We start from the raw sequence: 71431 nt of genomic DNA, 5'->3' as shown, positions 1-71431 counted from the left end.
GGGGTGGGTCAGAGCGTGACGGACTCCTGGCTGTGTGCACCGGGAGGTGGCCAAACTCTGACCACCGGGGACAGGGAATGGCCTCTGCGGTGTCTCTGATGAAAGCTGCGCCGTGCGGATGCCGGGGGGGTCTCCTGGTCCAGCCGGGGATGCCCCCGTGAGGACACCTGTGGAGGGGACCCCCGCCAGCACACCTCAGGCGGGGACAGGACAGCTTGTTGGTGATCCTTCTGGCCAAGGGGGACCCCATTTCGGAGACCCCGGCGACGCTCACTCAGCAGCCCATCGCTGCATTGTTCACACAGCAGGACTCTGGGCAAGTCCCTGGGGACGCTGGGGACTGGCCTCAGCTGCGGAGGGGAAGGGTGGACATGGCATGGTGTGACGTGACGTGGCATGACGCAAAGTGCCGTGTGTGCCCCAGCACGGCAACTTCTTTCCAGCCCTGGCGCAGGTGTGGGAGGGAGCCTAGGGGCAGGACATGCTCGTGACGGGTGCTGGAGGTGGCTGGTGCTGTGCTGCAAAAGTGGCATTGCAGGTGTGGGGAGGCTTCAGGAGACGTATGACCTGCTGTGAGGGAGGCTGGGGGTCGATCCTCAGTGGCTACAACAGCTCCTTTTCTTCCCTTTCTGCTCCACAGAGCTCCCTGCTGCACCTCTGCTCTGGGTCACCCAGCTCTGCACTGGCTGCAGCTGCATTTTGGGGCTTGGAGTGCTTTGGGTTCCAGTGCGAGCCCAAAGCATCAGAGGAGTTGGCCTTTACCTTGTGGCAGGTCTTGCAACTGCTGTCAAAGGGCTCTGGCTCTGCCCAGCCTCTCAAGTCAACGTTAACTCTGGTGCCTAATGACAGTCCCTTGACAGTGGCCCTAGCAGCTCATCCCTTTCTCTCTCAAATTGCGATGATGTCAGGTTTGCCTTTTCTTAGTTTAGGCACCTTTCATGCAAAGATTCCCAGTGATTTTTTCATTCCTCCACTACACACATGGAGTGTGATTCCTGGAGGGCCACAGAAATGCAACAGCAGCAGTGTTAGTCTCATCTGGGGTTTTTGAGAGGAAACACCCTCTTAGATAGCTGTCTCGAGCCTTTCTGGCAGCCACGTTGTACTTCTAAAACAGACACTACTGGAAAGCTCTGATGATTAGTGACCTAGCTGAGCAATGATCAAAAAAGCGCCATTTTTTAGCCCATGAAAGCCTAAAGGTGACGCTTGTAAGAAAAACTATGTCCAAATTGGTTCTGTTGTGCCAACCACAAAAACAGATTTTGGTATAAAAGAAGAGGCTTCTAATTAACTAAATAAAAACCTAAACACAACGAAAGCAGACTCTGATCTGCATCCTCGGGGCAGGACAGTCAGAATTTCCCTTTCCTCTGTAAAGGACATCCTTTCTGTCAAAATGAGGAGCTCCTTCTTGTGGAACCATGAGGCAGACAGTGCTCACTGGCTTCTGACTGCAGCCCAGCCTGGGGAACCCGCCTCAGACAAGCGCTTGCACCACTTTGGTGCTTCTAGGGAGCATCTGGACCCCTTCTGCTTCTCAGGAAGTGTCTGTAGATCCCAAACATCGTTCTCATCAAAAAAAAAGACAGCGTTCATGTCAACCTACAGGGAATGAGAAGGTCTTAAGCTTCTGGAATAACAATTTGCATTTTATTATCCAAAAAACCAGAAGAGTGTAAACAGAGTCGGGCGACAAACAAAATTAACGTGGAGCCTCACAAAAACTGCCCCGCCCTGGTGAGACCCCATCTGCGGTACTGTGTCCAGTTTGGGGCTCCCAGATAAAAACATAAGAAAAAGTCACTGACACACAGAAGCAAATCAAGTGGAGGCCACCAAGATGACCAGGGGCTGGGAGTAGAGGATACTCCATGAGGAGAGGTGGGGGGAGCTGGGTGTATTCAGTCTGGAGTAGCAAAGGCTTGTGGGGATCCTGATTGCTGCCTTCAGCTACCTAATAGGAGGGTGCAGAAAGGACAATGCTGGGTTCTTCTTAGAGGTGCGTGGTGATAGGACAAGAGGCAATGGGCACATGTTAGAACATAAGGAACTCCAACTAGGTACATGAGGGAGAAAAACTACCATGAGATGGCTCACGTACTGGGACAGGGACCAGAGAGGCTGTGGGATCTCCATCCCCAGAGGTACTGGAAGCTCAGCTAGAGGAGGATCTGGGCAACATCTGCTTGGAGGGGGAGGCTGGTCTAGAGACTTCCAGAGGTCCCTTCCCACCTACATCATTCTGTGATACACTTACCAGCAGTTAACAGAGTTAGCGAGAAAACTTCAGGTACATTTCAATGAAACCAAGCGGGCGAACACACGCTACTGCACACTGCTAATACTGTGTGAAAGGAAAATCCTGTTAGAAAAGGAGAAGATGACAGAGGGTCAGTATACTAGAAGGTAACCGACGATATACCCAGGCCCACAGTCCCAGGACATGCACCTTTTCTACTTCTACTCCAGCTTTCTCATGGCACTCCACATCTTTGTGTGGGAGAAGAGAAGGCAGGACACGTCCCCAAAGGGCCGAGTCTGTTTGGAGGGTAACTTCTGAGGGTCTGCTCGATGCACAGAGCAGATGTCTGCTCTCCACCTCACCCTGAGCAGTTCTAGCAACGCACAGACGGGCTGCCAGCTCTCCCCGGGCTGCTGGTGGTGATTGTGGACCTCCCTCCCTCTGCAGTGTGTCCTGCGAGTGCCTTCCTGACTGCTGAGCTGGGGGAGTACATGCCAGGGGACGAGGCACCTGGTGAGGGTGGTGGAAGACAAAGGCCAAGTGAGAAGTGTACTGCTGGAGTATTTAAAGCAGTAGCAGCAGGTGACAAACCTGTGTGGAAAGAAAAACAGAGCGTCCACCTTGCAGAGATTCTGGTGCATGTAGGGACAGATTTCCAAGTCTCTCTGCAACTCTGACAATCCGCCAGGTAGGGTCAGTGTCTCCAAAGAGCTCATCTTCCCAAAAAAGAGAATTAGGTTGGAAGGGACCTCTGGAGGTCGTCTGCTCCAGCCCCCTTGTCTCAAAGCAGGGCCTTTTAGATTCAACATGAAACCGTGGGTGAATGTCGTTCCCTTACACACACAGAGGGCTATTCATTACGATTACGCCGGCTCTGGACTCCCATACAGGGACTACGCAAACCCAAAGGACAGTCCCTGTCACCAAGAGCTCACTCATCACGCAAGGCAGGTGCCCAGCTCTCTCTCCAACTGCAGTGTCCCTGGACACATGGCTCCTCTCCTCGCTCAGTCCAGTATACAGCATCAGGCATAGCAGCAGCATAGCCCGCCGAGGAAAACAACAACTGCAGATCAAGTGGACATTATGCAAGAAAATCATGCCAACGTATCTGTCCAGAAACTCTCCCTGAGAGTAATGTCCTGATGGTGCTCCACAAAATCTATAGTCCCCTCGGATGCTGGCGGGAGCAAGCTAGGAAAATCTGAATGCCAACACCCACGAGGTTTCTGTGTTCAGCACTAGCAAAGATTCCTGTTCATCTGTTACAGGAAAGCCAGTGTTACCTTCTCAGGGCGGGAAACAAAGCTTATCCGATATACGCTTAAGTGCGACATGAAGTCAGAGCAGAAATCTTGGCAAAAACGGGGAGGGGAAGCCCGGCCCGGCCCCTTGGGAGCCCCGAGTGTGCCCAGGGAGCAGAAAGCCTGGCAGCTGCCCTTCCTCACGCTCCTGTCCAGCTCCTCCTGCCGGCTCGTCCCTGGAAAAGCAAGCATCCTCAAACATCCCGGGGGCCGGGCCGGGAAGACCCCTGCCGAGGGGGGTGCTGCCCAGAGCCCACCCAGCCCCGCTGTCCTCCCGCGGCACCTACCCTCACCCCAGCCCACCCCTTCTCCCCGTGGGTTTGTCCCCGCGGCAGCTGCAGCAGGATCGCGCTGCTTTCCATCCTCAGCGTGCGGGATGCACAAATGGAGGCCAATGGGTCACGTCCTGCAGGCAGAGACCAGCGGAGACGTGGGAGGGAAACCGCCACGTACATCGCACGGACGGGAGCAGCAGCAGCAGCAGCAGCGGGAAAACGCTCCAGAGTTGTTCCACTTTCAGGGCAACCCCAGGCAACGCTTCACGCGTGGGATGTCCGTCCCGAGAGCGGGGCTAGCCCAGACGCGGCTGGCTAACGAGCCCGGCGGCAGGGACAGGCTGGCCAGCAGTGCTGAGCACAAGGCAAAGGCTGCCGTGGGTGCAGCCAAGGGCTGGCGCAGGCTTAGTCCTGCCTGGCACTGCATGCCTCTAGAGCGCGCTGGAATCACGGGAATCGGCTCAGTCCCTTTGCGTCCGTCTCCTTGCCATCCGAGCAATCGCTGCCAGAGACACAGGGTCCCCTGGGTCGCTCCCCAGACCCCGCTCCCCGGCCCCTGGCAGCGTCCCTCTCCATCTGGCCACTGACCCCTGCTGTGGGCAGGAGGTTTCCGAGCCCGCGCTCCCCCGCCGGAGCGCAGCAGGACGAGGAGCTGCAGCGCCCGGTGCGCGGTGCCGAGGGGCCGGTTCCCGCCCACCCTCCCCTGCGGCTGGAGGAGCCGCACCGCGCTGCAGGCAGCGCTGCCCGCCCTGCCCGCCCATGCCGCGGCGTCCCAACCGGCTGGGCTCGGCTCGGCCCGCTCGGCTCGGCTCGGCTCGGCTCGGCTGAGCTGGACTCCGCACGGCTGAGCTCGGTTCGGCTGAGCTCGGCTGGGCTGGGCTGGGCTGAGCTCGGCTCGGCTCGGCTAAGCTCCGCTGGAGTCCTCTGGGCTCGGCACGGTGCCGGAGCCCCCGCCAAGGCGAACCGGGCAAGGTGCTGACCAAGCAGGAGGTCTCCTTAGCCGGGTCCCGGGACATCCCTGCTAAGCTCAGCCGAACCCTGCTCGCTGGGCAGCAGCTGTTAGGACAAAGAAACCCTGATGGGCGCAGGACAGAGACACGGCGGTAACGACCTGCCCTTCCCAGGAAAGAGGAGTCAGCAACGGCTGTCCCGGGACTGATGTCCCACACCCATCCATGCATCTGCACCACACAGGGTGGAAAAGGTACCTGGCTGCCGACCCCAACGCACTCCCCCGCAGGAGCTCCCCGGTCTGAGCAGGCCCTGGCCGGGGACGCCCAGCTGGCCTCAGACTGGGGATGCAGAGCATCTCCCATGGGAGACTTTTGCACCGCCGATGAGCCCCGCTGCTGGGAACGGGGTGGGGAGTGTCCTACCGGTGACACCCCACATCACGGGTGAGCAGCGTCTGCAGGCGCACACGGGTCTCGCGTCTTGCCCCATGGGGATTCCCTGAATAACTCGTCATGTACATCCCTTTGCTTTGCTCTTGTACTGTAGGGATATTTTCTTTCCTAGGGGAAGATCGTAGTGAGTCATAGTGTGTATATATATATTTTTTATATATATATATGTATGTATTTGTTTTTACTAGTGGCTGTTTTGCAGCAGTTTGTAATAAAGGGGCTGCAGGCAGAGGCTGGGGCTGTGAGCAGGGGGCGGGGAACGGAGCCGGGGCAGGAGGACGGGTGAGGCCACGCATCCCTGCTGGGGCTCCCACCGCCGCAGCTGGGCTGTGCGCAGGGCCTGACTGGGCACGGCCATCGGGTCCTCTGCCCTTGGAGACGGGGCAGGGATGGATGGGGCTGATCTGCTCCCGGGGACGGAGCTGCTGCCCTGGGAGCAGAGGCCGGATGACTGGGACACCTCCCTGTCTGGCGGGGAGGAGGAAGCGGGGAGCCAGGGTGCAGGACTATGCGGGTGGTGGGCAAGCTGAGCACAGAGCTCGTGTTGGCCAAGTCCCGCAGCAAGAGCCAAGCTCCCACGGGGCAGCGGGAAGAAAGCCGGTCGCAGCAGAAGCAGAGAGGTCCTGGCTGCCTGGAGGCAGCGAGCGTGTGGGACTTGCTCTGTGGGAGGCTGTGGAGGCACCGGCAGGGTCCGAGGGACAGAAACGCCTGGCCAACAGGTCCGTAAGCAGGACCCTGCAGGAGCAGGCAGAGGAGCAGGCAGAGGCGCAGCCCTCGGGCATGCCCAGGCCGAGCCGGCGGGTGCCCCTGGGACTGGATGCAGGGAGCCAGGCTCCAGCGCTCTCCCGGAGAGCAGCTCCTCCTGCTGCTGTCAGCACTAACCCTCCAGGCTGGACATCAGCACGGCCATGGCAGACCCTGCCGCTCCCTGGAGGAAAGGGCTGGATGCTGGCCAGGCTGGGGGGAAACAGAGGTGCTCCCCTCCCTCCTCACAGCCCCTCTGGAGCCCCTGGGCATGGCCCTGCTCCTGGCCGCTGCTGCTGGGGACGGGGGTCTGGCAGGGTGGCAGGCACTGGGCTGCCCACTGGGAAGCGGGAATCCGGAGAGGGGCCGGGCTCTGGCAACAGGCTCCTGTGCCATCCCTGCCCGCGGGGACAGGCCCAGGGAAACCCAGGCTGCCGGCAGGGCAGAGGCTGCCAGACTCCTCTGGAGTGGGCCGCTGGAGATGGACGGGTGTGGAGCACCAGGCACCCCTTTGCCTGGTACAACAGCCCAACCCAATGCCCAGGAGAGAGCAGCTGAACATGCCATGGGCTGATGATGCCAAGGGGAATCCCCCAGGACTGGCTGGGAACCGCAGCTGCAGGCCTTCCAAGGGGGGACGACCCCGGCACCACAGGCAGGAGGGTACAGGCGGCTCCTGCAGGATGAAGCTCTCGCACTTGCAACCAGGACAGACGAGACACAAACAGAACTCTGGCAGAGGAGACCAAGGCTCCGCTTTTATTGCATGCACGGCCGGGCGGCAACTGGCAGCTCCTTCCTCACGGAGCATCACGCCTGCAGCCTTTCCAAGCAGACCATGTTTTGCACAGGGCAGAAGACCCCCAGGTGACCTAATGCATGGAAGTCCTTGAGGTTCCCCTGCCAACCTGGCACAGGGAAGAGAGGCGGAGGGATGCAGGGCACAGCTGGACTCCCGGTCCTGCAACAGCAGGGAATCTCTGGCCAGAAATGGCCCCGAGGAGCCCTGGCAAGGTGCGGTGCTCAGTGCTGCAGAGGAAGGCGAAAAATCCCCGGGGACCTGTGCCAATCTGCCCAGGGGAAAAAACTCCTTTCTGACCCCAGAACCAGCGATCCGCTGTTCCCTGAGCATGAGAGCGAGACCTGCTGCCCGGCCCCCTGGGGCTGCCATGGCTTCAGGGGACACCAGCACTGCCTGACCCCCCCCTCCCGCCCCTGGGGGCATCTCAGGGGCTTCCCAGCATGGACACCTGAGATGGTTTTCTTCCTCTGGCAGGTCTCTGTCATCCCAGGTACTCACCAAGCGCTCTTCCCAGGCAGCTGCCTGAGCTGTTGGGCCTCTTTTGGAAGAAACTCTGTCCTCCGGGATCCACCCGAGACTCCTCCAAGCCCTCTCCCAGAGTCTTTTGACCTCTGCATTAGGGACCTGAGATCTCGGGTAGCAGCCCCAGATTCCTCCAAGGAAGATACCTGAGAAGCTTTTTCTCTTTTGGAAGAAGTTGCCACTGCAATTTCCCCACCTGACTGTGATTTTAAGATCTCCACTGTGCACTGGCCCTTCCTTAATAATTTCTGTTCTAACCTGAATGAACCAAATGTGAACCCATACCTATTCGATCACAAAATCACAGGATGGTTTGCATTGGAGAGGATCTTTGCAGATCATCTGGTCCAATCCCCCTGCCATAGGCAGGGACTCCTTTCACCAGATCACGTTTTTCAAAGCCCCATCCAACCTGACCTTGAACACTTCCAAGGATGGGGCATCCACAACTTCTCTGGGCAACCTGTTCCAGTGTCTCACCACCCTCAGCATAAAACATTTCTTCCTTATGTCCAGTCTACATCTACAGTTTAAAGCCATTGCCCCTTGTCCTGTCACTACAAACCATCATAAAACATTTCTCTGTATCTTTCTTATAAGCCCCCCTTAACTATTGAAAGGCCGCAATAAGGTCTCCCCAGAGCCTTCTCTTCTCCAGGCTGAACAACCCCAACTGTCTCAGCTTTTCCTCATAGGAGAAGTGCTCCAGCCGATGGATCATTTTCGTGTCCTTCCTCTGGACCTGCTCCAACAGGTCCATGTCTATCTTGTGCTGGGGACCCCAGAGCTGGACGCAGTATTCCAGGTGGGGTCTCACCGGAGCAGAGTAGAGGGACAGAATTCCCTCCCTCTTCTTGCTGGCCACGCTGCTGGTGATGCAGGCCAGGAGACGGTTGGCTTTCTGAGCTGCGGGAGCACATTGCTGGCTCATTTCCAATTTTTCACCCACGAGTACCCCCAAGTCCTTCTCTGTAGGGCTGCTCTCAACCCCTTCATCCCCCAGCCTGTATTGATACTGGTGAGTGCCCTGACCCAGGTGCAGGGCCTTGCACTTGGCCTTATTGAACTTCATGAGGTTCACATAGGCCCACTTCTCCAGCCTGTCCAGATCTTAGTATTGCCCATAACTAGGAAAAGATTAGTAACAAGTAGCTGAGAAGCATTAGCTACATACTTGTATTGAAACGCCATCCGTGTGCAAATTGAACAGCCTCAAGACCATAGCAGGGACTGTTGGCAGTATAAAATTTCCCTGCCTGGTCCTAGACGCCTCTGGAGAGGCTATGCCCCCAGAAAGCGCGCAAGCAGGATGGCGAGAGGAATTTCCCACCCCTGCGCAGCATAGGCACGCAGAGATTTGCTGTGATCCCCATTCACCTCATTATTCTGAGTCTGAAAGAGGAAATTGTTCTAGTTTCTTTTTCTACTAAAACCTGGCACTAGACATACAAAGCTTCTTCAATCACCATCTGAACTAGCAAGACTAGACCCTTCCCAAGTCCCTGGACATAGAATCATAGAATCATAGAATCATTAAGGTTGGAAAAGACCTCTAAGATCATCGTGTCCAACCGTCAACACACCATGCCCACTACACCATGTCCCTAAGCGCCTCATCTACACGTCTTTTAAATACTTCCAGGGATGGTGACTCAACCACTTCCCTGGGCAGCCTGTTCCAAGGCCTGACCACTCTTTCAGTAAAGAAATTTCTCCTAATGTCCAACATTCTGGGGTGCCATCACAGAGGGGTGGCGTTGGTGCGAGGAGGGGGACCAGCCCATGGGACAGGTTCAGGGACAAACTGATTTCCTGTATTAGATGAACCTGGAGTCTCTTCTCTCCAGCTTGGAGTTTGCACTGAAACCCACCGATCTGCCACCTGTGCTGAGGAGGCACCAGCTGGGTGCTCACCTAGGGGAAGGGTACAAAGGTGCTTGGCTGGTGAAGCCTACTGGGGCCAGTGGCACAGTCCAAATCCTCCCCAGAAGCCTCGTAGCCTCCATCCTGTGGGGACTCACACAGCTACGGCATGGGGCAGCCTCATGGCATGGCTCTGGTTCCCCAAAGTGCAATCTCAGGCCTCCTGAGAGGATGGCACATGGCCACAGGAGCATGCCACCCACCCACCGCATGGGTCACCCAGCAGAGATGATGGCTCTCAGGAATCACCCATGATTCTTCGAGCCGGAAAAAGCCACCCACAGTCAAGGTGGTGCTTTCAGTTCAGCCACAACCAGTGCAAGGTGACACAGAGGGCTCAGCCAAGAGCCCCAGCAGCTCATCAGGGCAGGGCGCTTGCTTGCAACAGAGCTAATGGCAAAACAGCTCCCAGCTGCAATGGGAGAGCTGGGCCCAGCTGCCTCCAGGGGAGACAAGCCCCCCTGCCCAAGCCTGGCTCTATAATGTGCCTCAAGCCCCATCTGGGGACCTCACCTGCACCCAGGCTGGGTCAGGGACAGTGGCTAGGGCCTGGAAACAACACAACCCTGCCCTGGGCAGCGGGGCTGGGGTGGTATGAAACTCTTCACCTCCTCAGAGCACCACCTCCCCTGCATCTGTCACAGCTCCAGCTGGTGAACAAAGACATCTCCATCTTCTCCTAGGGTCCACCTCATCACCCCACAGCAACGAGGGCTCGGGGAGCCCTCCTGCACGCATGTGCAGCGCAGCCCCAGGATGTTCTCAGTAGCCCCGACATGTTCTCACTGCCCGCAGCGCCCCAGCACAGACACCACTGCCCGCTCACAAGCTGCAGCAGCTGTGGGCCACCCTTCCTGCTCGCTCCGCAGCCCTCTATGACCCTGAGCTTCATGCAATGTGGCAGCTGAGGCTGAGGAAAGGCTCTGCAGTGTTGGGCACACAGTACAGAGGATGAGGAAGACCCCAAAATGTCCCTGCTGCCCAGGGAGGTCCTCTTGCCTGGCTCCCAGGTACTTACTGACCATGGTCCAGGGTTCAGTTTGCCCACTTCCCACTGTGGGACAGGAACTGCTCCCTGCCCAGGGAGGTCCTCTTGCCTGGCTCCCAGGTACTTACTGACCATGGTCCAGGGTTCAGTTTGCCCACTTCCCACTGTGGGACAGGAACTGCTCCCTTCCCAGGGAGGGAAAAACCTCTGCTGGGAGCAAGCAGCCCACCACAGCCCAGCACTCCCTCCCTGCTCCTGGCAGCACTGCAGCTGGCCACCCGCCACCTCGGGACCAACACAGGGGAAGCGTCTTCTGCAAGGCTCTCCTCAAACAAGGAGGTTTTTATGGTGTGTCTGAGAGGAGGAAAAGAAAGAAAAAAAAATTTCTCTGAAATACAGAGACCACGATCTGTAGGAAACCAGCTCAGTGGAGAGAGAACTTGCTTCCAGAGACCTCGCAGATGCTGGTGGCTCTAGGGCTCCCGACAATCCTGCCTGTTCCCCACCCTCAGTGTGGCTGGGGAAGGGGAGAGTGAGGATGCTTAGTGGGTGCAGTGGGTGCAGTCTCACTGGGGAATGTGTAAACACTTGACAACGAGCCCTGCTGCCGCTAAATGCTGTGAACCAGGGGGGTGGCCTAGCACATCCAGCTAACCCAGCTGCGATTTCAAAAGGAAGTCCACGCTCCCAGCTGCAGTGTCAGCCCCTCCTTCCCCCTTGCCTGAACTGAGCAGTGCTAAGAGCTCCTTCTCCTGCTCCAGCGCAGGCTCATTCTCCTCCTATGCTCGGCACATAGAGATTGCTTTGCAGGAGGCAACCACCTTTTCCTTATCCCCAAGTCCAATGGGAATAAGGACCTGACAGCTCTTAAAAAACACTGGTCAGAACAGAACAAACTCACTTCTGCCTTTGAGAAAACACAGTAAATGCGCAGGTCTGTGCAAAAAGCAGTGGGAGGGACACTCTGCCACCTCTCCTCCATTCCTCTGCGCTTGAACAGGGAGGTGAGAGCAGGTTTGGTGCTGGAGGGAGCCGCTGGAGGAAGGCATGAGGTGCTGGTGGGGAGAAGGGGGATGGCGCTTCACGACGCCAGGATGCTCTGGGGCTTGCTTCATCTCCTTCAACCGGACCTCCAAGACCCACTCGGCCAAGGCTGTGCTCCAGCACAGCAACACCAAGGAGCGCCTGGTGCAAAGACAGAGTGCTGACATGCCCGGACCAGGGACTCCACAGACTCCCCACGCTGAGCACTGCTCTGCTTCCCTGCCGTGCTCACCGGGAGGCTTTTGCACCCTTTGCTTTTTGCATCCTCGCCTGCTCATCCTGCATGATGCCTGGCACTCCGCTCCAGCCTTCAGCTCCGGCACGGCGCCGGGCGTGCGCTCGCCTTTAAAGGCTACAGGAATGTGGATTTGGGCTGCGTAGGCATCGCACCCCCTCGGGGGGCACTGCAGGAGGCGTCGTGAATTTTATACCAAAATATCCCCGCGCCCGCCTGCCGTCGCTCCTCGCCCGTCGTTCTCGGTGCCCCGCGGGCAGCGTGGGGGCTGCGGGAAGAGAATCGCTCCTGCCGCCGCTCCGCTCCCCGCGCATCCCAGCGCGGGATACCGGCAGCCAGCCGAGCCGCCTGCGGCAGCTGCTGCAGGGGGCCAGGGGCTGCCGGGCACCACTCGACGAGGGGGCGGCGGGGCGGTGGGGGAGGATGTTGCGCCGGGGCGGAGCGACGGTCCTGGGGCCGCCCCGGGGCGGGGGTGGCGGCGGGGCCGACGGCCCCCTTATAGCTGCGCGGCCGAGGCGCGGGGGGCGGCGGTCGCGATGGAGTACGTGGAAGCAGAGGAGTACTACTACGGAGAGGAGGCGGCGGGCAACGCGACGGGGGAGGCGTGCGAGTGGCAGGCGGACTGGGAGGTGTCCTTCTCGCTGCTGCCGCTGCTCTACCTGCTGGTCTTCGCCCTGGGGCTGTCGGGCAACGGCCTGGTGTTGCTGACGGTGTGGCGCGGCCCGCGGGCGCGGCGCCGCTCCGCCGACGCCTACATCGGCAACCTGGCGCTGGCCGACCTGGCCTTCGTGGCCACGCTGCCGCTCTGGGCCGCCTACACGGCGCTGCGCTTCCACTGGCCATTCGGCGCGGCGCTCTGCAAGCTCAGCAGCTTCCTGGTGCTGCTCAGCATGTTCGCCTCCGCCTTCTGCCTGGGCGGCCTCAGCGCCGAGCGCTGCCGCGCCGCCGCCCGCGCCGCCCCACCGCCCCGCGCCGCCACCCGCCGCCGCCCCGCCGGGCTGGGCCCGCTGACCGCGCTCTGGGCGGCGGCGACGGCGGCGGCGCTGCCGGCGTTGCTGCTGCGGGAGGCGCGGCGGGGGCCGCGCAACCGGACGCTGTGCGAGTTGGCGGCGGGGGGCGCGGGGCGGGCGGCGGCGCTCAGCCTGGGCGCCACGGCGCTGGGCTTCGCCGCCCCGCTGCTGCTGATGGCCGTCTGCTACTGCTGCGTGGGTGCCGCCGTCCGCCGCCACCTCCGCCCGCGGCGCGCCGAGGCGGCGGCGCGGCGGCGGCTGCTGCGGCTGATCGCGGCGCTGGTGGCCGTCTTTGCCGGCTGCTGGCTGCCCTTCCACCTGCTCAAGAGCCTCTTCGCGCTGGCGGCTGCCGGGCTGCTGGAGCTGCCCTGCGCGCTGCTGGGGCTCATCGCCCGCCTGCACCCCTATGCCACCTGCCTGGCCTACCTCAACAGCTGCCTCAACCCGCTGCTCTACGCCTTCCTCGACGGCCGCTTCCGCGCCCGCTGCCGCCTGCTGCTGGGGCCGCGCCGCCCGCCCGCCGCCGCCGCCTCCTCCACGCTGAGCGGCCCCACGCAGCGCTCCGAGCTGCCCACGGCCGGCACCAAGTTGTAGCTCCCGCTGCCCTGCCGCACCCCAATAAACGCCCTTTCCGCTGCCGGAGCCCGCTGCCTTCTTCCTCCGGCTCCGCTCGGCGTGGCAGCCCCCTCCGCTCCCCGCCAGCAGGGGAGGGCAGAGACCGGGGGGGTCGGGGCTCAGCACCCGCTGCGCAGGGTCGCTTGGGAGCGCCGCCAGCCTCGTCCCCCCCTCCCCGCCCCGCCCCCCAGCCAAAGCGCGGAGGCTGGCGCCGGGACTTCCGTGCGGCGCCAGAAGCGGGCGCTGCTTCCCGCGGGGCTCCGGGCGGGACCGCCGGTTTGCCAGTCCGGTTTGCGCCGCCAGCCCCAGGCCCGACCCTCCCTCAACGCCGCCTGGGGACGTGCCTCCCCTCCACCGGCGGACCCCTGCGGCGAGGGGGCTCTGGCACGGCAGCTGTCACTTTTCTAAGCCACTGCTCTCACTGTCGTCCAGGCAGCGTCTCTTCTGCCCTGCTCGCCTTCAAGGCCCATCCAACCTCTGTACAGCCGTGTCTGGAGGTTGCTCAGCTCCTCTCCTCGCAGACAGAAGCTCGTTGAGGGTTGTCTGTGACAGCTGGGTGAGGACATGGGCGTGCTGCCATCCTCCAGGCATGGTTGTCCCAGAGGGGCCCTGCAGTCTGCTGGACCCAGCGTGTGGGAGCTGGGTGTATTTTCCTTGAGCTCAGGTGAAGCAGCCTTTCCCCAGGCACAATCTGATGATGGAGGTGTCCTCTAGGAAAACCCTTCCCATATCCAAGGGGTGACACCTTGGGCCCCTGGGTGTCTGCCAGCTGACCTGACACGAGGCAGGCAGCACAGGGTCTTTGGAGCGTTGCATTGGATAGAAGAGTTACCCGTCCCATGCTGCTGTCAGCATGAGCCTGTCCTACTTTTGTGATGGTATCTTATTTCTGGAATGCCACGGACATGTCACCCCTTTCTGGCTGGCAAAGGGCAGCCCTTTCATGGAGTCTAATGGCTGTCTCCAAGGGCTGAGCTTCTCAGAGGGCGCAGCTGCTGATGGTGCTGCTGCAGGAACTGGGACAGGGCCGGCCAAGCCTTGTCGTGGGGATGCTGCCCCACCAGGGAAGCACTAGAGAAAGCTGGGTCTGAGCTGAGCTGACACACCACTTGGCAGCGCTGCTGCATGTGTGGATGGATGTGCTTTCCTCCTCCCCTGGCTCTATACATCCTGCTGGGTTTTTGCTGTCTTGTCTCGGCACCCACACATACCTGTGTGCGCGGAGACTGCTGAGCCCAGGCTCAGTGAGATTGCACAGTCGCGTAGAGTGACAGGTCGTCCCCCTCAGAGTCATGTACGTGGGGGGACTGCGGAGCATCAGGCAGCACAGGCATAGATAGGAGGTCCTCAGGCCCACTAGTCAGGGCACATCAGGGCAGCGTAATATGGGCTGTAAGCACTGTCCCCCTCAGGCACCTGGTGAAGAGCCCCTCCCTGTAGCAGTCCTTGCTGATGTTCTCCCAGGGCACGCGTGGGAAAAGCTGCCATCTCTCCATGCCCATGCTAGCCAGGGCACCAGCACCAAACTGGGGCAGGCTCACACTCCATAGCCTCCTGTTGCTCCTCCTTCCCCTTCAGCTCAGCTGAGCAGATCTACCTAACCAACAGCATGTTAAAAAAACCCAGATCCTGCCCATCCCTCCTTCCGGTCAGTGCCTGCCCCTGCCCAAGCCTTGTTTCCGTAGAGCTGTGGACTTTTCTTTCCCTGTGAAATGGGCAGGCACTCACCACAGCCCCATTCCTCCATGGAAGCACAGCAGAGATGGCAATGGTTGGGCTGGCAGGTGGGAGCCGTCCCATCGCAGGCACTGCTTTCCCTGGAGGGAAGGCTGGGAAAAAGGGAAGGGTTCATGGCCCCGCTGCCCTCAGGCTGGCCCTGCATGCTTGGGCCCATGCCGGTCACCCGCTCTCTCCCCAGACCCTCCCTGGAAGCCCTACTGTCCATGTCCCACCCCAGCACAAGACATGCTTGCTGTCCTCCAGCCCCAGCCCTGAGGCACCTGCCCCATACCAGCCCTCTGGGCTGCAGGGCCTCATCCTGTGCTCCAGGGACAGAGCGGGCTTTGCCATCGCCCTCACCACTCTCCAGGGCTTCTCCCGGGGAAAGGTCAGAGCGATGCTCAGGGCCAGAGCCTGTGCGGAGGCGATCAGGGCTGGCACTGCTACACGCCTGCAGCCATCACAGCCCCTGTCCTACGTGAAGCCATGTGAGACCTGTCTGTCCTCCAGGCTGGTGGCCACACAGACCCTGAGCATCAGCTGGTCAGGTGCGGGGTGAGCATGGGGACAGGCTGGGGCCACGTGAGGAGTAACCACATCAGCCAGGGCATATGCCTTCCCTGCTCTGGGGTGCAAGCCCCTGCGCAGAGGAGGAGCAGAGACAGCTCTGTGTCCTTCCAGGGTTTCTGCTCTACGTGCATCCACTGCTTTGCACTTGGAAGAGGATCCGTGCTCCTGCTGCCCGTGGGCATCCAGCTTCAAAACCAGCTCTCAAAGCTCAGGCTTTCTGGGCAACGGCTGGTTTGGACCTACAGTACACTGCAGGATGGGTTTGAGGGAACTGAGAGGTGAGAGGCTGGTCCTGCCCATGCCATGGGGCAGAGCAGCTCTCCTCTCCAGCTACCACTGTGCCTGAAGGCAGGCAAGCAGCTCTGAGGAGCAGAGGGCTGCCAGGAGCAGACAGTGCTGAGCCCATGGCCCTCTCCTAAGCCAAAGGACAGCAAGGCAAGAGCAGGATCTGAGAGGAGCAGTTAGGAGCTGGGCCCCAAGGCACCCAGGGAGCCCCAGGGTGTCTGCACGAGTAGGAACAGGGCTCCCTCCCAGCACCGCTCCATACGGTGAATGCTCATGTCTTCTCCATCCCATGGCAGCTGCCTCCCCCAGCACCCCAGAGGGACATGCCTGTGCCATGGCATTCCAGGAGGGAGCTGGGATGATGGTGGGGGCAAAACCGTCAGATGTGAAAAACCTCCTGTAGTCACATTCAGGTGCTGCAGGGTGGAAGAAGATGTAAAAAAACTAACCCAGCCTGCTCTAGCTGTCCCCTGGCTCGGTACATTGGGGCAGTGGCTTGTGCCAGGCAGGCAGAGCTGGGGGGGGCTCAGGAGGGGCAGAGCCAAGAAAGGGGAAACAAGGGCATGTGGAAGTCTCAGTGGCCCAGAGCCAGCACCTGCACCCCAGGACTCACAGTCCTGCACCCAGGGCAAATCAGCACCAGCATCACCGCTGTGCCCCAGCGGCTCCTCCTTCCCAGGCTGAAGCAGCTGGGCTGGGCAGAGGATGCCCAGCTGCCTGCAGGGCCCAGGACAAGGAGCTGCCAGCGGCTCCTGGTGTTCTGACAAGGGCCCCACTGTGCACTCAGCTGTGGGCAGCCCCAGGCACTGCTGCACCTTGGCCCAGGGCTGGCTCCGGTGCTGAGTGCCTGCCTTCACTCCTCCGGGGAGACACCAGCTGACCCTTTCAGGGCGAGGGGAGCTGCTTCCAGGCAGCTGCAGCAGGAGCTGGTGGCTGGCAGGAAAAGGAAGACTTTATCCCCTTGTCTTCCAAAGAAATGCGGCAGAGCCAACAAAGGCAGGGTGAGGGTGCCCTGGCAGGGGCCAGGCATGCCTCTCCTGACGGGGGATGTTTCCCTGGAGACAGAGCAGCACCAGGGGCTGATGCCTCCACACGTGTCCTGTGTTCCCAGGCGCTGGCGGCTCCTGCACAGACAAAGAGGCACTTGATGAGCCAGCGGCAGTGCCCTCACTCGAGGGGTCCCGCCATGCAGCCCGTGCCTGGCAGCTGAGCCGGCAGCTTCACCTCAGCCTGGCCGAGTGTGGCCCAGGAGAGGCAGAAGGGGAGGGAATTGCCCTGGTGCCAGAGCCACGCTGGGCGACGAGGGCACGAGGCCACCAGACCTAGAGCACCACAGCTGCCTGTGCCTTCCTTGGCGAGCAAAACCAAAGCCACGTACTCTGAGATCAGACAGGGATGCAGGCAGCAGGAGCCAGTGTGGCAGCACTGGCCCCAGCCTGGCTCCTCATCGCAGCTTCTCAGCAGCTGTTTCCAGAGCCCAGCCAGACCGGAGCCCACCCCATCACCTGTGCACACAGCACAGGCTCATCTGGGCACCCAGCCCCAGGTATGGCAGCCCTGCACACAGCAGCGTAGCACCATCACTGCTTGCTGCCACAGCTTCTCAGAAAGAAGACACAGGGAGAACAAGGGCTGTGGGCTCAGTGCACCAAGCAAACACCCTGGACTGGTACCCACCCTCCCTTCTTCCAGGTTGAGCCAAGGCTTCTGAGGTTTTTTTCTTCCAGTCCCAGCTGCCCTTGACGCTGGGATCAGGCTCCTCCTTCCCAATGAGAGTGATGGGCTCTGCAGCACTATGCTCCTGCTGTACTTACACGACTCAAGACGTTCCTCTCTGCTCTGATGCTTTGCTCAGTGTGTTCAAGTAACAACAGCAGCCTTAGAAGGGCCTTAATATCCCCAGCTCTGTCCCCTGCCCTCTTCTGGGGCAGCCAGAGTGGTGGCACCCCGCAGTGGGGGCCTCCCAGCAGGACAAGGGGAATTTATGACTTGTTCTGCTCAATGAGCTGCAGCCCAGGGAGAAGAGGGAGTGTTTGAGGGCTGGAGTAGCCCAAAGCGCCTGGTTTCCACACACACTGAAACTACCCTGGACATGCAGCCTGGGCTCCCAGAGGTCCCCATGAACCTGGTCTCTCATTCCACTAATGTGGCAGGTGCCCAGAGTCCTCCAGGCCTCCCAAAGGGTGCTGAAGAGCTTTCTTGGAGCCTTTCCTCCTGTGCAGGCTTAGAGGTCGGTCTCCTCTGCTCCTGCTGTGCAGCTGCAGCTTGCTGATGAGAAAGGGTATAGCAAGATCATCCAAGAGTTGCCTGTCTGGTCTCATCCCACACAGTGGGCACTGGTCAAGTTAGGTCGCGTATGACCAGGACGCTGAGACCACAAATTCAGATGCTGCTAAGAGGGATTTAAAGATAACTGGTAGTCTCCTGAGTAGATCAAGATACCCTGGGGCTGGAGACCAGAAAGATTTTCTTGGCAGAGAAGTTTGCTGTGCCTTTCGGGTAAGGCAGCAGCAGCAGAGGAGACTGAGTGTGTCCCACTGCATGAGAAAGAATAGCCCTGTAAGGTAGCTGAAAGCAAGCAGCACCCTAAAGCCTAGATGCTCCTTGCTATAGGGTGCAGGAATGACTTGCAAAAAAATGAAATGTTGGTCCTGTTGCCATAAAATCAAACCCCAGATCCAATGCTCATGATGCGGAGTTTCAAGCTTCCACTCAAGGAACAGCAGCAATACACAACACTTCAAAGACATGCAGGCAGGACCGTGTCCCTCACACTGGGAGTGGGACCGATTGCCACGAGCTCAGGTGTTCTTGTTCCACTCTGCAAAAGAAACTGGGCGAATCTATATGAGGTGGAGGATCACTGACAGAGATCTCAGGTTCCAGGGTAAGGCTGGCACTTCAGCGAGGGAAGCGGCAAGGACAATCATGTCATGCTGACAGGAGCTCCCCCAAGGCTGTGCGCTACAGCAGGCAAGAAGCTAAGGCAAAGTTGGCCTGGAACAATAATCATCACAAGACCCAAAAGTTCATGTTAAAAAAGTTATTTTCCTGCCTTATTATTAATACATAAATTAGCAACCTTACCAATAGAAATATGTGTCCTACAAAGTATCTAGGTGACAGCTGTGGGAGAAATTTCCAAAATGGATGACTAATGATGGGCATTAAAGGAGGGACTTAAGGTGGTCTTATAAAGAGAGGGGATGTTGTACAAAATGCAACTCGTGTACTTAGTATTTCTGCTGTAAGAAACAGCTGGAAGCGGAGAGGAAGACTGACAGAACTGAGCACAGACGTGGTATCAACAGGCTTAACTGTAGGGTGAAGGTGTCACTCCCAAGGCTGCAGTAGGCGAGATATTTTCAACAGGCAGTTGTAACAGCCTCCAAAGCTGCACCAGGGACACCCTTGTTAGATGCAAGGGAAGAACACACTCACTGGAAAGGTGTGCGATGCAGAAAAGTAGTGCAACCTCCACCCTTGAAGATTTTCAGAGCTCAGCTGGAAAAGGCCCTGAACAATGTGATATAGCTTTTGAGTACACCTTGCGTGGAGTAGGTTGTTTAGATGACCTCCAGAGGTCATTTTGTTCCTGTATTTTTAAAAGGTATTACTAAAACCTAATGTTACATATAGGTCTACTTAGCAAAAAAAATCAAATTGAAGCAGCTGCAGAGAAGGACTACCAGAAAGGTTTTGAAAATGGAAAACTTGTTTTATTGGCACTTAAAAGTTCTTGGCTTGCTTTTCCTAGCAAAATGGAATTTTAGAGAGGACACATCAATTGTACTGATGAAAGTAACTCCAGGAAGAAATGTAACTCAAACAAAAATACTTGGTACAAGATGAAAAAAATGAAATGCCATAAAAAAAAGTTAAAACTGGAAATGAGATGTTTCCAGAGAACAGAGGAAAAAAACTGAGTAACACCTTCCTAACAGAAGAGCAGGAGTAGGGGATCAAACTGTGTCAGGAAGCTCAAGAAATATGTAAGAGCTATTTGTCCCACATTGGTATACTCTGGGTGTTATGAATTAAAGCTTGCAAGTAGCATCATCTCTGAACTGTATTTTAATGAAATCTGGTTCTTTAGAATTTCTGCTGGCCACCTGGAAAGGGCAAAGATTTCTTCTTTCACCTTAATATAAAACTCGGCTTCTAGAGAAGGATCATTTTCATCTGAAGCACCAGTGTGCCATCACAATTAACAAAACCCCCAATACGTGTAAGGAAATCGAGAAGACTGTTGGAGCTTGCTCCTACATTTAAGGAATGCTGCCCCTCCACCCAGGAGGGATGCTCCTTACCTTCATTTATACTAGATGTCCAGGCCCAGATCCTGAATGAAAGCAGTCAGTCTCACTGTGTGCTGTTACAAGGACCTGGAATTCAGGTAATAAGCAAAAGTCTTCCCTCTCTGCTGCATTATGAGAACAGGGAGTTCTCCAGGACTATAAACCATTAGTGCTTAAGATTTTCTGTGAACAGATGTTTAATTTGGAAATTTTTTTGCAAAACATCTATTACACATTCAGCTGTCAGAAGAACCTCAATGGTCCATTTCATTTGATATTCCTGAAGGTGGGCACCTCTTGGTCACGCTGTGTTTTTTCAAACCACCAGGCTATAGGGGATTTCAGTTTTCTGAGCACGAGTTCATGGTCATCTTGTCCTAGCAGACCTGAGAAACTGGCTAGCCAGTGAACTCAACCGAGACACCTTGGCCACAAGTGGTCTGCTAGGAGCTGTAGTGCAGCCTCCAGATGGGAGGATGAGGGAAAGGCATTGTCCTTGCTGCTCACCCAAGGCCACGTGTGACTCAGCAATGCAGGGCTCCAAAGGCTCCAAATTCCTGCACTCTAATAAAATCACCTGGAAGAGCAAGTTGATCAAAGCAATGCAAACCTGAGGGAGTGACAACTGAACAGAGGGTCACTTTATTTTCAGCTGGTTGAGGAGTTCTTCTGCCATTGCAATTATGTCTCAAAGAAACAGCAGCAAAAGTGTGCAATAAGGTGACTGCTAGAAAAGAATCTGAACTCCAGTTTTCTCCCTCTGATGATCACAACCCCCTGCGAGCAGCCTAGGAGGCCATCCTCTTCTAAAAGGATCCTCAGCCTCTGACTGTTAGCCTGGTGACAACTCCACCTGCTTACAGAGACCTCATATTCAGGAACCTCACCGCACTGGCAAATGCCAATCCGCTATCCCCAACCCCCTCAGAACCACCAAGATTTCATACCCTCCACTCATGCTCACACAGGGACTGTGTTTTGATCTCCTCTGTGTATCTCAAATTCCTGAATTGGCTTTTTCTAGCCCAAGTTCAGTATCTTCCTGACCTCTTCTTCCATAACTCAAGGCTTATTTTTAAGTTGCTGCCAGGTTCTTACTTGAGACGACCTGCTAGGCAGGATGTTCTGGTCTTCCAGGTTTAGCATATGAATATACCCCAGATGCAAAAAGGGTACTCACACTTTTACCTCACTAAAAACATAGAGGAACCCTCCCATCATATCAGGCACACTTCCTATTTCTTTTAAAAATAAATATTTATAAACAAAAGGAAGAGATTCAGAGAACTACAATGTTAAAAATTTTCCTGCCAACAGCACAAATGTCTTTTTCATGTAAAGTCACAAGAACAAGTTGTACACCAACACAAGCACTGTCTAAAAACCCTCTCTCCTCATCAGCTGCCATAGTCCTCCACTGCAGGAATCCACATCTCCCATCGCAGCAACCAGCTCCTCTGCACTTCTATAGGACTTGTAATGGGGCTGCTCAATCTCCTTTCGTGATCAAGTCCTCAATATATGCATCCAGTTCATCATCTGTATTAATATCAATGTCCTGAAACCAAAGGCACAAGAAATATGAGTGAAAAGTAAATCTTGAAGAACAATGCAAGAATGGACAAGACAGAGCAGCACAGCATCCTTTGCAACATCTGTGCTGGTCAGCCTTTACGCCCCGACTTCCAGCACTCTCCAGCTGCTGACATCTGCTGTGAAAGCACCATCAGCTCTCCTTGTCAGAGCCTGACAGACAACGCCTGGAAACCAGTCAGTACTTGATGCTCAAACAATGCACTCAAGCAATAGATTTACTGTGCTGATCAGGGTCAAGTTAGTTTTTTTTTTTTTTAGCTTTAACACACATTTTCCTAATAAGGAGCAACTGCTTCCATCTGCTTTCAGTAGCTTTTCCATTGGGTGGTCTTAATTTTATTTAAAGTAGTTTTTTTATTTACAGTTTATTTATTTAAAGCTTTTCTTTAAATATACATGTTATTTTAATTTAATATTTAATAGTATAATTAATAAATAGATTTCACCATAAAATTTTTTATATTAAGTATTATTTGTTTAAAGGTTTGCATTTCTATACATGGGGTTCAGATCTAGCACCACCTTTCTGCCCAAAAATGGGGCAGAAATTCCCTGCAGAACACTGCCTATTCCCAGTGAAATTCTCCTGCAGCCCCATGTTTCATACCAGAAAGCAGAAAACAAATAGAAGCTGTGCACTATGTACATGCCATGAAAAAAATCCATCTGTGAAAATTAACACTCATCAGGATCCCCAAGGCCTGGATCCCAAAAAGTGGGCAGCAACAGCAGCTGCGCACTCAGCTGCTTCTGATGGTCTAAGCCCAAGTGGCACCCAATTGAGAAAGAGCTGAAGCCCAGTTAAATGCTGGACTAAAACACCTCAAGTGCCTGGAGGGGCCTGGGTCTGGGGAAAGTTGCTACACGTGGGGCAGCTCTGGGTTCGCATCCCTTCTGCACCCACCTCCTGCACTTTCTGCAGAAGGGCCACGATGTTAGTCCTCAGCTTCTGTAGTTTCTCCTCTGTTTCCTTCAGCTTTCTCTCCGAGTTGCGGAGGTTTTCTTCACAGGCTTTGGCCCGGGTGTCAGCGCGTGTCTGATATGAATTGCACAAGTTCTGCAGACCTACCTCATACTGTTTGAAATATTCTTTCTGTAGAAGACAAAACACAACAGATGACACGTTAAGAAGAAGCACCAAGCGTCAAGAAAACCCCAGCACTCGCAACTGGAAGAGTCCAGCTAGTGGCACGCCGTGACCGAACACTACCAGCCCAACACCACGGCCCTGCACACCCTGCCTGCTGTTGTTACCATGCTCACATTTACATTTCTGATTTGCCTACTGCAGGCAGCACAAAAATCACACGGGTTTTCACATTCCTCAAAGACCAGAACTGCAACAAAAGCTGCCTGAATTCAGATTAAGGATGCAGCATGTTTTAAAAAGCCTAAAACCACAGTTATGCTGTAGAAAGATCTGACGACCTCTGTACGCAGTGAGTTTCCTTAGTATAGACCACCCAGACAACACAGCTTATTACTGCGAGATAGGAACATCTACACTTGCAGAAAACTCCCGACAAGACCAACATGTCCTGCGGAAGTAGCAGGACCGGTAACTCAAGCAGACGCCTGAATTAACAGAGAGAAAAGAGGAAGAGATAAGAAGGACTGCCAATATATGCATTGCGAGTGAGGGAATAGGGCCCTTTGAAGACTACCAAATAAGCAGTGGCTTTTGTCATTTGGTCATCTGTAGGTGGCTTTTGTCACCTACAGATGCCTCCTGAAAAGGTCTCACTTTGTGGTATGTCAGAGAGGAGACAAGTCAGAGAAGCCAGTACCATTTCTCCACATTTCAGCCTGCACTGGACCTTCCAATACCAGCATGCAGATACTGGTACAGGCTCAGCCCCATCTGTTCCTTGCTCAAATAAACAGAGGCCACAACAAAAGCCTTAAGATATACACCCGACTCACAGGCGGTCAGCCTGCTCACCCGGTGAAGTGTCAGGGGGGTTGGCTTCCCTCTCCCATTTTTAAGATTGCCTCTGTATAAGTTAGATTTATAAGGCTGGGGGCAAAACGAACAGGTATACCTACATCCTATTTCTACAAACCTCTAACCTGGCCTCTCTTTTTTAAAAGCTTAACAGCAATGGACAAGAAGTTAGGATAGTAGCAGCCAACAGCTTTCCCACACAGATGTATGGTAATTAAAAAAATCCTCAGTCAACAACTGTCAAAAGGCCTAAGGCATGTTTCAGAGGCTCTCATTCTCTTTCTCAGCTATGTTAGTCTGCTAAGGATCCAAATAACCTTTTGAAGAGTGCGATCTTGCATCAACAGGATGTACACTTGCCATAAGAATGAAATGTGTGTGGGGAAAAACCCCAAACTTATTTTTCTAGAGATGCTGAACTCACCAAGGGAAACGCCAACAACCCTTCCGCGCTCATGGAACTCAGCTCCTTCTTGGAGATAGGAAAATTGGGAGGTAAGAAGTACCGCAAGCAATTTCTATGCAGGAAAAAAAACACAAAGCCAGAATTGGGAGTTTAAAAGATAAAGCAATCAGACTGCAGCAGCTCACAAAAACTGCAGTGAACCCACCGAAGGATCTGGACGAGTAAGTCTACTGTTTTTTGGCTGCTGCTGGGACCAGTGGTGTCTGGCTCAATTCTGACACAGTCTGAGGTAGAAGGTTCAGCCACAACCACCTCCTCTTCCTGCTGCGTATCTGGAGCCTGGTACTCGGGAGAGGGAGGCTTCATCAACCTCACATCCTCGCTGCCCTTCTCTACCCTGAAAAAAAAAAAAAAAAGGGAAAGTCAGGTATCTTTTTCTACATTGGCCATATCTGAAACACTGTTAAGAGCTTCATCAGAACCTGTACCCAGCTGTCACTCTGAGACCTCTAGATCACACAACAGCTGCCTCCACAGGAACATCACAACAAACCGATGGACAGACTGTATGGAGTCTGTCATGCTCATTCCTTACGAAGCAGCTGGACAGTCCTGAGCACACACACGCTCCCTGACATGACAGCAACATATTTGTCTTCAGCATCTATGGAAGTAAAATGGGGTCTTCCTCCTGAAAGCAAAACAAGCCTCCAAAATCCAGTAGCTAGAGATAGTTACCAGCGATCCCTTGGTGTGGTGTCTGTAGGAACATAATCAAACTTAACCTTCCAGCGTACTGCATGCTTGCCCATTTCCACAGCTGTGACACGGCCTGTGAACCACTCCTTGTTCACACGCACTTCCACATGCAGCCCTTTATCTGCAAGGAGGACGACAGTAAAGATGTTTGCAAACATTCAGATGCTGGGGAGCACATTCTGCATGCGCTCCACAGAAGACAGCCACCCTCAGCAGGGAGGAAACCTAAACCTGTGACAACTTCTTCAAATGGTAAACCATAAAAACACTACTGTCACACAGTTCAACTCCTACTTAGAAACTTTAAAAGGCAAGGAAATTATATGGCATTTTCAGACAGAAAGTTCCTGCTGTACTCCGGGCTGTTTGACACGGGCTTTCCAGGCTCGTGTTGGCCACCAGGACAATTTGCCATGTGTTACTAGTGGGTCACTTTCCAGACAACTCCTTGGGAACAAGCTGAAGAAATGTCCTGCTCTGGCAGAAGGTGCAATACCATTCTGCCTATCATCTTTCCTGGGGGTCTGTCAGCCCCTCTTCTCTCACAGCAGGCCTAGATACAGTCCTCAGCATTTCCTAGCTAACGTAGCTCCATGATCCATTCAGTTAGGAAGGGTGAGCATGACATCAGTCTACACCATGCAGCCAAGCATCACACCCGTTAACGTGACGCAGCCCTCAGATCTTCCCATGCCACAATTGCCTCTTATCGAATCAAGGGGTTCCTGGCCAAAATGTTTCATGCGAGTTAGAGTCATCTCGAGAACACACTAATTCTTATTTTAAAAAGCTCATTAATGAAATCACACATTTAGCCAGTGAGTCTAGTTCTGCAATAGTACTTTTCCACTGTGTTAGACACCAGAGACAGTTGAGGGTTCATTTCTCACCTTTCTGAGCTTTCTTCAGTTCAGCCAGCTCCTCTTCCCCAGCACTGTCTGTGAGCTGTGAGCAGAGAGAGCTCAGATTAGCTGCCTCCCAACAAGATTATAAACACTTGACAAATACCTTCTGCTGGGGAAACAAGTGCACTCTCACCTCTACCACCACCTCACTGGAATCCTTCTTCTCTTCCTTCACTGCCACAAATTTGCCCCGTTTTGTCTTCTCCTTCTTGTGCTCCCCCTCCTCCTCAGACCCGTCCTCTGTCGTGTTCAAGGTCCTCTTCCGAGTAGTGGAAGCCTGTAGGAGGCAAACAAGCTCTAGCTATTACTCCAGCATGCTATCAACCAAAACCTTCTTTCAGCCAAGTTAAAAAAAAAATGCTCAGCATCCAATATTTGATTTGATAGTTAATTAGCTTTTCCAGAAGATTTTAGCAGGTGCTACGTGACCATGCAAATGCTCACCCTGCCACTCCACATTCTTTTTTTCTGGGGAAACAGTCTGGTCTAACAGGGAAGAGATGAAACGAGTCTTCACGAGGGGTGTAGAATGGCACCCTAACCCAAGAGTAAAGTAAAAGTTATCTTGTCCTGTGCAGGGACTACAGTGCAAATCCCATACGACAGAGCAAGACAGGCTAGGCAGAATAGTAGGTAAGGAGCTGACAGTTTTCATCCCATCGAGTCTCACCTGTGGGCATTTGACAGATTTCTTTAGTGCTGGCACCTTGGCAGCTTTTGGACTGGGTGTCTCACGTGGGCTTTTGGGGTTCTGCAGGACAGCAGAGGGTGGTTTCGTTGTTGTACCTGGTTTGGCAAGAGTTTTTAAAGTGCTATTAGACTTTCCAGCTGTCACAGTGTGCTGGTGTGTCCTGGAAGTGCTGGCCTCCTCCTTGGAGAGCATGCTTGCTAGTTTGGGAGTGCTGATATTTGGCCAAACTGAAGAGCTCTTTTTCAGCTGACTGATGGACTTGGGAAGAGGCGTAGGTGGTGGTGGCGGTCTGCTGGGAGCATTCTTGATTACATCAGGTAAAGGAGGAGATCGTGGGCGCTGAGGTCGGATCTGTGACTGGGTGTTCTGAAACAAATGAGGGTACAGAGAAAGGATGGAAGAGTTGGGCACTGCTTTTCAGAGCAGCTAAGGATAGCACAGAAGAGTACAAAGCCTACAGTGTTATCCCATTTACCTCCCCTGCAGGCCGTGTGGTCACTTCTAGAGGCAGTTTCTTTAAGTCCGTTTGAGATCGAATTGGAGTGGTTTTCTTTTTAAAAAAAAAAAAAAACAAAAAAAATCAGAAAAGCCATCTTTAAAAGCTCTCAGGGTCTGCCTGAACCCATCCCAGCAAACAGTTTTCCAGTTTAAAATCAACAATTATAAGAAGGTGTGTTCTGTGTCCTTCAAGAGACATCCCTTCATCCGAACACCAGCAGTCACTCCCATTTTCCTAGCAGAAAATGAAATGCAAGCTGAGATGTTTGTTTTCTGTTATTAAAACAACCCCTACCCCATGAAGGAGCACAGGTGGCATTACAGGCTGAGACAGACATGACTCAGCATCAGCCAGTTGCACTAGGAGGTCCCTCAAACCTGCTGTGGTTAGCTGGAGACCTCCAGATTCACCTGCAGAGCTTCCAGCTTTTCCTGCTGCTGGCGGATTTTCTCTGTCAGTTGTTTCTGCTTTTCCTCCTGTGATTTCAAGTCTTTCTTCAGAGTTCCCAGTGGTACCTTCTGCTTCTGCTCTGCAGCTTCACATCTAGGATGAAGGGAATGCAAGACAACCTCAGCAACAACAGCAGAACCTGCACTGTCTCACACACACAGCACTGTCCCCTTACCCCATCTCAAATGCAGCAGTAAAACCACTTCCCTTTCTGCAGTAGCCACAATCTCAAAACCAGTGGTTTTCTTCTTGGGAAGCACATATATGATTTAAGGATCAAAAGCATAGTTGTTAAAAAACAAGCCATTTACGCTGGGAATTACCAATTCAGAGCCCAGGAGCTAAGCAAAGCTTAGGAACAGCTGCGACTCGTTTTCTATACTGTTTCTGTACTCTGGACTTTTACAGCAATTTTCCTTCCTATCAACTTACGTCTTCATATCAATTCCTCTTTTTACAGACTTCCTTTCCATTTAGAAAGGAAAGGTTATTACCAGTAACACGTTGTCCTGGTTTCGGCTGGGATAGAGTTAATTTTCTTCCTAGTACCTGGTACAGTGCTGTGTTTTGGATTTAGTATGAGAATAATGCTGATAACACACTGATGTTTTAGTTGTTGCCAAGTAGTTGTAGTGCTTACACTAAGTCAAGGACTTTTCAGCTTCCCTTGCTCTGCCAGGTGCACAAGAAGCTGGGAGGAGGCACAGCCAAGACAGTTGATCCAAACTGGCCAAAGGGATATTCCACACACAGTCACGCAGGGATGATGTGAGACAGGAAAGCAGCAGTACCAAGACAACTCTTGCACTACACAAGAGATCCACCTGACTCCTACACTGCCTTGGAGCCAAGCCGTTAAAAACTTCCTCCACGTGGGAGTCTTGCAGATAAAGGGAGGACCCCACTCTCGTCGTGGATCACACAGAGCTCCAAGGGGCTGATGAGAGACGATCTCTGATCTGACCTGCCAACTGATGGGATATCCCCTAGTCTGCGAGATACATACTGTGGTCAGCTTTGTCAGTGGAAAGAAGCACAAGCAGTTTCTCCATCAGCCTCCTCTCAGCTAAAGCACTGCAGGGGAGTTTTTGATAGAGCGATTACTTCCTCAGCTAAGAAAGTATCTGTCATCACTGCAAAATGATTGCCTGACACCAAAGCTGCAATTCCCAAAGATAAAGCTGAACAAGTGGCACCATACACAAGTTTCCCAGCAGAGAAATGCCATCTCCTATGTCATTGCATGGATTGAGGCTGAAAACAGCTGTATCTAACCGCACAAGAAAGTATGAACGTGCCCGTTAATTCTGCCGACAGGAAAAAATTAAGACTACTCATGACATTCAAAACCACAGATTGCATCAGTAGAGGCAGCAAGTCAGAAAAAAGGAATTATCTTTGTAGTCAGAATAGTCTGCAACTCAGCACCAAGACTTTGGTGATGCTCATGGAGCTTTGAACCAAAGAGTCATCTTCAGCTGGTGTTTCAGCCATGAGTCCAAACACCATTTAGGACCCAACCGGATTTTAGATAGGAAAAGGGAGGAGAACGAGCCTGACACTGAAGTGTGACATAGACATGCTGCCTTCTCTGTGACAAAGCGAGCAATGGTGCCACTTAGTGGCCCCAACTTAGCTGACCCCAACATAGACCGTGGCATCGGAAAGGGTGACTGCTTTACATGACAGAGATGGAGAAGGGCATTCAGCTCCCATGATCCGGGACAACGTGCCACCAGCAGAAACTGAGGTGTAGGTGGACAAATCAGAAGGGTGGGGAACAGCTCAGTGCCAATAGTGGACACAATGCAGGCAGACAATGCTGAAGCAGCCAAAACCACCACGTGGTCTTCTGATGCCAGGAGAGAGTCTGAACATCAACTCTGACAGTGCTTCATCTTCAACTTGGCTGGATGAGATTCTGCACAGACCCTCACGGCGCACAAGCTTGAGGCCCCCTACCCATGGTGGCAACAGCGATGCTTTCCAAATCCTCAGTCCTCCCTCAGACAGTACAAATACCTGGAATGGAACAGCTGGGGCAGATGGTCAAGACACAGAGGTGAAGGTGTCCAAACCCATGGCACAAGGACACAGCAAGAAACATCAGGCAGTAGAGCACTTGGAAGGGAAGTTCAGAAGTGCAGTGACTGCAAGGAAGCCCTGCTTTCTAGTGGCACCAACCAAGCCAGAGGAGTGCTAGTGCAACTTCTGTAGATAACCTTCTGCGTCGTGTAAAAGGACACAACTGCACTCACTGTTGGAAAGTGCACGTGAGCCTACTCAATCCACAAATATTCTAGAGTTATCCTCCCAGAGTAAGACTCCTGAGATCCCTTTGAAGAAGCTGAAATGACCAGAAGTTTGGATCACCTGTCCAAAGCACTTCACCTACCCTTTCCCACCTCCCTGCAAGGGGGACGTGGGACGACACCATGCGTGCGCACACTGCGGAGGCACTCTAACTTGCTCCAACCAACATTCCAACATGTTCCCACATGAAATGCAGCCAAACCCCTCCAATTTTTCAAGGTTTTGCAAATACAAAATTTAAACTCTTTCATCAGTAAATCAAGTTCCTGTTAGGTTACATGATAAGAAAGCTCGTCTGCGCATACACAAGAGAGCACAAAGACAGCGGGAGGTGGGGGAACCTGAGTAACACCCTTCCCTGGCTACTCCCAGGCCATCCCAGGAGCCACCAGCCCATCCAAGGCCCATTTCCACAAGCCCAGAGGCCCAAAGGCAGCTCAGGGAATGCAAATTCCCTGAGGAACAGATACCCCATTTGGGGGGGTATCACTCCCAGGGCTCAGCCCCAGTGTCCAGTCAATGGGAGCAGCTCTCCGAAGCATCTTTTGGACCAATGGGAGGAACAAAAAGCAGGTAAAGGAATGGATTGAGATGATTTGGGGAGGAACAAACATGAGAAAACAGAGAAAGGGCTAAAAAGGGACAGTTGTACATAAACAGTTGGCTGGTCAGTACACTTGTCTTTGTACTAAACTCCACTTCTAACTATTTTTCTTGGCAAGGGGTGCATATGTGTATGGGGGTCTGAGTGCCAGCAGCTGGAATGGGACCACCGGTCGCAAGGATCTGTGTGCCTGGGTGCTACCAGCTGCAGTGATTGCAGGCGTGCACATGAACGTGTGATTCACAGCAAACATCGGGCCAGACGAGCCAGCAAGGACATGGCCTGGGAGCAAGGGGAGGGGGTGTCTAAGGGCGAGCCCTCAGGAGCTGACTACTGGAGGGACCAGGGAGTCCTGCCTGGCTGCTAGAGACGGGTTTGGGGGTGTAGGCAGAGCTGTGGGTGCCTCTGGGCAGGAGGCACCTGGGAAGAGCAAGGATCCAGATCCGCTAAAAGATGGAGAGCGTGCCCAAGGTAAGACACTGGGAGGTCTGTAGTGCATATGTGTTATCTGTGTCCACATGAGGAGGTCTGTACCCCTCACCCCCTCAGGGCTCATCTATCCCGGTGCAAGTAACCAGAGGGACGAGATCCCAGGACCAGATACGGACATGAGTATTTCCACTAGTAGTCCTTCATCCTGATCAGCCAAGAGGGAAAAGGATGATGCTGCTGGTGCAGTTTGCGTGATGGCTGCGCGTGTCTGCCTGTGTTGATCTGCGTGGCCGGACGTGCATACGTGCATGGTCTATCTTTGTTTGTGAGTGCATCTACCAGCAACACATTCCCAGCCTCGCTACTGCTTCCACCTGGGGGGCTGCAGGTGTGGCAGCCTCTTCTCGGGCTCGCAGATTCGGCCCTGCCCCAGCAGTTTAGTTGAGGACATCCTCAGCGCAACCACACTCTTCATAGCCCCGCACCAAGGCACAAATACATGGAGCAACAGGGAAGTTAGCATTGGTATTCTTCCAATGACAGGTGCCAAAAGGAAAAAGCCAGAAAATCAATACTTTCCAAATATCAGTATCAACACTTCTTTGTAGCCTTTTCAGCCACAGATGTTAAAATTTTTATTCCAATTAAAAGTTACCACCTGGATTAATTCCTTTTCTCTTTAAACACTGAGCCAAGGCACCTAAATTACAGCTGAGCAGCTTCATACAACAAAGACAAGAATCAGCTTCTAGCAGTGTCTCTCTCCACAGAAAAGAAGCAGCCTAGAGCAATCATTTTCCTCAATCAAATAAATTGCTAGATTCTACCTAAATTTTATAACTGTGAAACACACTGCTGGTAAACGAATCGATGTGTTGCTCCCTCAAGTGTGCAAAATGTCATTCTTGGGCTCACTGCAACTCAGAGATGTTGCTGCAGTTTGCGTGTCTAATGGGTTGGAGCTATAGTAGCAATAAAGACAATTGCAAAGACCCCACTGAACACGTACTGCTCCCAGCCTGCGCTTATGACTATTCTTTAATTGCTGTCTATGCTACCTACATTAAAATTAACATGCACAAACTAATCATATTTCCAGTGGCAGTGCAGAAAAAAACATAAAGGAACTTAATTTCACCAAATCAGTGGTTGAGGTTGGAGGGGCCTCTGGAGGTCATCGGGTCCAACCTCCTGCTCAGGCAGGGCCACTCGGAACTGGTTGCCCAGGACCATGTCCTGGAATATCTCCAAGGATGGAGACTGCACAACCTCCCTGGGCAACCTGTGCCGGGGCTCGGTCACCTTCACAGGGAAAAAGTGTTTCCTGATGTTCAGAGGGAACCTCCTGTGTTCCAGTTTGTGCCCATTGCCTCTGGTCCTGCCACTGGGCACCACCGAGAAGAGCCAGGCTCCGTCCTCTTTGCAGCCTGCCTTCAGGTACATTGATGAGATACATCATACGCTGATGAGATCCCCTTGAGCCTTCCAGGCTGAACAGCATATACTGGTGCCTGGGGTTGTTCCTCCCCAGGGGCAGGACTTTGCGCTTCTCCTGGTTGAACCTCATGAGGTTCCTGTTGGCCCATTTCTCCAGCCTGTCCAGGTCCCTCTGGATAGATGCACGACCCTCTGGCCTATCAGCCACTCCTCCCAGTTTGGTATCATCTACAAACTTGCTAAGGGTGCACTCTGCAATTTGTATATTGCACAAATGCCACCAACGTGTCGGCTCCAAATACATACGTCATCACTACTTTTTTACAAACTGTGACCACAGCTTAAAGGTACAGAATTACTGCCTATCCCTCCAATTGTTCTCAAAGAATAGACGACCAGGAAAAAAAAACAAAAACCACGTGCAGATAATGCACGCTGCAGAAAAGCCTTTATATTAACTGATTCTTACCTGTCTTGTTCAGGATCAGGATTCATAGAGCATACCCAGCTATCAGGGTAATTCTTCTCCACTGAACTCAGCTGGAATGGGAGAGTCCGCCATTTCAGACATACATCTGTTAGACAAACAATTTGCAAGTCAGAAATATACAGCCTGAGCCACAAAATCATTTTTTTCCAAACCCATTTAATACCCAAGGACCAAAACAATTTCTAAAGTATATTCAATGACAGTAAGACTAATGGCCACAATAAAACAAAGTGAGACAGCCACAGGATATACTGAGTCAATTATTGCTTCCTGCTCACAAAATGCTTGGAGGAAGACCTCAAATCTTGTACAAGGCATCCATAACAAGAATCTGATGAAGTCTGGCATCAACCAATACTAGAGGACGTCACATACACTGCTGTAATGACAGCACATACTGAACAGCCAGTCCTGAAATCACTGCTTATCTGAGAAGTCAGGCTGTCTCTTACTGATATCAACACAAAACAAGTCAGAGATTTATCCACTAAAAAAAAAAAATTATAATAATCTAATAAATTTTAGATGAACCAGGAAGACAGATTTGGCTTTCAGAGCATTGCTGGCCTACCAGGAAATCAACAGCTTAAAAAAAATCAAGTTTTGCCAAGAAAATGCAAATGTTCTTAAATCAGGCTCTGGAAGGATGTCAACAGCAGAGGACAAGAAGAATGACAGGAAAGCCCCTCCTCTTTGGGAGGAACTTGGAAAGGACTAAGAAAACCGTCAAGGCAGGAGAGCCTAACAAAATAATTCCACAAGACTGGCCTCACATTCCTTGCTACACCCTCATCCCCAAGTCCTGTGGGGAAAATGAGGTCGAGCGAGTTTGGTGTCCCTCTACTAAGAAACAAAGTGATTGTCTTGAGATCTCCCTTACCAGTAAGGGCTTAGCCAGACCTGTTTAGAGGTGCACGAAGAGAACTTGCATTAAATTTGAAAGTTGACTGTAAATGGTTCCCTTCTGTGCTCAGACCTAGTACCTACCAGCCAATGCATCAGAATACAAATTACTTGGCCACTTTCCATTGCCTATGGGGAAGTTTCAGATTTTATTCTAGTGTTGGGATGGGTGGCTTTGGCCAGTTCCAGTTCAAATGACATTTCTAAGCCCATTCTCAACATTGTTACTGGCCACACCTGCCCCGTTCTGTAAGGGTACCTGAAGAACATCACGGTTAGTAAACTGTGCAGGAAAGGAACCTTATGCCAAGATGTCTAAGTGTACCATCAAGTGCAGACAAAGGCAACTCACAGAAGGAGATATGCCCTACAAGGGGATAATGATAGCGAAGCTCATGTCAAATCTCCTACCCATTTAGCTGCCCACAACTGCAGCCAGGAGTACTTCCCCACTTCCCCAGGGAGGACCAGCCTCCTAATTGCAGCCTGGTCGGACGCACCGCACTGAATCGTGGTAGGGATCTCCATGGCTCTCCGGCGTTTGTAGCGCAGTTCACTAGATGGAGGCTGGTTCCAGTTTGCTGACAAATAACCAAATTCATCCCAGAACTTGATGATACCTCTCTGGGCTGGAAAACAAACAAGGCCCCACTCAGTATGGAGCCATTATCACAAAAATCACCACTTGCACTCTTGGCTGCCCTCCCCCTTAACTGCCTTCCAGCCACCAAAGCTTCCCCTTCCAGCCACCAAAGCTTCCCCTTCCAGCCCCTGGTAATTGTGAAGCTTCATTACCTATAGCAACATCCTTCCAATACTGAGCCAAATGCTCTCCCATGGCCTTCAGCAAGTGTCGATACTCTTTGGCATCAGCGAAGTCTTGTTTATTATGGGTTGGCTCCAGAACCAAATAGGGCACATCCACCACCCCTACCACTCCACCACATGCCCTGGAAGAGGGACACACAGTCACAAAGATCATTAAACTACCAGGTCATTGTTCAGAGAAACGATATTGAAAATAGCAGGTTACACACACACACACACTCACCCACTCACCCATTCCTGCAGCAGTACTGGCTTTAATTTATCAGCTTTCTAAATCAGACTCGAGCTGGCATGCAAAAAGTAAGGTGGGCTCAAATATTTGTATTTGCTTTCAAGACCTATTCTCCCTGTCCCTAGGATGAGGCAGTATTGCTACCAGTATTCATCAGCCCCAAATGCCAGCACCGAGCACAAAAGCCTCATACTGCCGCAGGTATTACCAAAATTTGTGTAGAGAACTCCCTATCAAGAAACCAGGAAAATATTGGGCATAAATATAATTTATTTGTCAGAATCCAAATTAAAGGCTGACAAAACGAGTAAGCCTCATGCTCGTGAAGAATGATTAATGCAGAACAAATTTACTTTGCACAGCCTAAGTTATATGTAGGAACATGCCACGCTTAAGCAAAAAGATGGCTGAAGAATCTCCAGGAACTCACATGCCACCCTCCAGCTGCGGGCCCACCTTCTCATACATCTTTATTAGTCGACTGCAGTTATAAATGAACATGCCATCCAATTCACGTTGCTCAATATTCACACCAAAGATAAAATTCAGTTCTTTGGGTTCCTTCAGCGCCCTGTAAGAGAATGAAACAGAGCCTCAGAGATGTTGAAAATAAAACTAATGATTTGCTGTCATTAGACAGAGGATATGGATATCCAGCACCTTTGGGCATTATGGGTTTACTAACACCTGTCGTGGAGTCTGCTACTTCTAAAAAAAACAAAGCATTTGTCGAATGGGCATTACAACTAAACATGAACAAAATACAAAAACTTTGCAATACAGACACCAACTTAGGCTGGTCAGTATCTGTTCAGATAATTTAGTTATTCATTTGGATATGTCTTCTCCTTCACAAATGGTTTCTGGATTTTATTTCAGATCTGCCTGTTCAAAAACATCGCCGTTAACTAGTTTTATGAAAGTACTGTTAGGCACAGACTGGTCCTCTCCAATGCTATTTTGGTTTGTATTTTCCAGATGTAGATCCCTATGCTAGACAAAGCATGGAAATTAAGATTTTGATACAAAGCTACAGTCTTGATATCCAGATTCTGGGAAAGTTCTCATAATTACAAGTTTTACAATGCTATTACTCTAAGTTTGAAAGTTGGAAAATACAACACACAGCCCAAGCACAGCTTTTTTTCTGGAAAGGACAGGATAGCTATTTGCATGATTTCTACTTATCTGTGCAGCAAATGACGTGAACAAAAGTTGGCCTCACATATGTTTGTGAGCACATACGGATTTCTGAATCTGAATCTTTGATTAGCAGGAATTGTATCCCCTGCGATGCAGAAAGCCTCAAGAGATTTAGATCTCTTTTTGTTATAAATCAAACAAAATCCCCGTGTCTCACAAACAGAACTACTGGTCTTTAACAGACTAAATTAAGTAGGTTCCACAGCTTCCATGAAATCTATGCTGAGGATTTTTCATAATGAGGATCCTCGGTTTCAGGCTGAAGGTATCATCAAATGTGAGGTCTAAACTTTTAACTATTGCAAGGCATAGTCTATACCACTGTCCTACCCACCCCTCTCATTTTTGACCTCCTTTATTTCCCACCCCCATCCCATCAAATTCTTAGCATTTGTGTGCTTTATCCCAATCAGGAATTTGACTTCTCCTTAAGTTGAAGATAGTGGAATTTAAAATGATCCGTTGACTGTCTGCTAATATCAGATATTAAAAGAACCTGAGCTGTGCCTGCATGAGCACTGCACAATAATAATCTGCAGATATAAGATGTAGGTGTGCCTTAACGGTCAAGCATCTCAAAATAAATCCCTGATATAGACTCATTTCATGTTAACTTTCTGTTTAAAGCCATCCTCTTCCTCACACAGATGTATAGGTACCTTGTAACACACGTTCCTTTAAAACAGATGACTCTAAAATAAGTTACTAGGAAAACACCTGGAATAGCAGCTTTCAGTAATTTTAAACCTAAACCTTTGCCAAGAGGTGTTTAGAACACTGCCAACATAGAAGCTGGGCTAGAACATTATCCTTTTGGTCTCAGCTCATCCAGGTGGACAACTGTGATTTGAGAGCATGAGTAGGTGTGGCAAAACACCCATCTCAGGGATTAATTTTCTTTTTCTAACTTTTGGAAAAGGACATAGAGCCTTAAATTTCAAGTAACAACGTGCACTCACCTACAAAATAGGAAGGGCATCTCCTCATTTTTATCAGAGAGGACAGGAAGTCAAATTATCATCCAAACCATGAAAAATTAAGTGGTGGGCCAAAAGCCCAGGATTTTATTACTAGGACCTTAGTATCTGTCCTGTCCACTGGATTTATAACCTGACCTTACACAGGCTTTGGAAACCAGAAAGCATTTCTTTCATTGATGCACCCAGCACCAGAGAAACAGCAGAAAACTGTTCTAGGACATTCTCTGTAACTCAAGAGTTTTCTGAGAGGCTACAGAAATTGTTTCGTACAGAAGGTTTCCTATCATACACATTTTTCAGGAATTTCTTCTGTTTTCTGGATAAAATACAAGATTATGGAAAAGCCTGACCCTCTGAACTGTCTCTGATCACCAGTGATGAATGCAGGGACACAGGGAAAGTCATATGCCTGCCCAGAGCTGGCTGAGCACCCGGCAGCTCTCGCCCGGGAGCACACATGGCCGAGTCTGTACAGAAATCTGGACAAAAGGCCTTTTCCTCTGCTGTTGGTTGGCTGTCACATACATCTATTTTCCTCATCATCACATACTTGAAACCTGACTAGAGATAACCTTTTGAGGTATCTACAATTGGGGTATTCTTCCTAACCAGCTGGTTTTCATTTTGTGGCCTACAAACCTTCTTAGATTTAAACAGAAAGAACCGCTGAAGAAAACTTGGAATCTCTCATTTCCAACTAGTCAATAAAGGGCATAGAGAAGCTATTTTCAAACAAACTTGTATTGTCCAAGTTCTTGTTCAGCTTTTTAAAAGGAAAAAGTATTTTGCCCATTGACAGGAAGGCCAGAAGACCATTCACAAAATTTTACTTTGTGCACTAACGTCATCTAAACCAAGAATTAAAAGGCAAGCTGTACATGGAAAAGTACATGGAAGCTGAAGAAAACAGCTTCTCCCAAAAGTTTCTGCATTCTTCAGATCACAGCTCTAGCACTTTTAAATTAAAGCTGTATTTATTTATTTATTTATTTTTAGCATCTTAAGATGCATTAGATATATCTCTGGCAACAAGTCTGGGATAGTTCTGACCTAAGCAGCCATGTAAACTAGCATGCAAAACAACTAGGTGGGAACGGAGACTTGGTATATACAAATCCCTAACTTTCTCAGGCTCAGCATTTGTTCTAAGAGCATTTGTTTCTGTTTACGACTTCATTTGTGAAATGCATATGACAAATTTGCAAAAAAACTATACACAAAGAGTGAAATATTCCTGTGAGTACACTGATAGCGAAGTTAATTGCAACCAGAGCCAAGTTAGAACGGTGTCTTGGGATTTCATAGCACTGACTATAACAGAACTCAGCTAGTTTTTAGAAAACATCTCTACAAGTCTAAAAGCCATTTCACTGTAACTTGCTAACATTTGTTTGCCTCCCTGAATCTTACCTGCAGATGAAAAAGCAAAAGAGTAAAAAAAGCTGACGTGAAAACCAGGTAGACATCTACAGAAAACAAGCCAAATCCAAAGATGTCTTTCAGCAAGTAAGACGGGAATAGCAGAACCCACCAGAATAGCAAACTCAATCCCCTTGGTTTAACAGCCAGGGCATACAGGATGCCCGCAGATATTTAATCTTTGAGCTGAACTGCTCCCTCCACCACACAAGCAAAATAGGAGAGACATCTGAGCACGTGGAGTGAACAGCCTGGGAAAAACAGAGCTTTGAACCACCTCGCACTCACCGCTGCTTTGCATCCTTGATCTTTCTCTTGACATCAGCCTCCCGGCGCATGGTTATTGCAGAGTTTTGGACTTGACGTAGCGTCACCTGCAAACAGGCATCGCACAGCAAAACTGCTACTGTGAAATTCATTAAATTAACTCACTTCTATGATTTTTGCCCCCTTCAGGAAGATCTCAGAAATATTTTAAATGTAAAGAATCCACGAATGGTGGAGGGTGACAAGCAGCATGCCTTTTCATTTAGGGCAGCATTTGCGGCTGCGTTGTTTAAGCAGCTACACAGTTGCTTGGAAGAAAATGTCTAAATGTAACTAGTCTAAGGCATCTGAAACCAGAGGGTAATGGAGGCACAGGGAAACAGCCAGGGTACTTGGATACTGTTGTTTCCATTAGATGCCAATAGGAAGTACAGTGATTTTAAGCTGCTGTCACTTGCTGACCCATCTGGCATCCCCACGAGCCCTCCTACTCAGCGGTGGGCTGGGTCTCAGCCTTGCTCCCATCAAGAGCCACAGCCCCACTGGGAGGAAGCAAACAGCCCCTCTCCAAAAGCCCCTGCCCAAATGCTTCAGAGCCGGCTGCACAGGCAGTGAGGGGGAACAGCCAAAAAGCACCCAATTTTACTTCTGTTCAAATACTTCACGTTTCCCTGGCCTCTTCTGCAGAGGCTGACATCAAACAAAGTGCCTGGGGGCTGGGGGTTGCCTTCCCACTCAGAATATATTGGAGGTTGTAGGCAGGGAAACGTCAGCACGGTTCCCACTTGGGCTGGAAGCCACATGTAGATGTTGAAGCACGTCCAGCAGTGATGAGACCACAGAGCTGCCTGAATGCTCTGGCAACTCACCGCCGACTGAAGTCACCACCTGCTTAACCTACAAACCGGATGCTACCACTGGGTGCTGACCAGCCAGCGCTGCTCCAAAGCCACCACTCTGAACCGTCCCTCAGTGCCTAAAACGTGACACGCTGCCAAAGCATAAGGCTCACCCTAGACTCCCGCGTGAGATCCCCTCCTAGGCGCAGCTCAAGGGCGCGGGCTTTACTCTCCGCCTCACGAGCCTTCTCCTCCGCTGAAACACACAGGGAAAAAGATGATGTCAACCCTTCAGTACAGACAGCATATCACAAGGCATTCACTTGAGGAGACCGACTTCCAGAGAGCCTTTGCTGGACTGACATGTACAAGGGTACAAAGGTAACACAAAAAGGTACAAAATAAAATCTTACATATGAGAGGGCACCACTGACATGCCATCTTAAACTTGCTCAGAGGTCGCAGTCAACACTGGCATAATAGCAGGGCTAAACTCTGCAAAAGCATGCTTAAAGGAAGGATCCATGAGGAAGTTAGCGAGGAACTGGAAAGAGTAAGGATGCAAGTGGCCCTGCCTGCTCTGCCCGGAAGCATGAAGGCAGAGAAAGGCTCTCACAAAAAGAAGACTGAGTTCAGGCTTGAAAAGGAGTTACAAAGACGTAATTTTCTTGCAGAGATGAAAGGAAAGGACTACTCTCAAAAATGCTTTTATCTTTGATAATTGCTAAATTTTGCCTGGAAAAAGACAAATCTGTGCTACACACAAAATATGGCACAGTGTTCTGAAAACCTACCACTACACCTGATCTTTGCATCCACAAAGTTTACCATTTAAAAGAAACTCCCCTTTTCGCTTCTCTCCCAGACTACCAACAAGACTGCCTGGCAATAGGTATACATCACCCTCGTATTGCTTAAGATTCATTCAATAAATTTTATTTTCAGCAAGGAGATCCCTTCCTAAAATTGAGACACAAGGTGCTTTGGTAAATTAGCACCATGTACCTTGCATCTGCATGCTCTCCATCCAAAAGCACATTGGCTACAACCCTCTCACGTTCCCTTTCAGGTCAGAAGCCTGTTCTGCTCACAGCTGTAAAAGAATTAGTTGAGTAATCTTCCTCCGTCCCACAGGCTATGAGGTCCATGGGGATAAACATGGACTGGCAAGTAATGCCCTGCTGGGGCGGGGAAAGTCAGAGCTGCAGCTGCCACCTGCAAGCACCCGACTCGGGCACGTGTGCCATGGATGCAGTACTGACCTTGCCACAATGCTCCCCATGCTCGCTTCCGAGCACGGAAATTTCTGAAAGAGGATGCAGCCTTCATGAACTGTAGAGATTTCTAACAGAAATAGACTAGTATAAATAAAGTATGAATGGAAATGTTTACGTGCAAGATGACTAGAAGAAACGATAAAGCATGGGTTAGAAGAGTGGCATGTGCTGACAGGCACAGACACAATTTGGAAATACAACCGGTACGCACTGAGGGATGGTGTGGCTTACACCAAGGCGAGCAGCAGGCCTGCACCCCTGTAGCAGGAGGACAGCAGTGCAGTTGCAGCACACCCTACGAGCCATCTCCTTCCCTGCTCTCCCAACAAGGAGGCAAACTACAGCTGTGAGACATCCAAAACAAGGAAACACAACAGGGGAGGAGCGACCTTGCCTAAGAATTACGGAGGATGATGTAAGAAAGAAAATGACAGGATAGCAACTGGCTCCTAGAGATTACCAGCACCTCTCCAAAAAGCAGCACTCAGTTGCCAGCCAGAAGGAATCCAGATGCTGTAGCCAGTGTTTGGTAATCGGTATCCACCATCCTCCATGCCATGGTCAGCATGACTTGTGGAAATGCACGTTTTTGGTGTGTGCAGGTACAGGAATGCAAATGGGCACAGTCAACTTACTTAGACTATTACAATAAAAATCACCTTTCCTTTCTATGCAGTGTTACATTTGAGTTTTGTTCCACTAGTTCCCACAGAAGCATGCTCTGAGGTTCACAGCAGCTTACCAAGCAAGTCACAGCAGAACTGCACTGTGCAACCGTCTTCTTCATCAAGAGACAGCTTGGCTAAACGTGAAAGTTTGGTTAAAACACTTGGTCCATTTAAATCAAAGCTTGTACGGTAGAAGCTGGTGGGCTAAATGCAACTGTGTCTAGAGGGAAGAACACAGCGGTGACCCATAAGGGCACAGGTCAAACCTGTTCCACTAACACAATGACAACTGAGAAGGCATAGCTGACAGGGAATGATTCAGTTATGAGTCTGATGGTAGAGGCCCTAATGGGCAAAAATGCATGCCCTAAGCGGCATGACGATCTGCAGCAGCTAGAATCTGCATTCACGTCCTCCCAGGGGACAACAGGCATGGCATACCCATGGTACTGCCAAGCAAGTCACTGGCCACACTAAAATACTGCGGACTAATATTCAGTGCAGAACATAGCATAGAACATAGACTTTCGGTATTGGACACCCATGTAACTCCTCACTTTTTCTGTTGTTTGCTTTTCAAACTTTGTAAGAGAATTTCTTGAAACTAGGCAATGGCAATACCAAGATGCCTTGGTGCAGTATTCAGTCTTGGTTCAGACACACACAGAAAGCAGCTAATTGTCTTTCACAGCTACTGTGCCAAGGAATGGTACTTTTTTCCTGGGTCCATCCGCCCACTTAAGGATCTGGATGCTACAGCTTATCACATGAGGCAGGAAGTCAGTTCCTAGAGAATGAAGAGTGGCTTTTCCTCATCTTAAATATACGTATGTCTTCACCCCTGAGCCGTGGCTCTTTTTGGATATGCCAAAGCCATGTCACCAACAGTCACATCTGCCTATCTGGTTTTTTTTCCTTTTTTTTTTTTCACTTCCCCCGCTATAGCTATTTTTTAGTTATCGTAAGTTTTGATTCAACGAGGTCATAAGCTATTTCCAGAGACTCATCAGAACTCAGTAGAGTTCTACAGCATGATGTATTCCAATACATCCCTGGCAGGCAGCCACAGCATACTGGAACAACGCTTAGCTCAGCTGAGACCCACCATTTCTCACAACGCACCCCTAGTTTTGAAAGAGAAAACTGCAAATCATTCCCTCGTGAAGATCCCTCCTAAGAGTGGTGCACATCCTCAAGAGCAAACATATGCTCGAGATGATGAGAAATTAATCTCTTCTATCAACAGCAGAACAAGAGAACTTACGTTGTTACAGATTAAATTCATTTTCCTAGAAGCAAAGAAATGAGATCTGTGCCATTGAAGCTGAGGTTAATGCTACAAGAATGTTTTAGTCCTGGAGGCTTCACATGATCAAATCTTGCAGAAAACAGTCTGAGGTCTGCTGTGAGTTTTCACTACCATGTTCAAAGCCATTTGCTCAGCTCCCACTTCACCACCAAAGGCAGTGGGCTAGCTTTGGTGATGAAAATGAATTTACATTTCCGTGCCAATGGTATCTGTTCTTAGCATTGGGACACCGAATGGCAGTATTCTTCAGTGTCATGACACTAAAGTTCATTTTTTAAACATCATGAAGGCCTCATGGACTGCTGCCAGAAAGAAGCCTCTCTAAATCATGCTATTTGCACCTTCTTGAAGGCAATGCAAGTGTGTGCTGAACACCTGCTTTGCCTATAGGACTGTGCTGGTTTTGGCTGGGATAGAGTTAATTTTCTTCATAGCAGCTAGTATGGGGCTATGTTTTGGATTTGTGCTGAGAACAGTGTTGATAACACAGGGATGTTTTTGTTATTGCTGAGCAGGGCTTACACAGAGTCAAGGCCTTTTCTGCTCCTCACACCGTCCCACCAGCGAGGAGGCTGGGGGTGCACAAGAAGTTGGGAGGGAACACAGCTGGAACAGCTGACCCCAACTGACCAAAGGGATATTCCACACCATATGACGTCATGCTCAGTATATAAAGCTGGGGGAAGAAGGAAGGGGGGACGTTCGGAGTGATGGCGTTTGTCTTCCCAAGTAACCGTTATGTGTGAGGGAGCCCTGCTTTCCTGGAGATGGCTGAACACCTGCCTGCTGATGGGAAGCAGTGAATTAATTCCTTGTTTTGCTTTACTTGTGTGCGTGGCTTCTGCTTTACCTATTAAACTGTCAAACCACGGGTTTTCTCACTTTTACCCTCCTGATTCTCTCCCCCATCCCACTGTGAGGGGAGTGAGTGAGAGGCTGTGTGGTGTTTAGTTACCGGCTGGGGTTAAACCATGACAAGGACTCAATCTGAAGAATAAATTCATCTATGAGGATTGAGGCACAGGATAAAATCTCCTTGAACTTCATAGTTTCAAGTCTATCTTGTTAGGTTGTACTTCATAAAGGAGGAATAGGGAACATAGCAATTTACACAATTTCATTTTGCTGCTTTGCTTTGGGCAGAGTCAAAATCACGCTGCCCTTAATGACTCTGCACAGGCTGAACGCGGCACCGTCACTTTCACATCTGACCTGCACACACATGCACATGTGCCTAGAGCAGCTCTTACACAGGGAGAAAGGATACATGCCTCTGCGTGATGTATGAAGTTGGTTTATGAAACCTACCAGAAAGTATAGGTCAGCATGTCTTACAACTTCCAAGATTCCTCCTTCACTACAGCATTTCCCCATCAGGGGTTAGGGAGACCGCTTTGCATGTTAAATTTGGGCAAATTTAATGAAGTTATATGCTATATTTATATTCTTATGTAATTTCTGTATGCTGAATATCCAACAATGTCAAACTGGGTTTCTCCTGAGAACTACAGGACTTAATAGGAAGGGAAGACTAAACGGACAAAAGGTATGTCTTGAAGGGGAAAAAAAACCCAAGAAACAAACCAGGACTCCCTTGTACATCCAGACCAATCATTTTACATCAAGTAACAGAACAAAAATATATTTTTTGAACGACTGCCTCAACAGGGAAGGAGCAGGAGAACAGAACCAAAAGCACGATATGCAAAAGGTGAGAGCAGAACTGCAGGGTAACGGGGCAGCAGCTTAACCAGACTTCGGATGGAGCAAGGGCAGACAGCTGCGACTCCAAGGGTTATTCTGTACATGTATTCCCCAGAAGAAGTGGTCTTAGGGAACAATGTATGTTCCTTCCATTACATGGAAGTAAGTCTGCGTCATCTGTAGTTGCTGTAATAATTAATTTCCTGAGCAACCATAACGATCACAGAAACAAGCAATTTCAGGTCATATCCAGTAAGGCAGCCTCTTTCAGTCCTTTCCTTTGCTACAGCAAAATCAGGACGTGTGCATACCCCGAAGACTCACCTATCCTCGCCATGTGCTCTGCTTTCTTCACCTCTTGCTCTGCACGGGTCTTGAAACGGTTTGAAGTATATTTATACATCCTGTGATGATCAAAACTTATTAATCAGCAAACTCAGCAGTAAGGTCAAACCAAGATTTCATCACTGTATGAACGAATAAGGTCTCCACATCTCAATCTCAATAGATTCAATAAATGGAGATGGAAGTTTACATATCAGGAACTGGGCATTTTTGAATGCAGTTAGGCAAAAACTTTTTAAGTCAGAGATGCTTTAGTAGTAGCTGCAACCACAATACCCCCTTCTGCATTAGCTGGTGGGGGTGAAATACATCCATATTCTTGGAGGAAATCCAGAAAGGAGGAGTGAATATATACAGAAAGCTTCTCAAAAACCTCCCATTACAAATAAATAACCCTTCATTTCTCCTGCAAACAGCTGTCCACAGGTGCACTCTAACACTGCCCATCTCCACACAGGGCTAGCTCAAAGCCTTTAAGTGGCAGAGCAACTCTCTGAACGGAGCTTCAAGTTTCAGCTCTAAAGTTTCAGGACATTTTTGTATGCTACACATCTGACTCACAACCTTGTAAATTGTGCTTGAGTTGCAGTGGCTTGCTTCACCTTCCCTATATCATAACATGGCAAATGCAGATCACAATCTGACTGACTACTGCAGAGTGAAAGAGGCAGGCGTGTATAAGAGGCAGAAGCTCATGAGTATGCGTCACCATGCAGAGGCACGTAACTGGGAAAGAGGAGATGACACCAAGGATGATCAGAGCCTGCAGGAACTCAAACCGCCCTAAGACACAAGGTTTTGGATGTATCGAGAGGAAAATCCCATCCCAAACAACTTTTTATGAAAAAATAAACCTCTCCAATATTTAGCCAAAGCAAAAGCCAGTAGGAATGCTGTTTTTACAGAGAGAGGCGGAAACACATAAAGACATAAGGCTTGATTGACCAACTCATTAATGTAGGAGGAAACATGTTTAGATCCCAAAGAGTGACAAGATCCCCCCAAATGCCAGAAAATCTATCAGGATCCATGAGAAACCACCTTGCACAGATGAAAAATTTCATTTAGGTATGTTTCCGTGGGCGAGCACATATGGATGTCCACATCGATGTCAGAAATAGTCTCACCAACAGAAATCCCTTGTTCCCAAGTCCAGAAAATTCATACCACAAGCACAGTCCACTTAAAGATATTTCTGCATTTACTAAACTCATTTTCTGCTATTCATAAGGATATCCTCACTGGGGAAAAAGCAGGCAGGTGGGAACTCTTCCAGAAATCACCCAATAACCATGTTAGGAGATGCAGAGTCAGGTTTTTGGTGGCGCCATCTCCTCAAATCTACTTAACGGTGATTAAAGCCACCTGGGGCCGAGAGAGAGAACACATTCTGAAAACCAGACTGCTTTCAACATGTTGGCATAATTAAATTACCTCATCCACATCCCACCTGACTTTCCTGAGGCAAAAAAAAAAAAAAGAAGCTGAATTATCTCAACACGCCCAGCTTGTGAGGCAGGGCAGTACCTGAAGGGGACCTTACGGACAGTACCCCCTTTGCAACAGGATGCAGTGCGAGCAATTGCAGGACATCCCAGATAGGCACCGTGAGGCATCATCATGCCCGCCCTCCTGTTTCACTTTCTTTTCCAACACCAAATGACTTCAGTCACATTAAGGAAAGCCCCTATTCAAGTGGTCTGGAACAGCGTATCTAGCAAACATGTATGGAAACAGGTCAGACAGACAAGAAGTCTGCAGGACGTGATAGTAAAACACACTCTCCCAGCTTCAAGACGTTCATTACGACTGCCTTGGAGCGCCCTCGTGAAGGGACACCCTTGCACATGGCCTGGCTGCTTCTATCTGTATGGCCTGCACTGCTAAACAAGTTCAAACAGTTACTGCAGGAGGGAACAGATGGAAGCAATCCTTCAGGAGACAGAAGCCATTCCCAGGGAGGCTGGTACTGTGGTATCACACCTGCAAACACTGGTGAAGGATCTGCTCAAAACCAGCCTGCCCCTGCCACGGGGACGTTACAGGCTCCAGAAAGGTATGGAGAAGCCTCTACTCACAGAAACAACACGGCTTCCAGAAAGGGCAGATGACAAAAGGAAAACAAGTGCCCTGTTCAGGAGACAAGCTGTTATTCCTGACGAAGAACAGTGCAACGGCTGCAAAACCTCAATTTTCAGTAAAGGCACTTAAATACCCTAATGCCCACAATGGATTTCCATTCTTTGTTCTCTAACACCAAGACATTAATCTGCAGACAAGCCACTGTACAAGCTTTTCCTTCAGAGATGAAGACAATCTGACTTATAGCCTTACTGAGGAGGGGAGCCACCACTCCTGAAGGCAATCCTCCTGAGCAGATCTTGAAAGCAGACCAGAGGGCAGAGAGACAAGCTGATGGCTGTACCTGCTAATGTCCAATGTAAGGCACGAAAGCATCACTTCAAACAGAAAGACACCTGGCCCAAAGTTCACCAGGAAGTATGTAAAAAGACCGCAATCATGAGTCATTTGTCAGCTCATCGTCAGGTAATGACCTGCCCTTTCCATGCCAGGCTGGTTTATAACAGACTTTCTTATAAAACCAACAATATGGATGGACAGAGGTGTCTCCATACTGACAGATGAATGGCATTCCCTTACCGTAGTTCACTGGCCTTTATCAGGAGGATACAAATAAAATTAACACCTGTTAAGGCTCAGGCATCATGACACTTCCCCAAAGACTAGCAAAGAGCCCTTAAGTTCATACCACACGCAGCACACCATCTATTTGGGCTGTAAGACAGGAGAACCTTCACTGCCTGTTACGCTTTGTTGGACCAGGAGAGCTCAACAGTTACCTGGCTTAGGCTACTAAGGCTCTGCAAAAACCAGCTATGCTAAAGGCTGAGCATCGCTACCGCATCAGCTGTCCTCTAAAGGAACACCTTAACGATGGTATGCTTCCCCTGTGCGCCCCCATACAAACCAGAGTCCCTGTACAAGTGCAGGGGAGTAGTACTAACCTGCAGAGCACTCAAAGCTCAGTAGCTAAATGGGGATGTGAGAGCTCTGGCTCCAACTCTAAGGGAAAATCCAGGGCATAAACAACCCTCTTCAGCAGGTTCAGGGAGAAAAAAGAAAAAATTCACCTATAGCTGTAAAAGCAGAGTAACTCCACTCTCAGAATGGACTGATTTACTGGGTTTCCCTTGGGAAAGAGCCACCCAGACTAAGCTCTGCTCAAGTGTATGAAGGTAAAAGATTGAGTTTCCACAGCCTGTCCAAGGCACAGTGTAAGCACCTACCCCAAGGGCTGTGCTGGCTCTCAGAACCCACAGTGAAGGCTTCGATGGCTCGTCCCGATGGCCACGCAGCTTCTGGAGCCCAAACCTGGTGTCAGCAGTCTGAGACCAGAAGGAAGCAGTCTGGACACTCTCCAGAAAGACCTGGTAAGGCTACGATAATTTCCCCACGTCCAGGATGATATACACTGTGCTCTACAGGAAGGCCTTGTCTGCACAGTCTTTACTACTCTGTTGCAGGAGTGAGGATTTTAAATGTAAATGTCTTTACAGTGTTGGGGAATTTTTATTGGCCTATCACCATAAGCAGATCTACAAGCAGTCTGCAAAGATGCGGCACAAGCAGATTTGTTAGATACATCTGCATCAGCACTGATCCTGTTGAGCATCAGCGTGGGGCACCTTAGCTCAGCGTTGGGTTCATCCCCCAGCACCAGCTCCGTTTACCATGACTGGCCCTTGAGCACTTGGCATTACACCATTGTTATGAGACAATACCGCAGCATTTCTTATCTTATCAGCCAGTGTAACCCGTTCTGTGGTTGGCCCTTCTTGCCCTCCATGCCATATCATTCCTTGGTCACGAATTACCATTCCTGAGCAGTTACAATTTGAATTTCCCCTTCTAGAGCTGCAACTATGCCCCCAAACCAATGAAAAGCATATACAGAATTGGTGATAGGGACCCAGAAGAACTGCTGTCTATACTGTCTAAAAACACAGTCTCTTTTCAACAGAAAACAATCTTATGGTATAGAACAAAATTCTCATACCCCTCCCCAGGCATTGACTACCGACAACTTGAAAAACAAGATACTGAGGCAGATGAACATCTCCGGTGACCTGGTCCATGTTATATTATGACAATGCTAGTATCATCCCATAGCAATGGCATCCTGTCTTTGAGTCTCACAAGAAGCTGGTCTCTGATGAGATAAAAACCTGTGCCCTCCACCTCTTCTTTCTCTCCATAATACTTTTGTTGGACTGCGGCACTAGAGGAAGCAGCACATGGCACTCACATGTAGGTAAAAAGCAGCCAGAAACTCAGATATTCTCTACCCAGCAAATCAGGATTTACAGTGGCAAGTCAAGCTGCACCTACCGACTGCCTTCTACAATGAAACAACTGGCTTGGTCAACAAGAGGAGAGCAATGGATGTAATAACCCTTGACTTCGGTCAAGTTTCTGACACCATTTCACACGTTTTCATTTAAGAAGCTGAGGAAGTACGAGCTTGACAGACAGACCCATGCTGTAAGTTGAAAACTGGCCAGGCTCTAGGGCAGCAATCAGTGGTGTGACATCGGATTGCCGTTAGTGTAAGTACCCAATGGGTTGATAGTGGGCCCAAACTATTGAAACACTACTGCAATCCGAAATGCTATATTAAAACAATCAGCAAATACTCTACAAAATTACTACTGTTTTATTAAGGCAAATCATGTTAAGGTATCTAGAATGCAGCCTGTGTGCTCCCAGGGACAGAAGAATACTATTGCCTCAAGCAGACTTACAATACATGTTTTCCTTTTCCAGTCCCTGTTAAGCCAACTGGCAGCACACCTCAGCTCACTTTCAGATTTTTTGTTTAAAGGAATTTAAAAGGAAGACAGGGAAAGGTATTTCCCAATCTCTATTCAAACCTAGATCAGCTACATATAAAAGTTAATTTTCAAAGCAACTCTTTCAAAGTGCTCAGTCCAGTTTCTTTTCAGTAATAATTCTAACACCCACCATATGTATTTCCTTGTTCTACTTAAAAAAAACCAGTTACCCAACAGTTTTGTATGGATATGGCATTTTGAACAACCAGTATCTTAATTTCTTTGTTTGCTCTGAAAGGTACCCAAATTGCACAAATTACTCATGCAATTTTCTAAGGCATTAGATTTTCCACTATCTACTTCTTTTTCCATGATGTCAATACCACATCCCATTCTCTTGCGATCTGTTTATGTGGTTTTAATATGGAATTATGCAGGATACACCTGAAGAGCAAATGCTAAGCCTCTTCTATAAGGAAACTCCAAAAGGTCCCACACATCTGCAGACTTTGGGTCCAACACTTACCTTGGCTTGTACAGGCAGCATGAAAGTCGTTTGGTTTGTACTTTGTGTCCATTTATGAAGATCCTCATTCTGGGATCAATATAAAGCACAGCAGCATAGGCACGGAAGGAACGGCGCTCAGGCTTTCTGCAAGAGAGGGATGCTTACAGAGACTAAGCAGTTTGTTCAGCATTTCCTTGTAGGACTACCAGCAGACATTCTCCCAGTCTGGTCTATGTAGCCCAAAGATGACTCCATCGATTCACCCTCTGAGTAATCACTGTCTCTTTAGTCAGAGTGCTCATCTTGGAGTCTCTTTCAGTCTGCATTCCGCTTCCTCTTTCCTTCACAGTTTTTTCTCCTTCATTTCCCTCCAATTAAGAAGAGCCATGACATACTACTGTCACAGAGCCTCCTCCTCTATCCAGACCAAATGAACAAGTTTCTCCATGCACAAAACTTGTAAGATTCTTATTTTCCAATAAACAGCTACCCAGGAGCCAAGTGACCAACAGAAGCACTTGCCCATGCTGCTCTGCACTACCCCTGATGTATTTTAAGCACCTATGGCAGGATTCACACGTCATGCAACTGTAACTATTACCATCTCAGCTCATAGCCATCTACTTCAAAACATGCCAAAGAGACAACCTTCAGCAAGAACGTTAGGTAAAAGAAAAAGCCTTTCTGTTTTAATTACCAGGGAGCTACATTAAGTGAGGCTTTTAAATTTCTTCTACCTGTCTTCTACAGAGATTTTCTATTGAGCTGTACATTTTAAATACTGTTACAACACACTGATGCACATATTACTGTAGCTTGAAAAAGATGTTTTGAATACACCTGGATAATAAAGGTCCATACTGGACTATTTAACACTAAGTATGTGCCCCACTTGCTAGCGCGTTCTCTTACCCTTCGGTTAGTCAGGAGTATGCTCTGACAGAAACTGCACTGATCACACACAGAAATGGTATCACAAGGTCCGGAGGAAGAAGCTCCTTCCAGTGATCAGTGGTAATCATGAAAGCTCACCAGCAGGCATTAAAGAAACTGAGAAGTATATCAGATCCTGGGAGGTCCCCAAGGAGTCTGCTGCATCTGTGTACTCAATAACATCAAGCTAATACATACAGAAATAGCTACGTTTACAGTGTTTGAAACTGTATTTCTACGGCAGATTCAAGCATTTCGGGCAAGAAGCATGTAATCTCATAAAAAAGGTAAAGCTTGCTAGGTGTGCCCATGGAGCTCTGGGATTTAATCAAGCATTTGGCTCAGTTTTTCCTTTTTAGGCCACAAGCGAACAATTCCGCAAACACTCTGCTCTCCCTGAACTCAGCTCTCCCTTTGCTCCTCCAGCTGCCCTGTGAGCACATCCTTCTTCCTCCTCTGCAGGGAAGTCCAGGAGCTGCCCCTGCTCCCAGAAATACGTGGTGATATGCCCCACCTTCACCCACCCATACCATTCACTCATGGAGGCTGACCTGCGCAGCGCCTCGCATTTTCCCAGGGTTCATTTAATCACAAAACTGAACATCAGTTTGAGAGCAGCACAGACTCATGACCAGCTGTCATTCTGATGAAAACACCTTTGATGAGTGTAGAAAATTAAACCTATATCTTAGGGCTCCTTTGTTTAAAGGGTGCCTAAAGAAGGGCATTGAGTTTGCTGCTTTGACTAAGCTGAGACAAGCTAATACAGGCATTCACACCAAATACACAACCATAACACCTGCGGGCCGTTTACACGCATGAACTGCAAACTGCTAAAGAATAAACTAAAAATCTTCTAAATTCTCCAATTCACCATAGAAAGAGAAGCTTTCAAAAAACACATGCACACAATATATAGCCAAACCCTACGATAATTTGATCAGAGCCCAAGGGCCTGTAACACCTGTCACACTTACGTTCCCTCTGGGGGTGTTTCTGCCATCTGAATATCTCGCAGGTCAGAAGTCACATCCAGCTCTGGCTCTCCATTATCCATTAGTTTGAGGTTAAAGATGATCACCAGGGTGCCTGAGCAAGTAGCAAGTCAATCAGGTGAATCCCAGCCAAACCCCAAATACCTTGCCCGTGACCAGCACCATCCATACGTACCTTTCTCACCACGGATCTTATTAAACTGCTCCATCACTTCCTGTTCTGATTTGAAAGGGGAATACTTGTAAATTAGCTCTGTCTCAATAGCAAACTTCTCCATGTTGTCAGTCACAGGCTCCCGGCTTCGTGTATTCCAGGTGGGCAGGGGAACGATGACCTGCAAATTGCATTGTACCAAGACTCAGGCTCAACCACTCCAGTCAGCCCCTTCTGCGGATCACGGCCGAGCGACTTACCCCTTCCGACAGCCCCCTAAGTTACTGCAAGAGTCCTTCCTAGCTTTTCAGTGGTTTGGACATCTGTCAAATGCTTGAGGACCCCTCTTTGCCAGCCTCTGAGTTGCCTTCCTACAACATCTAGTTTTAGACTGAACCATTCCCAAGTAACCTGTATGGTACTGGCTACTCAAACACTCAATGTCTTTTTTCTCTTGTAGCAACTTTCATAATACTATAAACTTTGCTTCTTTAAAAATGTCAACCTCTGTGCTTAACTTCTCTCTTGAACTCAAATATCCTTCACTCATATTTATCCTGACCTCACTCTTTATTATTTTTATAGGATTCTAGCAAAGTTATTGGTGTTTTTTGTAATTTAGAACAAAAACACAGATAGAGTTATAGACTGCAGCTGCCTATCAAGGACAGTGAATCCCATCCTCACTTTAGAATTGAGGTCAAGCCAAAATTTCTGGCTCCAGAGCCGCTGTGGGAACTACATCACTGTTCCCAACTTGCTTCAGCCATCAGCAAGTATTGCTCCCTCAACAGCTTCTTTGTAGAGTTCCCTCCACTATCACAGTGGAAAATGCTTTCTTAGATTCTATCCCAGTGCAAATTTAAAACTTTTCATTATTGGCTTTGCCTGGAAAATACTTGTGCTTGAGCACAAAAATACTTCCATGTTAAGAGTCTGGATACAGAACAACAATGCCTGAATTATCTAGTAAGATATACAAGTTTTCAATAGGTAGAACCACACTGATTTTTTATCAAAAAAAAAGAGCTGAAAGAAGAGACATGTCTGGAGTTTATGACCTGAGGGTAGGAACTTCAATCACACCTTACTTCTCTACAGAAAATCAAATCAGAGCAATAAATTTAAATACATCTCAAACTCAAATTTTGTTTGGAAAAGGAAAATGCAAGAAGTCTGGGCATGTCCTGAACTCAGCATAAGCAACTTGAAGTGATTGAAACAAACCCTTCAAACTTGCTGTAGTTTAGAGAGACCTCTCAAACAGAATTAAAACCAAAAGGAAAAAATCTTTGATGACTTTGCAGAACTCCTACAAGTGTATCGCCAAGAGAAAACCATACACTGATCCAGCCAAAGTGGCAACCAACACTGACACAGACTCTTCTCCTGTGAGAGCTGGGGAAGTTCAGATGAGACAGCATTCACCGTATTAGTTCATTACAACAAAGTACATGCAAACCTCGTCGATGCCTTCTTCCTCATGGAACGTCCGTGACAAGAGGAGGCAAGTCATGGTGTTGTCTTTCTTCGTGAACAGAATAAAATCCTTCCCAATCCGCATGGAACCCCTGGAGACAGATTTCAAGCTGCACGTTACACCTGATGCACAACACTTTCTAGAAAGCAGACCACATTACTGAGTTTTCTTCCCATTATGTTCAATTATGAGATGCCAAAACCAGGTAAGGCAGAAGAACGGCTTACACAGCAACTACCATTTCTCTCTGAACATCTCATTCCTTTCAAAAGGCATCTCAATCTGGACATTTGCATAACGTTTCAAAACATTTAACACCAGTCACAATTAAAAGATGCAGAAGTACAGCATGGCTTTCCAGGCTCACGCTATGTAGAAAGTTCAAAAAAAAAAATTTACTTTTTTAAAATCTAAAAAAGACAACTAAGGTGAGATGTGACAATAACCTTCAAATATAGGAGCAGAAATGTAAGTGAGAAAGTGAATGCACACTTCATTTCACTGTACATAGAATGAATAGCAGCAGACAAGTTTCTGGGAGACAGACAATTTATTTCCTAATGTCTAACTCAAAAGACTCACTGACACTTCAGCTAATGCAACTTAGCAGCTAGTTGTCATGAAAAGGGACAGTCCCATCTTCCTCCCCACTCTCCTATCCCCAATAGTGCCTTCCTCATCTTCTCTTTTACCCTATTACCCAACTCGTCCAAAAAACCTTAACAGAGAAAAATTAACATTGCATCAAAAGAAGGATTAGTGTTCTGTCAATTCAGTTCTCTTTAGATTGGCTTCATGTGATACCAAAGCTCACTTTTCGCATGTTTACGCTTCAGTCTGCTTTTCTCAGCTGTAATATAGTATGCCTCTTGCTCAAGGTTAAGAACAGGACAGAGATCTGTCCTGGAAGTGCACAGGCAGGATCTGGGATCTGTCCTGCACTGCAGCTGGATCAATAGTACCTCAAGATCCCTTACATCCCCTTTTTTCCTTTCCCCCCAGATTATAGAGTCCCACAGATTTCCTCAGTAGGATGCATATAAATAATCAAGCCACATGGAACAGCATAAAGCAGAACAGCCGATCAGAGTAAGCCATAAAAGCCCTCTAACTTTCCCAAAGACATTAGTTTACCACAACAAACATCCTTCTCTTTCCTAGCAAATCACCTCCAACTAGTTAAGATTTCCTTCCTGCCTCTGTTCCTCTGCCACTTAATCCCTCTCCTCCTCTCATTCCTTCCATCATTCCCCTTCTTCTCCATGCATTTGTTTGATTTAAGAAAAAAAGAAAAGATTTAAGTCCATCTGATTTGCACCAGACAACTTTCCTAGTAAGAGGCTGCAGCACTATTTTGCTCCAATTTTACTATCTGTCTGCCACAGGCATATTAAGGTTTTGTCTCCTGCTCTTTCTTTTTTTTCCCCAGCTCTGACGTGTATCCTCTGCATCATGCAAACATAATGGCAAAACACTGTCATCAGCTTTGGACAGACTTCTCTGCCACTGAAGAACTACAGCAGATGTTCATAGAGCTCCTGTCTACCAAACCATGGTATCTTTATTTAGATTTCATTTGCTTTTTTTTTCTGGAAAAAAAGATATACACCTCCAAGCAAAAAATACATTTACTGTCTCAACTCTAACCTCCATAATCTCAGGAGGCTGGCTTTTGTTATACCTACGATTTCAAGCCATTCCCATACTGCCCAATTTGAGTTGACTCAGGTGATCGCTTGGCTGATTTACCAAATTGAATAACACTGGCAGCTTCATCTGCAATGAGAGACAGGGAACAAAAAAAGTTTATTTTAATATACATACACACACACACACATATCTTGTAGATAAACTTATTCACCACTGTAAGTAGCACAGAAAGACTATAGCATGGAAGAGGCCAGAAGCCCAAGCCAGAGTTTCATCCTGAAGCTCTACCGTACAGCCCTGTAAGATACACATTGCTCGACAGCACTTACATTATCAAAAGCTTTGTACAGCCATTATGCTGACAAAAAGAGTTTTAAGTTTCAGACTAGCCCAGTGCCCCGTCCAAACTGCACGAAAGCGTTTCTTTTTACAAAAAAATGTCCACAAGACAATCTGTTGTGTCCACCACAATTATCAACATGCTCATAAACTAAAACATACCCTGGGACACTGCAGCTGTGCTGTACTGCGTGTACTGCTGACACCACAGACTCGAAACCACTGACACTAGAGCATAAGTCAGTACTATAAAAAAGGTCTTGAACTCAGGATAAACATTACTTTTTCTTCATGGCATTGAACTGAACACTGTGATTAACTAATGCACTAGCAAGACAAAAGCTAATTTTCACAGCTCATTGCTGGACTACTGATAGCAGGACAGCTGTAGGTGAAAAGGCAGTACGAGCAAGGACTGCAGCAATTAGCACAGGACAAAATGAAAGGACGTGATGGCTTTACAGCTGAGAGGGTCTGTCATTTTTAGTTCAAGCCTTTCTATTGTTCAAAGGATAAAGCCTTTTAACATCATCCATAGGACAGAACAATTCCTCTCCCTTCCCCCAAGAGATAGCAATCATTTCACCATAGAGTTTACTGGGAGAAATGAAATGCAATTCCACAGAGAAGGAACACGAAGTGCCTTAACAGGAAGGCTAACAACAATTACAGCCCTCAAATGCATATACAAGCTGTGAGGGAGCACAGGACACCGCTCACCCCACCAGCCAGCTACATGGAGGTTAAGCCCGTGGACAAGCTGCATTTAAGCATACAGGACACTTACCCAGGTCCACTCGTACTCACAGTGAGTTTTTATAGTACGATGTTTAGTACTAACATCATTGGTCTAACATGAAATCACTGAGCTGGGTGTCAGAATGCCATTTTCCATTGAAATGACATTCAGATTTAAAGCCACAAATTACAAGGCAAAATACAGGAGAACAACTGTGCAAGCACCTTGCTGCCTCAATTCAGTATGTTCATAACGGAGGTCCACAACTACTTCAAAACCAACTTTTGACCGGATGAGAGTACCTCTTCCTTTCCTTAAGCCAACTATAGTATTTTCTAGCCAAACAAAGGAAACATTCATTACCTTGTATTTGAGATCTGGGTAAGGATATTGATAATGATGATGACAATATTATTATTATTACTATTATTACTATTACTGTGTCAGTTTTAAAGCGTGGTCAGAAAAGGGGAAAAGGGATATTCTAAGAAGAGAAGGCTACTGGAACCCTTTTGCATTACAAAAAGTTGTATCAACAACTGTTTTTAAGAAAACTTTGCGAAGCCTAAAAGGATAGAGAGTAATTGTCCAATGAGACTGAAGAGCAACGGGACAGAGTAACACAGAGAACGTGTTAATGGAATGGTTCACTTGAGCCATTCAGCTCTTCCCTCTGTGTGAAAGCACCCAGAGATACCTGGGTTCATTTACTCATCCTCCCAGACAATGCCTCATCCAGCCTTCTAAGCTGTCCTTTCAGTGTACTCAGGAAGATCACATGCCAGCATGGGCTCCAACAGCACTGCAGCAAGTCACGTAGTTATTCTTTTTAACATGTCAGCTTTATGTACCATAAAAATAATCTTTAATTAAAATTATCATGCAGCAAAACAAAACACTCCCAGGTCTATGATTTCTGTTGAAGGAAGGTTTGTGTGGATGTTGATGCTATTTTCAAAATAAGAAGGGAGAAAAGTCTCATAAAAGGTTTTTTGCTGACACCTCCTAAAATCAACTTTCAGATACGAGATCTTCAAGATGTTTTTAAAACTGGTAGATCCTTCATTATGAGAAATTAAAACTCGGACCCCTATAGCCAGGGACAGAAAGAGAGAGTGGCCCGTGTAGGGAGTTAGAATAACAGACTCTCCCCAGCCACTTTTGTCCATGTTGACAGGCAAACAGTGCAGCAAATGGAGTTTCTACCTGGCTGCCCTTGGTCAAGTGACTTTCAAATGCATATCAAGCTTACTATGACCATCCAGCATTGAAGCCATGAAGATGTGATCACTAGGGCTAGACTCTGCAGCAAAACAATACGTCTCAGACTACTGGAAATTAAGAAGGGCTTTTTTGAAAGCGCTAAATAAAGTTGCATACCAATTTTACATTCTGAAAAGTAATATCCTGGAAAAGGGCAAAGATAACTTCACAGCCTATTTAAAATTAAAAAAAAAAATTTTTTTACAGACACAGAAAGAACCACACTTTGATGCAAGCATCAAGACAGTCAAAGGACATAAATTATATGGTATTTGCTCTATATGATGTATAGTGCTGTGAAATACCACTACAACCCACAGTATCTGCCAATCTCCTTTACAGAGTATCTCAGACTATCAAAGTCAGGATAAAATCCTTCAAGATTTAGGAGAAAGAAGCAACTTAATACTTAGCCAATACTTAAATCACACTTTGTCACAAAATCAGCAATACGGGAGCAACAGCAGCGTTAAAGCTGCTATTAGACTCTGCGGCATTAGAACAGACATTTGTCACCTTCTACTCTCAATCCAGAGACAAACATGTAGTTTTCAAGACCTGCAGAAAAGGTTGTATTTCTTCTCCCTGATCCAAAGGCTTGGGAGAAGGCCACAATCAAGTCTCTGAACTTGTTTTATAGGTGGGGCTTAATTGCTCAATTCCATTGGTGACAGAAAAGTACTCTCAGATGACCTGTTTAGCATCCTTAATTGTATTCCAGAGAATACACAGAAGGCGTCCAGAGTTCAAACTAAATTACTTCATGCAGGTCACAAATCTGTGTATCAAAGATGTTAATGTATTTTTATAAGCATTAATAAACAGAACTAAACGCTTCATATCACAAGAGGATCTTAAAGTACTGAGGGATCAGAAGAAAAATGTTAGTCGATGCTTATTTACCCATCTCCCCTGCCTTCTGCAAAACCTTCCAATTTAGCCCAACTTTTCTGCCCAGTAGAGAGCTCCTCACAGAAGGATTTACCCATCTTCAAGACACAAAGAAGGTGCTGTGGGTTGACAGTGCTGTTCACTGATGCTAAAGCAAAGCAAGAAGGCTTTTCTCTTGCTAGATACAAAATGGATTTACATCAATTCTTACAACTAGGCAGAAGTACATTTGCTACATTCTTCTCATATTCCTAAGATTTCATATTCTCAAGTATTGATCTCCATCACAATGCCAATGACAAAACAATGGCAAAATGCTTTCAAAGCTAAGCTTTCAATTTCTGCCATGGCACACCTTCTTATTAGAGTTGAGATACACTAACTGATTGGCAGCCTCTAATGGGGAAAAGGCTTGTGCCCATCAAAGCTTGTGCTTGTTCCCTTTTCTGGCTACACTATTCTCTCTCCAGCCCCAAGGCCAACTTTGGTGTGCTGGAAAACCACAGGCCAGGCTGACTCAACTCTATAATGCAGCAAAACAATTTTCTTTTGGCCAGATTAGTTTTCTGCAACTGAAGAGGGGAATAGTTTGACATATGATACAGTGCGAAAAGGCCAGTGCAGAGGCAGCAACACATATCCAGGCATGGAACATGCCCCTTTCAACAGAACCAAGCTGTTAATTCAGCTTAAGCCATAACATGAAACCTCAGCTTGAGAATGCAAGTGTAACTTCCTGTCACTTACTTGAATCCATTCCCGTTCCATCATCCAAAAAACACAGCATGAATCCACCTCGTAGGTCTTCCCGTCGTTCTACAAGAGAAGTTATTCACTACTCCCACAAGCAAAAGTTAAAACTTCCATAAAATGGAATCAGTGTTCACAACAGAAGTAACACAATCCCAATATGGCTAAGCTGTAAGAAAGAGCACCAGAATTTTGTTGCAGAATGACTAAGAACTTCTGCACTTTAAACTGTACACAAATATATGCTACAAGTGTATATTGTAAAAGCAGGTTTCTTAAGCATCCAGTATAAACAGCTACTCACTTTACCTGACCTCAGCTGAAGGCTGATCTAAGCACTTGCCCGAGTTATTTGTAAAGGTACTACTTTTTCAAAGACAACAGGCATTGGGGCACAGGACAAACAGTAGAATCATAGCATCATAAAATTATTTAGGTTGGAAAAGACCCTTAAGATCATCAAGTCCAACCATAAACCTAACACTGCCAAGTCCACCACTAAACCATGTCCCTAAGCACCACGTCTACACGTCTTTTAAATGTGTAGATGGTGACTCAAATACTTCCCTGGGCAGCCTGTTCCAACCGTTTCAGTGAAGAAATTTTTCCTAATATCCAATCTAAACCTCCCCTGGTGCAACTTGAGGCCATTTCCTCTCATCCTATCACTTGTTAGTTGGGAAAAGAGACCGACACCCACCTCGCTACAACCTCCTTTCAAGTAGTTGTAGAGAACGATAAGATCTCCCCTGAGCATCCTTGTCTCCAGACTAAACAACCCCAGTTCCTCAGCCGCTCCTCATAAGACTTGTTCTCCAGACCCTTCACCAGGTTCACTGCTCTTCTTTGGACACGCTCCAGCATCTCAATGTCTTTCTTGTAGTGAGGGGCCAAAACTGAATACAGTATTGGGCATAAACACCCTCACTCTTATTCTACCACGTACAACACACATTTGCAGCCTAAATCCAAGTTAACTACTGACTTAAATGCTGACATGCAAGGAAGCAGCAGGAGTGACTTACCAGTATAAATGTCTATTCTCGTGGCATCTGCATCTCTACAAAGCAATAAAAACACAATCAGTATTCAAATTTCAAATAGAAATGAAGCTAAAATCCAGGCACATGCAATAATTTCCAAAATAAACTGGCTGCACAGATCAAAGTCCACAAAGACCCCACAGTCAGCACTAACAGACAAGTTAAAAGACACATTGTTCTACTTTCTCCCTACCTGACCCCAAACTCCAGCACAAGACGTTGCTGCCACGCAACTAAATCTAGTTACAGTGAGCATCACTGGCTTTTTAACAATAGTCACATTAAGGGGGGAGGGAATCAAATAAGCACACACTTCTGAGCTCCCTCACATACGAAACAAACAATACCTACATTTTTTCTGTCAAGCTGCCTACGAAAAGTTTAGTAACTCCACATAAAACTCCATCCAAACACATTCCACGTTGTCATAGGAAACTGTCATTACAAGATCATTTAAGTAAAGCCCTTCATACACTGTGCATCCTCCTCTGTATTTGAAAAAGCAGCATATACAGCACTACTGTCCTCTTCTCAAAACCAATTTTCAATTTTTTTTCATGTAAGCCATCACATTCCCTTGGTTTGCTGATCAGAAGAGTGCAGCTGTAGTGCTGTAATAAAACCCCACTTCCCAAATGCCAAAGTCACTTTGTCTTGTCTTTGTATCTCCAGCCAAGTACAGCTACCTCCTTCCCAGAAGGCCAACCTCTCTTTTGCCAGAGGAGGAACCAAGAGGTTGAAGAGAAAACCACACATTAATCTCAAAGACGCTACATTTAACTATGTTGTAGCAAAAGCGAAAACAGCAACATTGCGCACACACATGGCTGATTCCCTGCACAGAATTTTTCCTACACAGAAATCTTCCAGTTTCAGCTCCTTACATCACGAATTGCATAGTGTGACAATTCACGCTTGATAGAAAATGATCTCAAAATATTTCCATAATGCCACATCAGAATATTTTGTGAAGCTCAAGAGATAAGTACGCAAGGCTTGGGATGTAGCTATTGCCCGGATTCCCGAATGCAAACATGAGAAATGTGGCCTAAAACTTGCCATTTCCAAATACCAAGTCTCCTCTCAAGTGTCACAATTGCTGTAACTGTTCTTGCTCTATTTTTCAGCATCCCGCTTCTGATTTAATTTTCATCCTATCACCATGCTTGATACTAAAGGTCAAGGATTATCTAAGTATCTGTCGTGGTTTAATCCCAGCCAGCAACTAAACACCACGCTGCCGCTCGCTCACCGCCCCTTTCCAGTAGGATAGGAGAGAGGGTCGGGAGGGCACAAGTAGGAAAACTCCCAGGTTGAGATAATGGAGTTTAATAATGGAAATAAAACAAGTATAACAGTAATAATAACAATGATAACAACAACAATAATAGAATATACAAAGCAGGCGATGCACAGTGCAACTGCTCACCACCCGCTGACTGACACCCCGCATGTCCCAACCACAAGAGGCCCTCCTCCCCCTAGTTTTTATACTGAGCATGATGTCACATGGTATAGGATACACCACCGGCCAGCGGGGTCAACCACCCCAGCTATGCTCCCCGACCCGAGCTTCCCATGCACCTGGCAGAGCATAGGGGGAAGCCGAAAAGTCCCTGGTGCAAGCACCACCCAGCAACAACCAAAACATCAATGGGCCACCAACACTCCTCTCATACCAAACCCAAAACACATCCCCCCCGACAAGCCACCAGAAAGAAAGTTAACTCTATCCCAGCCGAAACCAGGACAGTATCTTAAGAGTTCCAGCTGTAGTAATTATTATTTTACCAATTTCTTTAAACAAAAAGGCAGACTAAATTTTTCCTTCAATCTATCTTGTGTCTTCTAATAATTTCCCTTCCAATCTGAGTTGTTCTATGATTCATTCAAACCTACCTTTTCAGGAATAATACTTTTTTTTTTTTTTTTAGGGGCTAGATGTGGCGGTATAAGAAGACCAAAGGAAATATTCATACTAAACTACAGCAAAGTCTTCTATTTTGTGTTTTTCGTGAAGTCTACTAGAAGTGAAAATTGCTTAAGATCAACAAACAGACAGGCTAATTAAATCTTAACCAAATTTACCTTGGGAATTAGGCAGTCTCAGGTACATACCTGGCATTATCTACAAGTTCAGCAAGGGCACCAAACAAGAACTCATGGGTAGTTCTGCAACAAAACACAGAATCAGCAGGGTTACACTGACACTTAAAGAGGGAGACCTTTAAATAAAGAAGAATCTCAACCACATTTTAAACAAATCCAATTGTATGTCAACAATACTAACACCTGCCACTGACAGCAGACTAGAAATAAGCGTTTTACTGTCTACCAGAGGCAGACACGCAGCAGACAGGCTGCCCCGTGAAGACTATGTGTCGTGGTTTAGCCCCAGCCCTGTAGCAGCTAAACACCAGGCAGCCGCTTGCTCACTCCCTGCCCCTACAGTGGGATGGGGGAGAGAATCAGAAAAAAAAAGTAAAATTCGTGGATTGAGATAAAGACAGTTTAATAGAACAGAAAAGGAAAGGAAAATAATAATAATAATGATGATGACAGAATATACAAAATAAGTGATGCACAATACAATTGCTCACCACCCGCCGACCGATGCCCAGCCAGTTCCCCAGCAGCGGTCCCTGCTCCCTGGCCAATTCCCCCCAGCTAATATACTGAGCATGACGTCATATAGTATGGGATACCCCGTTGGCCAGTTTGGATTAGCTGTCCTGCTTCTTGTGCACTTGGCAGAGCTTGGGAAGCTGAAAAGTCCTTGACTATGTAAACGCTACTTAGCAACAACTAAAACATCAGTGTGTTATCAACATTATTCTCATACTAAATCCAAAACACAGCACTATACCAACTACTAGGAAGAAAATTAACTCTATCCCAGCCGAAGCCAGGACACTCTGATTCACCAAACTGCTGCTCACTATGGTCTAAAAAGCATTGCATGGTAAACAGATACAACCAAGAAAATTATTGACCTGATGAACCAGCCTACAAACCAGGCAACAAATCATATCAATCCTTAATTATTCACCACACTGACAGGTCTCTTCACGGCAACTAAACACTGCCTATATGTAAAACATGGACAGATGAGGATTATGCACAAGGTCCATCTCCCCCATGCACATATTCACTTTGCAGAAGTTATTTCTGACAGGTAGTAGCTTCCAGATCCTGGGAGACTTCCAATAGCTGCCACTGCTCTTAATCCAGAGAAAGACAGTCTTCTGCCACCACTGTACCACACCATCTTCCAAACTAAAATCATCCAGCTGAGTGCCGCTTCAGCACAATCTCAAAAGCCATGTTTAGTTTCCAGCCTCTTAACTGCCACCTTTTATAAGCAGCACCCATTTGAAAGCCATTAGTTATGTGCCTCAACCTTGAAAGAAGATACATGATGAGAAAACCTTAAAGAGCTAATAAAATCATTACAATACATTGCCTGCCAACATTAATGTAGTATCTCCACTGAACACCCAACTTGGTGACCTATCTTCAAAATCTAAAAAGTATTTCAAATGTAGATGAGCCATATCGACCCCAATATTCACAGCAGCTACAAGACCTGGAGAAACAGTTGCTGGAATTTGTTGCTCCTCTAGGATGCTTGATGAAGAGACTGAGTCCTCAGAAACTGTTTTTATCAACATGTTTCAGCTTGCATGAAACCTCTTCACATACAACCTGCTTTCACTACTACACAAAAAGGCCAACAGGTGACCAAACAGAAAGTGATACTTACTCATATTCTCAGCTTTTGAACAACAGATACATAGGTATCTGTGGGTACTTCCCACACATAAAATATATAGCTGTCCATAATGCTAATAATCACAAAATGAACTTTCATATCCGTCTTCAATGTCATGACACCTAACCCATCAACACAGCTCCAATCAGAGGTAAAACACATCAGCTTTCAAAGTTATCACCAGAACCATGAGAATGGAGATTTCCATCTCTGCAAGCTCCCACTTGCCCACACACAGACAAGAAGGAAATGGTGTTTTGAAGACTATCTTCCCAATCAGAAAGCTTCCACAGAAGCTCAAACCTGGTATTCTTTCTTTTGAGCAGGATTTCCTGTGTACAGATTTCAAGTGCTCCCTTGAGTTTACGAGCACCTATTCAGCTCCACAAATCAACATCCCAGAAGTTTCTTTAGGCAGTAACCCATGTCAGGAAAAATCCATAAGCAAATGGATGCTTTAGCTCTAGTAACTATGCTTCATTAGCAGCATACTCTAACAATTTAAAGAATTGTAGAGCATTACTCTACAATTTAAAGAATCCTTCAAACTAAGGAAAAGATGCAAATAAGATTGGGGTTATTTAGCCTGGAGAAGAGGAGGCTGAGGGGAGACCTCATCGCACTCTACAACTACCTGAAAGGAGGTTGTAATGAGGTGGGTGTTGGTCTCTTCTGCCAAGTAACTTGCAATAGGACGAGAGGAAATGGCTTCAAGTTGCACCAAGGGAGGTTTAGATTGGACATTAGGAAAAATTTCTTTACTGAAAGAGTGGTCAGGCCTTGGAACAGGCTGCCCAGGGAAGTGGTGGAGTCACCATCCCTGGAAGTATTTAAAAGATGTGTAGATGAGGCGCTTAGGGACATGGTGTAGTGGGCATGGTGTGTTGACGGTTGGACACGATGATCTTAGAGGTCTTTTCCAACCTTAATGATTCTATGATTCTATGATTCTAAGATACAAATAGGGATTTCCAAAGAAAGACACTGGAACAAAATAGCTGAAAATGTGGCTGTAGATGATAAGAAGAGAGGCAAGAGAAAACATGATTTCCACATAGCCTGACACCATACTCAACTTGAACATCTACCAAAACTGGAACCTCTTGTGCTGACACAAGCAAAGTGAAACCTTGCTACAAGCAAGTGAAATCCACTCCAACTATTTATCGCTAACAAAAATTTATATACGCTATAAATGTCTTCTATTCAGTATATTAATCTCAACACTTACACTTCTCTTGTAAATATCTAATTAAACTCACATGAAGTGCTTTGGCCTGATTCAATCAACGCAGCTTTAACAAAAACCACGGTCTTGCCTTACGGTCAAAAGTGCCTGAAATACTTAACATCCACCACTATCAACTGGTGACAATTTTCCTCCACCTTTCAAAAAAAGCTTGGGATTATTTTACTTGCAACATAAGTTTAAAAAACATGAGGCAAGCTGTGGCAAAATGGAGTCTATCAGAGCTTGCACATAATCTGGAAATACTTAGGCGTGAGCTAGATGGGCATCATCAGAGGCAACAGTAATCTCCATCAGTCAGAGCACTTGAAATACAACTATTACTGGTCATACAACTGATGAAATGACACATGGAAGGGAGGAAAGTGTTATCAAAATCTGTAGTCTCAGCGACAACTCATCTTGATGCAAGACGACTGGCTTGGACCTTCCTACAACTTCCAACTTTCATTCCAGACAGCTCCATGCAAGAGTGCAGGCTTGACAAGGAACAGAACAGGGAAGTCCAATGCTGCTGATTTATTGAAATTTGGGTTACAGAAGGTCAAGTCAGACGACTCTGTAGAACATGACTGATTTGAAACACCTCTACAAACAACCATTTGGAGTTACATCCCAAGGGAAGAAAAGCTTATTTTGTGAGCAGTTCTTAGAGGATCATCTCTGTTTGAACCCAGTTGGACTCCTGATCCTGCATAGTCAGACAAGTACCTAATTACTAATGAAAGAATTAAGACTTCATTTTTGTTCTGAAGGAGGCCACATCTAGGAAAATGTTTAAGTTTCGCATCTGAATCAAGAACAAGAGCTATCCTCTCAGTACCGCACTCCGTTTCAGGCCAGAACAGAAAACATGCACAAGAAGAAATGGGAGAGCTTGGGGGTAGGGAGATGTTGTTGGTCTGTTATTACTAGCATTCCTCAAGTCCACCAGTCGGTCATTTTGAAGGCTTTCTATTTGAGTGACCTTCTTTCACTCTAGCTGCATTCAACAGAACAATTCTAGTTACAGAAAAAAACTCAAGTTCAATCACAAGCTAAATCCTACCTACTGTTAGAAGACAATTTGAGCTGTTCAACTTTTAACAAACTCCTTCAATTTTGCATTACAAATTTTCAAAATACACAAAACCAAGTTGGTTGGGCTCAGGTGTGTTTTTGTGATCATCTCAATGAATGGCTTTGGAAGTATCTTAAAGTAGCAGCATTTCATTTTTAAGGAAAACCAATGTGAAGGCAAGCAGGTGGCTATGGGAAGTCATAAAAACAATGCACAAGTAATTTTTATGTGCTTACACTCAGTGTATTTCATCCTAGGATCTAAAAGAACTTTCACATAGAATCATAGAATAGTTTGGGTTGAAGAGACCTTTAAAGGTCATCTAGCCCAACTCCCCCTCCCCCCTGCAATGAGCAGGGACATCTTCAACTAGATGAGGTTGCTCAGAGCCCTGTCCAACCTGATGGAATGTTTCCAGGGATGGGGCATCTACTACCTCTCTGGGCAACCTGTGCCAGTGTCTCACCATCCCCACCATAAAAAATTTCTTTCTTACATGTAGTTTGGATCTACCCTCTTTTAGTTTAAAACCATCACCCCTTGTCCTATCGCTACAGGCTCTACTAAAAACTCTGTCCCCACTCAACTATTTGTCAAGAAAAGCACTTGGAGAGCTTGGAAAAGCACAGTGGTATTTTTATTAAAAAAATATGGCAACTGAAGTGATTCAGGTACATGCTGTGAAATTTGCCATCAGACATGGAAGCATTAAGAAGCTATTGAAAAGATCTGCTGCAAGTCCTCAAGTTCAGGGACCAGATAAACTGGATTCTGTAAAGCGGTAAAGAGACCGAATACTGTGTTAGATATACTAAAACTTTTCCTAAACAAAGTTTTAAAAAAGGAGAAAAAAGTAAGTCATGGTTTCCTACTGCACCTCAACAGCTACATAGCTGATTTTTAACTGCAATTTAAAGAACTTCTACCTCCATGACTATGAGAACATCTTTAGCACTGAAATGAAATTTGTTCGAGATGGTATGGTTTTCCTCAGCAAGAGAGAATAGTCCAAAAGACAGGAGTGTCCATTATCAAAAGCCCTATGCTGTTCTTGGGTTGGTTTGGGGGTTATTTGGTTTTTTTTTTTTTGGGGGGGGGGGAAGTTTGGGGAGGGGGTTTTGTTTTGGGTTTTTTTTGTTTTGGTTTGGTTTTTTAACTCATTTTTTGTTTCAGGGAGCAGAAGGGTTGTTTATTTGTCATGGGTTGGTTTGGTTTTTTTTTTTTGCTTTTAAAAATGAATTCCATTGTTTCCATTTGCATTCTTAGGGAAGTATTTGGCTTATGCACTGATCCCCATAATCTCAAAAGGCTCTTCACTCATGATGGACAAAAAGCCCAGCTTTGGCTTATTCATACGCATTAGCTTCCAGTTCCTCCTAACAGTTTGGTAATGCAGTAATGCATTGCAGACGTAGCACACCTGAAGTAGACCAGCAGCATAAGCAGAAGAGAAAGCATGGTGGCAACATGAAGTAGCTTTAATATTTCATACTTCAGGGCAGCAACAACACACCAGTCTTTTCTGCAGACAGACATTATCTTCTTATGAAGACGGCCAGAGTTCTGGTGTTCTGCAGGCAAACACAAGCTGCTGACAGAGCTCTGCCATAGTCTTCTAATCCATAAAAATGTTTTCTGCAGCTGGACATGAGAATTTCCCAAATGAGCAACAGCACCAGCAATGTGACTCAGTATTGTCCATCATCTTCAGGTACCAGTGTTCACTCCACATGCAACTGCTACCAGCCAAGCCAGAGAGCAAAGCCACAGGACACAGACCCAAGAGTGACACCAGGCTGTTACTAGGTTTCTTCTCCTTTGCAAAACCCATTACTTTCCTGATCCTGAAAAGAAATCGATCATTATGCTCTTGGCATATGTAAGTGAGATTCGTCTTAGTTGCTCTTGCAGACATATCTTGTGTTACCAACAAACCCAGTCAGATCTACTTTGAAATCAAGTCGCCCATATTTCCGTCCATCAGAAGTCTTTAGACTGCTGCAGACCACTGCGGTCCTTCACTCTAAGCTTCCTTTCACACGCTGAAAAGGGAAAGCGAAAAGATAAGCCTACACTTTATTTCTTCTTCTATTGATGGTAACAGTAAGAGTCAACTCTTCCACAAAACGTTAGAAGACAATCTTATGCTGGTGACCAGCAGATCACAATGAAGAAGTGCCAAGTGTGGTTCACATTGTTCTTCCAGTGCAGTTCGGTCAAAACAAGCTCTTCCTTTAAACTCTTCTGTACGGGGCACTACAAGGCTTATGTGCAGTATGCACGTCTCAGATGGGTGCTTAAACCTGCTAAGCACCATTTCCTGGTGGTGCTTCCCATTTTGTAGACATGCACTCAGAAGTAACCCATTTTAAAGAACTTCGTCTCTTCTCAGATTTTATTTTGGGGGATTCATCAGTGACATGCAAAAACCACAGCAGCTTCAAAAAGCTGATCAGAAGAAGAATGTCATATTCCTGCTTGAAATATACCTGCATAAAATATTCAGGTACGAATGAAACAAAATGCCACGGAGGGATGACAGCCGCTATGGCCAGCACATATGCTTCTCCAGAGGTGCAGCTGTAAGGGTACGGCTGACCTAAAGGCTACACCTGCCTCCTCCCGTGAGCCCCCCAGGAGGCCTGTCCCCTCCACACACCGTTATTCTCTATAAGCTGCAGGCCCGCCCACAGTACAACCACAGCCCTGCCCATGCATGTCCGGCTGCCAGAGCCACGAGCAGCCCATGAGGCACCCAGGACACGTGGGCCGGTAGTGCTGGGGCCGGCGGGGGCAGCTCTGCCCCGCCAGGCCAGCGCGGCCTCGGCCGGGCGCGCCCATACTCACCTGCCGCCTCAGGCGCCGCGGCCCAGTGGGGGGGGGGGGGGGGGGGGGGGGCGGCGCGGCCGCGGGCACACAGGGCACCGCCCGGTGGGCGCGGGCCGCGGCACCACCCCGCCGCAGCCCTGCCCGGCGGCCGCGGCCCGTCGCGGCGCAGCCCGGTACTCACGAGTTCGTGTGCAGGTACTCGAAGGTGAGCTGGGCCCGGTTCAGGCTGCTGTAATTGGCCAAGGCCATGGCGGCGGCCGGGCCCGGGCCGCGCTCCGCGTGCGCCGGCGGCCCCGCGCGCCTCGAGGCCTCCCTGCCCACCCCCCCCCCCGCTGCTGGTTACTGCCCCCGCCGGGAGGCCAGCGCCGCGCGCGGGGCTCCCGCCGGGCCGTGGCAGGCGGCTGCTCCTGCCGGGCAGCCCCTCCGCCCACCGGCCCCGCTTTGTCCCCGCCGCGATTGCGATCGCGCCCCGCAGCCGCCCCCGCCCGGCGGGGCGGGGCCGAACCGCTCACCGCCCATTGGGCTGGCCGTGGCACGTGACGAGAGAGCCATGGCGCGGGCCGCTGCGGCTTCTCGGCGGCCGCGTGACGGGCGCGCTCGGCAGGCGAGAGGCGGGTGGGAGCGGGTGAGTGCGGCGCGCGCAAGTAGCTCACCGCAGCGCGGAGGCCCCGCGGCCGCCCGCGAGATCCCCCCCAGGACTCCCCCCTTCCCCGGGCTTCCGCCCCGCCGGGAGCCGAGCGCCTCAGCGCCGCGGGAGCGGGAGCAGCCGCCGCGGCCTCCCCAAGGGCGGGCGGGAGGGGAGGGGAGGAGAGGGCCGCGCCGCGCTGTGCCGCGCCGCGCCGGGCCGGCCGGTAGCGGGAGCAGTGTCCAGCCCGCGCGTCCTGAGGAAACCGCTTCAGAACGGTGGGGCCCGACCGCTGCAGGGGCCGGTGGGGAGCGGGGGAGGCACCCGGGCCTGACTTTGCGCTGCCCGGCCCGGCGCTTCTCAGACGGGGGAGGTGGCTGCGGTGAGCAGGGCTCAGCGCGTCCAGCTGACGGTCAATCTCGGGCGCCGGGGCAGAGCGGGAGAAGCCTCCCCATCCCCTGGAGTCGCGGGCACGGCAGCAGCGGCTCTGGGTGCCGTGCGCAGGGGCCGTGGCCCCATCAGAGGGACGCAGCTGGATGGAGAGACCCCACCACTGAAATCCGTCCAGAGACTGTCGGCCTCTGGCCTGCAAGAGAGTGTGTGGACTTCAACGGCTGTCTGGTTCCTGCAGCTGGCAGCGTGTACAGTTGGTGAACGCTCTGGGAAGTCATTAAGGAGAAGCAGCTGAATGTGTCCGTACTTATTAAAATACATTAATAGAGCGGGTATATAAAATCATAAATATTCTTGCTTCAGTCCTGTGCCTTTGATTCATCTTGAAATCCGAAGGGATTGAGCAAAGTGGGGCTGTCCTCCTTGTATCCTGCGCACAACTTGTCCCCCTCTAAACCACAGGCTGAACCTGGGAATCCTGAAGGCCAGAAATACTTTGCTGAACACTTGAGTTGCCCAGTGGAAAAAATACCAAATTCTCCTTCCGAAATGGACTTTAAAACAGGATGGCTGCATCTCCTGTGTCTTGGATAATAGGAATCTGAACTAAAGATCCAAAATCTGAAGGAATTCAGTCTGTGCAGAAACTGATGTGATGTATCCAAGCTATGCAGTGAAAAGCTAAATTTAATGATCTATTAATTGTGATTGGTGGATGGCTAAAATCTGAGCTTCATATTTGAGTTGCTTGCCTCCCATTTTGTTTGCAATACCTTCTGGTCTGTGTGTTTGTGTGAAATGGGTCCCCAGTGGTATGCAAGCCAGAGCTGATGAGTCTGCAGCTTTGACCTAAGAACTTCATTTCCCAGCACAGCATTTAGTTCTGTTCATCCTCAGTTCAACCTGTTCAGGTCTAAAGATTCCTTCAAGCCAGCAAGTCGTGTCATTCCTGCTGACGGGGATTGCTCTGTGTGTACATGTGTAGTCATCAAAAAGTCACTGCATATGTGCCTGCAGTAACTCTTTTGAGCCTTATCTCTGAAAAGCTATGCACAGCAGAACATCAAAGCTGCATGAAAGAATTAGAAAAATTACTGGCAACAACTGTGTCTAGGTGCCATTAAGTTTATGACAGAATATAACCTATCTACTTGAGTCTTTTAAAGACTGTAGCATCATTTTTTGTGCTCAGCTTTTATTTCATCATATTGCAGTGAATATCAGAAGTGGATTTGCAAAAGCAATATAAATCCTATCAGTGTAAGGGCAAAGGAACTGCCGAGATACATGTTCCTAAGGAGCATGAAGCTGAACTTGTGCGTCTCTTCAGCCTTGCCCTCTTTGGTACTCTGGGTATCTCCTCTTTTCCTAACAGGAACTTTGTCTCATCATCTTACCTTCGGGGAGGAACCAGTATTC

At 48.5% G+C, this 71431-nt stretch overlaps 2 protein-coding genes across 2 annotated transcripts; one reads left to right on the top strand and one right to left on the bottom strand.

Moving 5' to 3' along the window:
* The first annotated feature begins 11911 nt into the window (after positions 1 to 11911).
* On the top strand, positions 11912 to 13108 carry LOC142089940 (apelin receptor A-like). Its single transcript, XM_075167075.1, is given in 2 exon segments — positions 11912 to 12013; positions 12016 to 13108. Coding segments are annotated over 2 exon segments (1179 nt in total). The 3' UTR covers positions 13093 to 13108.
* A 6230-nt stretch (positions 13109 to 19338) lies between these two features.
* Positions 19339 to 62252, bottom strand: MORC2 (MORC family CW-type zinc finger 2). Its single transcript, XM_075167118.1, has 25 exons — positions 62203 to 62252; positions 60067 to 60101; positions 59039 to 59107; positions 55095 to 55185; positions 53392 to 53500; positions 51951 to 52110; positions 51758 to 51869; positions 49866 to 49991; positions 44466 to 44545; positions 39357 to 39439; positions 38366 to 38451; positions 34906 to 35046; positions 34211 to 34365; positions 33916 to 34044; positions 32492 to 32597; positions 27197 to 27329; positions 26763 to 26837; positions 26267 to 26653; positions 25730 to 25873; positions 25582 to 25636; positions 24671 to 24812; positions 24138 to 24329; positions 23951 to 24044; positions 22486 to 22674; positions 19339 to 21543 (listed from the first exon to the last, which is right to left on the bottom strand). The coding sequence occupies exons 3-25, from the start codon at positions 59076 to 59078 to the stop codon at positions 21475 to 21477; spliced, it is 2898 nt and encodes a 965-aa protein (XP_075023219.1). The 5' UTR covers positions 59079 to 59107; positions 60067 to 60101; positions 62203 to 62252; the 3' UTR covers positions 19339 to 21474.
* Between the last annotated feature and the right edge of the window lie 9179 nt (positions 62253 to 71431).

Source organism: Calonectris borealis, chromosome 18, assembly GCF_964195595.1.
Source record: "Calonectris borealis chromosome 18, bCalBor7.hap1.2, whole genome shotgun sequence".
Classification (NCBI taxonomy): domain Eukaryota; kingdom Metazoa; phylum Chordata; class Aves; order Procellariiformes; family Procellariidae; genus Calonectris; species Calonectris borealis.
This window is presented reverse-complemented; position numbering and strand designations above follow the sequence as displayed.

Bases quoted from the DNA above. Each gene is read 5' to 3' on its own strand.
- MORC2 (XM_075167118.1), bottom strand. From the start codon at position 59,078: ATGCTGTGTTTTTTGGATGATGGAACGGGAATGGATTCAA. The intron at 51,870-51,950 runs GTACGTATGGAT...CTACTTGCTCAG, and splicing joins TAAGATCCGTGGTGAGAAAG to GCACCCTGGTGATCATCTTT. The intron at 24,813-25,581 runs GTGAGAAATGAA...TCCTCCTTGCAG, and splicing joins ACTGAAGAAAGCTCAGAAAG to ATAAAGGGCTGCATGTGGAA.